Source organism: Rutidosis leptorrhynchoides, chromosome 9 (genome assembly GCF_046630445.1).
Source record: "Rutidosis leptorrhynchoides isolate AG116_Rl617_1_P2 chromosome 9, CSIRO_AGI_Rlap_v1, whole genome shotgun sequence".
Classification (NCBI taxonomy): domain Eukaryota; kingdom Viridiplantae; phylum Streptophyta; class Magnoliopsida; order Asterales; family Asteraceae; genus Rutidosis; species Rutidosis leptorrhynchoides.
Window position 1 is genome coordinate 14,393,531 of NC_092341.1, and position 72,089 is coordinate 14,465,619.

Consider the following 72,089-nt stretch of genomic DNA (forward strand, 5'->3'; position numbering starts at 1 on the left):
GAACGCGAATTCTATGGATAGATATATCGGCTTGACAGCCCCATTTCGAGCTAGTCGCGCTAGCAATTTATAATCATAATGTATTAGTACTTTGCAATTATTTGAAGATACACCTGTTCAGTGTATATTGTGTTTGGTAAGGGTATGAAAATGGTTAAGTGGTTACCAGGTGACTCATGGATTAATGGAATAATAATTTAATGTTTTCTAACATTTTTAAATCTTGTGGTCTAAAGTTTATACTTTTATTTAAACATATAATTCACTCAACATTTTTGTTGACAGTTTACTCGCATGTTTTCACAGGTACTTGATTAATTGGGTTTCCGCTGTGTTAGAGAGTCTGCATACATTTTGGCAGATTTTGATAAACATTAAAACTTTGCATTCTTTTTGGTTATTTAAACTTGTGGGTTGACATGTTTTGGTCGACTTTAGATATTTTGATAAGCTGAGTTGTTTAGAACTACTTATTTTGGGTAATTTTCTTTTTGGGAAACTTTTTGGTTAAAGAATGCAATGTTGTTTAATAAATTCATTTAAAGTTCGATCAAGCTGTGGGACCAAGTGACGGAGCCGTTAAGGGTACTTGATGGGGCCATTAAATTTTTGGACCCGCATTTTTCAACGCTCTTTTTTACGTGCGTTTTCGACCAGCATTTTCAAAACGCGTTTCTGACCAGCATTTTTGACGCGCGATTTTTGTCTCGCGTCTATTGAGGCGCATTTTTTAGGCGTGTTTTCGACGCACGTTTTCGGGGCATGTGTTCGAAAGAGATACATCAAAAAAATACAAACAAGAACAATTTTGCTAGCCTGACCCAACTGGCCCGGATCTCGACCCAACCTGACCCGAGTTTCGACCCAACCATTCAACCCATTTTAATTCTAACCCATTTTGACTCATGACCCGTTTTGACCCGAACCTATTTGATCTTTGACTCAGCCCAAATCATCTAGACTAGTTTACCAGGTAGTATAGTACTATGTAGTAATGTTTACAAATATCTTAAATATTTAAACACTAACCACTAGAAACTCAATCATGGTTACAAGTCCCCACATCATCTTAATCTTAACGTTAATTAAGATCTTAGAAAAACCTTTTGTTATAATATGAATGTACAAAAAGTAATATGGAGATATGGATGATAAATTTTATAGCCAACTTTGTATAGCTTGCATAGTAATATTTTACACTATAAATAGACATGTATGATAGCCATTTAATGGTGTACCATTTCTCTTGAAATATCAATATTAATATTTCTCCTCTCTTTGTTCTTATATATTGTTACATATTTAAGCAGTTCATAGGCCACTAAAGGTAGTTATAAACTACTAAATTATAACACGTTATCAGCACGAAGTGCTCCGTATAATCAAGGTTTATCGAAGCAAGCACAAGTCACTAATCAAGGTAAGAAATTCTTTAACGATATCTTCTATTATTTATTAGTAAGGTAAATATTATTATCATCATAAGTAAAATTATATTTCTATAATCTAACTTTTATTAACTTCACTAACATTTATAAACTACTAAATTATAACACGTTATCAGCACGAAGTGCTCCGTATAATCAAGGTTTATCGAAGCAAGCACCAGTCACTAATCAAGGTAAGAAAATCTTTAATGATATCTTCTATTATTTATTAGTAAGGTAAACATTATTATCATCATAAGTAAAATTATATTTCTGTAATCTAACTTTTATTAACTTCACTAACATTTATATTTATGTTATTTAAGTTATATATGATCGGTTATACCGCCTGAATTATAATTATGTAATCTAACTTTTATTAACTTCACTAACATTTATATTTATGTTATTTAAGTTATATATGGTCGGTTATACCACCTGAATTATAATTATGTAATCTAACTTTTATTAACTTCACTAATATTTATATTTATGTTATTTAAGTTATATATGGTCGGTTATACCACATTAATTATATTTCTCTAATCTAACTTTTATTAACTTCACTAACATTTATATTTATGTTATCTAACATTTATGATTACTTATGTAATTAATCATTATTTATTTCATGCATACTAATGTTTATTCTTAAATTTATTATTTATGCATAATATGTTTATTCTCTTAATCTTCGTATTTATACTAAACGTATTTATACTAAATGTATTTATAGTAATCGTATTTATACTAATAAAATTCTTTTATTAAAATTATTATTAATACAATGAGTTCATAACAGTCGTTAACGTCAACTAACGACTTTACAACAGTCATATATACATAACGGTTGTTAACGTCAACTGACGACGTTACAAATACTATATTTTTCAAATATAAAATAAACATCTCCGTTATCATATTTTCACAAATCAATCTTCATTTTCTCAGATTACCACTCTCAAAAAGTTTTTGTAAAGATGATTCACACAAGGATGATTTTTTTTATTGTATTGGTCATACTAACTATCATCATTGTTGCTAATATACCACCGGGTAAACCTATATTCTATCATGCCCTTGTGGTTTTATTATTTTTAATCATACCATTAATCTGTTATTTGCTACTTATGAATTTAAAATGATTCTAATTTCATGTTGTTAGAAATTAATTATGATTATGATTTATGTTGTTCATCTTTTTGATAATAGAAAATGTAAAATTTGAAAAGACTTAAATTTGCTCCTTTATAATTGTCATAACCCGTCCTAAACCATAAGAACGCGTTAGATAACGTATGATTTCATTGCGAGGTATTGACCTCTATATGAGACATTTTTAAAAGAAAAACTGCATATATTATACATTACAAACCACAACCATTATTTTTGTTACAAGCTTAAGACAATAAAAAGAAGATTAACGTTTAGCGATAATCTTCGACTTACAAACTTTACAAATGATGACAACAACACGGTTTCTAGCATATTTTACAATACAACATCTCGGATATGCAGTTTTATTTTTGACACAAACATGCGTACGCAAGATCCTGGTTAGATCCAACATGATGCAGCGGAAGCTTTAGAAATCACCTGAGAATAGACATGTTTTAAAAGGTCAACATAAAGTTGGTGAGATATAGGTTTAATGCCGGCAGCAATATATATATATATATAGACCACAAGATTTCGTATATAAACAGTTTAATAAAAGTATTCTAAGTGGTTGAGCACTTGGTAACCATACTTAACATTTTCACGTCGCATATTCCCTTTAATATGAAATCTTACTACACCGTACCAAGTGTAGTCACAAAACGAAGTACTGTGCAACCGTTGAATACTGGTCGTCCAGTCCGGTTGGGGTTGTCAGGCCCGATAGATCTATCAACAGGATTCGCGTTTACAATACCGCTGTAAATATTAGTTACCAAGCTACAGGGAAGTATGCCAGTGGTACAACTCAACGTAGAATATATTTTTCAGTTACTTGTGTCCATAATGTAAGACATAAAATACATGTATTCTCATCCCGAAATATTTAGAGTTTAAAAGTGGGACTATATACTCACTCTTGTCTTGATGATATATATATTTTGACTCGGTCTTCCGGTTGATATCACGAACCTATCCATATATAATATATCAATATGTTTTCATTTTAAAACAAACGTTATATATATATACTTGTTATACTTTTAATATTTTGAATATTTCCTTAGTCCGTAGTTAGCATTTCGATGTTAGTAATTCAATTTTAATGGTTCATTTTTAGATGTTTAATATACCCGCAATAAACAAAACCCCCAACGAAATAAATAAAACCCCATCGTATATGTATTGGTCGAGATTAATCTTGACCCACGGTACCGGTGTTGTCAAATGACGTATTGCGTACATAAAGTACCGGTGTTGTCAAATGACGTGTTGCGTACAAACATGGGATCTTATGATTAATCTTCTCGTGTTGCTTACGGGTGATCCTGAACCATATGAAATTGAATTATGAGTACATATATATAAAATATCATGTTATCTTATAAAGATGTGATTTTATGTAAATTTTTCCAATGAATCCCGAAGTCAATTAAGTCTTGGATAACCAATTTTGTTTCGGTCATAGTTTCTTCGTTACAAGTCCGTTTTCGTTGATTCAAATTGCCATCTTCTTGGATCGAGTTCTTCTTTAAGACTATGAACTGTAAATACCTTGGTTTGTATTCAAAATCATACGGCATAGGTGAAAGTTTAGTGAAACATATGAAGTTAAACATTTTTGTTACAACAAAATCATTTAATGACCATTTTTCCAAAAATACTTATACTTTGAAAAACCAAGTTTTACCTTGTTAAATTAACATATAAATAAGTTATGTTACATGTCTTGAAGTATTTTAAAAGTTAAGTTAGAAGGATCTATTTAGTTTGCAAACAAGTTTGAAAACATTCAAACTATGTTCTTGTTGTTAAACTTTTGTACCACAAAATAAGATAGCTATATATATATGAATTGAATAAGGTTATGAACATAGATTCTACCTCAAGTTCCTTGGATAAGTTTGCTGTAAAAGAGGAGTAAGAAGCTAGAATCAAAAGGGTGATAGAAGTGGATGAAAGATTGGAAGTAAGTTGGTGTTCTTGGAAGGTTTTCTTGAAGTGTTGTTGTAAGAGTTTTCTTATGGTGTTTTAGTATGGTTTTTATGGCTAGATCTTCTTGGTTATTTGCTGGATTGTTATGGAGTTTAGAGAGTAAGAAAGAGTGTGTGTTTTTGATAAGAAAATGGTAGTAAAAATGGATCAAAATGAGCATGTATATATACACCAAAAAAACGTGTAACATGGTGTATATGGACAAAATTTCAAGTGATAATTTTATGTATCTAGTCCTAATTGCTTCCAAGTTCAATTACCTAGCCCTCATGGCATGAATAATGGCTGGTTAGGTGGTGATTTTGATGTGTATTTACTATTAGTAAATACGTATAGGAGCTTGGTATGATACGAGTACAAATACTCTAGGTATACGTATAGAAATTTTGTGAAAATGGAATGAGGATTCAAATATAGCTATCTTTTGTGAATACACTTATATGGTTTTATGTATTTAAGTCTTTAAAAGTGATTAAATACATTACTTATACAATATATGTATAAACATTATATGTCTTAAGTATTTATGTCAAATAACGTTACGTATAGTTATCGTTTTGAAAACTTAAGTTAGTAGTTTCAAAATACACATATAACTTGTTGTTATTAATACAAAATGAGATATTAAAACATTTATTAATCATGTTAAATATGTATATATACATTTATATACACAAACGTATAATTATCATATATTGTATAGTTCGTGATATCATCGGTCAAACTAGACGGTCAAACGTTGTGTAAAACTCTTTTCGGAAATATAAGTCTCGACAATTTGGATTGCTTATCATGTTGGCAAGGTTTAATTTATGTAAATATTAATCTTATAAGTATAGTATGATCGAAAAAGTGCGGGTCGTTACATTACCTCCCCGTTAAATAAATTTCGTCCCGAAATTTTAAAATTGTACCTATTTTGCGTCATCGAAAAACAAGTGTGGATACTTTTGCTTCATCTGATCCTCTCGTTCCCAAGTAAACTCGGGACCTCTTCTAGCATTCCAACGAACCTTAACAATCGGTATATTACTCTGTTTGAGCTTTTTAACTTCACGGTCCATGATTTCGATTGGTTCTTCGACGAATTGTAGTTTCTTGTCGACATGGATTTCTTCAAGAGGAATGGTGAGGTCTTCCTTTGCAAGACACTTCTTCAGGTTTGAGACGTGAAAGGTATTATGTACTCCAGCGAGTTGTTGCGGTAACTCGAGCCGATAAGCTACCGGTCCAATGCGTTCGATGATCTTAAACGGGCCTACGTACCTTGGGTTCAGTTTACCCCTTTTTCCAAAACGTATCACACCTTTCCAAGGTGACACCTTTAGCATAACCATGTCCCCGACCTGAAACTCTAATGGTTTCCTTCGGACATCGGCGTAGCTCTTTTGGCGACTGCGGGCTGTTTTTAATCTCTCCTTGATTTGCACTATCTTCTCAGTCGTTTCATGTATGATCTCGGGACCAGTTAATTGTCGATCTCCTACTTCATTCCAACAGATAGGAGATCTACACTTCCTTCCATACAATGCTTCGAATGGCGCAGCTCCAATGCTCGCATGATAACTATTATTATACGAGAATTCTGCTAACGGTAGATATTTATCCCATCCGTTTCCAAAATCGATCACACATGCCCTGAGCATGTCTTCAAGAGTCTGAATTGTTCTTTCACTCTGCCCGTCGGTCTGCGGATGATATGCGGTACTCATATCCAAACGAGTTCCTAATGCCTCCTGTAGTGATTGCCAAAACTTTGAGGTAAATCTACTATCACGATCGGATATAATGGAAATAGGTATTCCATGCCTTGAAACAACTTCCTTTATATACAATCGTAATAGTTTCTCCATTCTATCTGTTTCCTTTATAGGCAAGAAATGTGCAGACTTGGTGAGACGATCAACAATCACCCAAATGGTGTCGTATCCCCAGGCAGTCTTTGGTAACTTCGTGATGAAATCCATGGTAATACCATCCCATTTCCATTCTGGGATTTCTGGTTGTTGAAGTAACCCTGACGGCTTTTGATGTTCTGCTTTGACTTTGGAACAAGTCAAACATTCCCCAACATATGTTGCAACGTCGGTCTTTAAGTTAGGCCACCAATAACGTGTCTTAAGATCTTGATACATCTTTCCAACTCCAGGATGTATCGAGTATCTTGTCTTATGTGCCTCGTTCAATATCAACTTCCTTAATCCACCCAACTTCGGTACCCAAATACGATTTGCAAAATATCTAATTCCGTCTTCCCGTATAACGAGTTGCTTCTCATACTTCTTCATTATTTCATTCTTTATGTTTTCTTTATTGAGTGCTTCTTGTTGAACTTCTTTGATTTGTGAGTTGAGATTCATGCGAATTTTTATATTCATTGCTCGAACTCGAATTGGTTCTCGTTCCTTTCTGCTTAAAGCATCGGCCACCACGTTCGCCTTTCCGGGATGATAACGAATTTCACAATCATAGTCGTTTATTAACTCGACCCACCTACGTTGCCTCATGTTCAATTGTTTCTGATCAAAAATATGTTGAAGGCTTTTATGATCAGTAAACACAGTGAATTTAACCCCATACAAGTAGTGTCTCCACATCTTCAATGCAAACACGACTGCTCCCAATTCTAGATCATGCGTCGTATAATTTCGCTCGTGAATCTTCAATTGTCGGGATGCAAATGCAATAACTTTCTTCCGTTGCATAAGAACACAACCAAAACCTTGTCGCGAAGCGTCACAATATATTTCAAAATCATCGTTCCCTTCTGGTAATGATAATATAGGCGCCATAGTTAACTTCTTCTTCAGTATTTGAAATGCGTTCTCCTGCTCCGAGGTCCATTCATATTTCTTCCCTTTTTGCGTTAACGCTGTCAACGGCTTAGCTATTCGGGAAAAATCTTGAATAAACCTTCTATAATAACCGGCTAAACCCAAAAATTGGCGTATCTGTGTTGGTGTCTTAGGAGTCTCCCATTTTTCAATAGCTTCAGTTTTTGCTGGATCAACCTGAATTCCTTCGCTATTAACAACATGGCCAAGAAATTGCACTTCTTTCAACCAAAAAGCACACTTAGAAAATTTAGCATATAGCTGTTCTTTTCTTAACAACTCCAATATCAACCTTAAATGCTCTTCATGCTCTTGCTCACTCTTGGAATAGATAAGAATATCATCAATGAAAACGATAATAAACTTATCTAAATACGGACTACAAACTCGATTCATGAGGTCCATGAATACAGCTGGCGCATTTGTCAATCCAAACGGCATGACCAAAAATTCGTAATGACCATAACGTGTCCGAAAATCAGTTTTCGGAATGTCCTCTTCTTTGACGCGTAGTTGATGATAGCCCGATCTTAAGTCGATTTTCGAATAAACACATGATCCTTGCAATTGATCAAATAAGTCATCAATTCTCGGTAGTGGATACCGATTCTTGATAGTTAACTTATTTAATTCACGATAGTCTATACACATCCTAAAAGATCCATCTTTCTTCTTAACAAACAAAATTGGAGCTCCCCACGGTGAAGTACTCGGTCGTATGAATCCACGGTCCAGTAATTCTTTTAACTGACTTTGAAGTTCTTTTAACTCGGACGGTGCAAGTCTATATGGAGCACGAGCCACTGGTGCAGCTCCTGGTACTAAATCTATTTGAAATTCTACCGATCTAAATGGAGGTAATCCCGGCAATTCTTCCGGAAAAACTTCAGGAAAATCTCTTGCCACAGGCACGTCGTTGATGCACTTTTCTTTCTTTTCGACTTTATTAACATGTGCTAAAATAGCGTAACATCCCTTTTCTAAACACTTCTTGGCTTTCAAACAGCTAATGAGTTTTAGCTTTGAATTACCCTTCTCTCCATAAATCATCACTGGCATTTTATCCTTACCAGGAATACGAATTGCCTTCTTGGCACAAACAACTTCCGCTCCTATTTTGGACATCCAGTCCATGCCGACTATTACATCAAAACCTCCTAATTCTACGGGTATTAAGTCGATTTTAAACGTTTCTCCGGCTAGATTTATTTCACAATCACGACAAATTTTATCGGCTTTAATTAGTTTACCATTAGCTAACTCAATCAAGTACTTAGCATCTAGAGGTAATGATGAACAATTCAATTTAGTGTAAAAATTTATACACACGTAACTTCTATCGGCGCCAGTATCAAATAAAATAGATGCTGATAAGTTATTAATGGTAAACGTACCCGTAACAAGCTCCGGGTCTTCTCGTGCCTCTCTAGCATTAATAACAAACGCTCTTCCACGTGCAGGTCCGCCATTCTGATTCGGGCACTGGCTCTTATAGTGACCTTGTTTTCCACACCCAAAACAAGTAATGTTAGCCAAAGCAGTTCTATTTGCGTTGGTGGCAGGAGTCTTGTTACCATTTGCATTTGTAACGAGAGCCTTACAATCTTCAGCAAGATGTCCCTGTCGATTGCATTTGGTGCACAACACACTACAGTAACCAAAGTGATGTTTGTGACAACGGTTGCATAAAGGACTTTGTCCTTTGTAACCAAAGCCTGAACCGCTACCCGCACCTTTCGGGGTTTCTGGTTTCTTAAAAGATTGCTGTTGGTAACCTTGATCATAATTTCCGTTCCACTTCCTTTTGTTACTCGATACCTTCACCTCAGTAGTGAATGCTTTCTTATCCAGAATGACCTGATCCATTAACTCGTTCGCCATGGTTATAGCTTCATGAATTGTCTTAGGTTTCGACGCCGTAACGTTTGCCTTGACCTTGCGGGGCAAACCACCTTTGTACATTTCAATCTTCCGTGCTTCGGTTGGAACCAATTCAGGACATAGTAAAACCAATTCCATGAATCGCTGATTGTAGTTGGTGATTTCAGTACCAACCACCTTCAAACTTCGTAACTCATCTTCTAACTTAATAACCTCATTCCTTGGACAATACTCGGTGATTATCATTGCTTTGAATTCTTCCCATGGAGTATCATAAGCTACATCTCCTCCTACCGCCTTCACATAATTCTTCCACCATGTGAGTGCACTATCTTGTAAAGTGCACGATGCAAACTTGGTCATGTCTTTTTCATCACAACCACTGATTTTGAACACCGTCTCCATCTTTTCTATCCATCGGGTTAAACCGATCGGTCCTTCCGTTCCACTGAATGATGATGGCTTGCAAGCTTGAAACGTCTTGTAGGAGCATCCTACACGAGGATTTGGGTTAACTGCAGCAGCTCTTGCAGCTTCGACCCATAGCATTCTATCGTTCACTCGCTGGTTGATGAGTTCCTCGAGTTCTTGTTCCGTCATTCGATTCAATCGCGCCATTTCCTAATGAAAGAAAATAATTATTCACATGGAATATTATAGATGTAGTGTGTATTTATAGTACATTTATAGCTTGTTAATAATATGAACCAGGTATTATTATAAAAGCCTTTTCTTCTTATTAGCGTTTTATAATTATATCTAGGGTAGTACCTACCCGTTAATGTTCATACTTAATAGTTTAGTACAGAACCAATTACTACAATCTAAATAATACTTAACCATGGAAAATTATTGCATTTCATACTTCGCTATTTTACATATGCTTATCTTACATCGAACATTAAACAAACCACACTAATAATATTATACAAAACATTATTTGATTCCATGGTTTAATTCGGCAGCGCATCGTTTGATCTATTTCCCAAAACATTTATGTCCAGGGAATCCCCCAACGCGAATCCTAGCTATCTCCCTATGTTTTAGCTGAGGTGCCGAAGAACTAGATGCGGGGATAGCACTAATAGGAATAGCGGGGATAGGGGTGGTAGTGTTGAGTGGAATTGGTGCCACTTCATTCTCATTAAACTCGGGATTTGGATTTTCTAATTCACTAGCTTTTCGTTTCTTTCCTTGATCATATTTTTCTTTTGTAATTTCCTCGGGTTCACTTTCCTCTTCGGGTTCACTTTCCTCCTCGGGTTCACTTTCCGATATTTCAATAGTTGGTTCATCCGGAAATTGTGAGTCTTCCCCAAAAATACCACTTTCGTCATCGGATATGTTAATGACTGAAACACAATCTGAAGGTTCTGATTCGGAGTCGCTGAATGTGATAATAAGTTTCGAGCCCGACATCTAACACATAACAACTAACCCATTAGTACTTACATAATATTTACATATAAATTTTTAACCAACAGTGATAAGCAATGGTTTTTAAAATCAGACCCGGTCAAAGTCCAGACTTTACTAATGTATCCTAACGACTTCTCGGTTAGACACACTAATGCAAACCTGGTTCGCTAAGACCAACGCTCTGATACCACATGTCATAACCCGTCCTTAACCATAAGAACGCGTTAGATAACGTATGATTTCATTGCGAGGTATTGACCTCTATATGAGACATTTTTAAAAGAAAAACTGCATATATTATACATTACAAACCACAACCATTATTTTTGTTACAAGCTTAAGACAATAAAAAGAAGATTAACGTTTAGCGATAATCTTCGACTTACAAACTTTACAAATGATGACAACAACACGGTTTCTAGCATATTTTACAATACAACATCTCGGATATGCAGTTTTATTTTTGACACAAACATGCGTACGCAAGATCCTGGTTAGATCCAACATGATGCAGCGGAAGCTTTAGAAATCACCTGAGAATAGACATGTTTTAAAAAGTCAACATAAAGTTGGTGAGATATAGGTTTAATGCCGGCAGCAATATATATATATATAGACCACAAGATTTCGTATATAAACAGTTTAATAAAAGTATTCTAAGTGGTTGAGCACTTGGTAACCATACTTAACATTTTCACGTCGCATATTCCCTTTAATATGAAATCTTACTACACCGTACCAAGTGTAGTCACAAAACGAAGTACTGTGCAACCGTTGAATACTGGTCGTCCAGTCCGGTTGGGGTTGTCAGGCCCGATAGATCTATCAACAGGATTCGCGTTTACAATACCGCTGTAAATATTAGTTACCAAGCTACAGGGAAGTATGCCAGTGGTACAACTCAACGTAGAATATATTTTTCAGTTACTTGTGTCCATAATGTAAGACATAAAATACATGTATTCTCATCCCGAAATATTTAGAGTTTAAAAGTGGGACTATATACTCACTCTTGTCTTGATGATATATATATTTTGACTCGGTCTTCCGGTTGATATCACGAACCTATCCATATATAATATATCAATATGTTTTCATTTTAAAACAAACGTTATATATATATATACTTGTTATACTTTTAATATTTTGAATATTTCCTTAGTCCGTAGTTAGCATTTCGATGTTAGTAATTCAATTTTAATGGTTCATTTTTAGATGTTTAATATACCCGCAATAAACAAAACCCCCAACGAAATAAATAAAACCCCATCGTATATGTATTGGTCGAGATTAATCTTGACCCACGGTACCGGTGTTGTCAAATGACGTATTGCGTACATAAAGTACCGGTGTTGTCAAATGACGTGTTGCGTACAAACATGGGATCTTATGATTAATCTTCTCGTGTTGCTTACGGGTGATCCTGAACCATATGAAATTGAATTATGAGTACATATATATAAAATATCATGTTATCTTATAAAGATGTGATTTTATGTAAATTTTTCCAATGAATCCCGAAGTCAATTAAGTCTTGGATAACCAATTTTGTTTCGGTCATAGTTTCTTCGTTACAAGTCCGTTTTCGTTGATTCAAATTGCCATCTTCTTGGATCGAGTTCTTCTTTAAGACTATGAACTGTAAATACCTTGGTTTGTATTCAAAATCATACGGCATAGGTGAAAGTTTAGTGAAACATATGAAGTTAAACATTTTTGTTACAACAAAATCATTTAATGACCATTTTTCCAAAAATACTTATACTTTGAAAAACCAAGTTTTACCTTGTTAAATTAACATATAAATAAGTTATGTTACATGTCTTGAAGTATTTTAAAAGTTAAGTTAGAAGGATCTATTTAGTTTGCAAACAAGTTTGAAAACATTCAAACTATGTTCTTGTTGTTAAACTTTTGTACCACAAAATAAGATAGCTATATATATATGAATTGAATAAGGTTATGAACATAGATTCTACCTCAAGTTCCTTGGATAAGTTTGCTGTAAAAGAGGAGTAAGAAGCTAGAATCAAAAGGGTGATAGAAGTGGATGAAAGATTGGAAGTAAGTTGGTGTTCTTGGAAGGTTTTCTTGAAGTGTTGTTGTAAGAGTTTTCTTATGGTGTTTTAGTATGGTTTTTATGGCTAGATCTTCTTGGTTATTTGCTGGATTGTTATGGAGTTTAGAGAGTAAGAAAGAGTGTGTGTTTTTGATAAGAAAATGGTAGTAAAAATGGATCAAAATGAGCATGTATATATACACCAAAAAAACGTGTAACATGGTGTATATGGACAAAATTTCAAGTGATAATTTTATGTATCTAGTCCTAATTGCTTCCAAGTTCAATTACCTAGCCCTCATGGCATGAATAATGGCTGGTTAGGTGGTGATTTTGATGTGTATTTACTATTAGTAAATACGTATAGGAGCTTGGTATGATACGAGTACAAATACTCTAGGTATACGTATAGAAATTTTGTGAAAAATGGAATGAGGATTCAAATATAGCTATCTTTTGTGAATACACTTATATGGTTTTATGTATTTAAGTCTTTAAAAGTGATTAAATACATTACTTATACAATATATGTATAAACATTATATGTCTTAAGTATTTATGTCAAATAACGTTACGTATAGTTATCGTTTTGAAAACTTAAGTTAGTAGTTTCAAAATACACATATAACTTGTTGTTATTAATACAAAATGAGATATTAAAACATTTATTAATCATGTTAAATATGTATATATACATTTATATACACAAACGTATAATTATCATATATTGTATAGTTCGTGATATCATCGGTCAAACTAGACGGTCAAACGTTGTGTAAAACTCTTTTCGGAAATATAAGTCTCGACAATTTGGATTGCTTATCATGTTGGCAAGGTTTAATTTATGTAAATATTAATCTTATAAGTATAGTATGATCGAAAAAGTGCGGGTCGTTACAATAATCAAGTGGGAACAACTACTTAACATGGGTTATGAATGTAGAAAAACATCTCGAATCAATCGGTATTTTAGAAACCCTGAATGAAAATAACAATTGTTCCAAACAAGAGAAAGCAATAGTGTAACACCCCATTTTCCCGTGCGCATCTAAAGGTACGTACTTAATCAATAGTACGCTTATAACTTATTCGTTATGTGATTAAATGAACTAAAGTGTTAGTTAGGTGTAAGTGCATATATGTATATGTGTGTGTATATATATATGGGTATATTCGAATGCGTGCGTGTACGCGTATATGAATATGACGTGATGGCGTTGAGTCGTGTGAGACTTAAGGTTAAAGTTTAGACGTGCATAGGAAGGGTGAATGAGGTGTGCTAGTTGTTGAACCCTTTATTCATGTTAAATTGTCGAAGTGACCAGACCTAGGCTAACGCCGCGCCGCGACCATTGAAGCAAACCAGGATCAGAAAGAGGGTTAAGAGTGATCATTTTTCCTTCGAATCGTCATGCCGCGACGAATGGCGCCGCGCCACGGCATCCCTGCAGATCAGACTCCGAATTCTGCTCAAATTAAATAGGGCTTAGGGGCAATTTGGTCTTTTTGCATGTAGATCTGTTTGGAGCTTTTAATATCAGCCACTTGTTCTCCATTTCTTATTTCTTTTCCATTTTCTTTCACATTTTCTCTCAAATCCTAAAACCCACTTAGATTAAACTCAAGATTTGAAGGTGAAGTTTTGTGAATCAATCCTAGAAGCAAGAATTAAAGTTGCTCTCCTTGTTATTAGCTACAAGAGGATAGTTTTGGTAAGTCTCAACTCTAAGTTTTGAGTTTCATTTAGTTTAAGCTAGGGTTTGGTTCATATGGAACTTGTGTGACCCATTTGAGGGTTAAATGGGTGGATTTTGGGTTGGATTGTTAAAAGGAAACCCTAAATAGCTATTATCTAGGGTTTGGTCTTGTGATTTGAGGTTGTAAGTGCTAAGTGATGTTGTTAGTCACTAATGCACTTTTAAAAGGATGAAAGAATTTTTAATGTGTAAGTTTGACTTGGTTTGTGAGTCAAAGAGTCAAAAGAGCACTAGTTGATCGAATCGGGTGAAATGGTTATGAAATACACCAAGTTTATGTTAGTTGATGTTAATAGACCCTAATCACTAGCCTTAAGTGATCTATGACGAGGCGTGGCCATTAATGGGCGGTTTTGGTGTAGTTGAGTCATTTAATGCAACCGGGTCATTAAATGCTCAAGGGTTAGAAGTTGGCATTTAATTCAACTAGATTGTATATTAATAAAATGCATAATGTAATAGTTACGTTACATTGAAGGTTTGCAATCTCGGTTAGCTTCCACAAGAGTCTTGAGGTGAGTGGAATGATTATGCATATGTGTATATAATGTATTTACTTGTACGAGATTCGATGTGGGTTTAAGTTCGGGCGGTGGATACCACATCGGGTCAACATATGATATGGGTTTAAGTTCGAGCGTTCGATGCCATGTCATATATGTGTGTGGGCATGTAGTGTGGGTTTAAAGTTCGGGCGTTTGATACCACATTATACGTGACGGGTGGGTTTAAAGTTCGGGCGATCGATACCACTCCGGGGTTAGTGTTATAATTTGTTGTGCACTAACGGTTGTTGGGAACACCAATGGGAAATTCGAAGTACCATTCCTTGTACTATTGGTTAATCATGGATATGTGTTTGTTGTGTGGTGTTTTCACATTATTCAAGTTATATATGTTATCGTTGTGCTATCTTGTGGTCTTGGAGATTTAGCGTTATGCCTTGCGTTGGTATGTCTTTTAAATTGCTAGCGTGTATGAGGTAATTGTGTATGTGATTGCATGTAAGTAGGTTATATATGTATGTGTATAATTATTGCATTCACTAAGCGTTAGCTTACCCTCTCGTTGTTTATTTTTTTATATACAGGCGCAGTTAAGGGCAAGGGGGTTATCGGACATTAGGTGTCCCGTGAGGATGCTTTGTTGGAGTTTTGATGTTGGCCTAACGTTTTGGGTAGTTTAGTCCCAAACCATGCTTGAAGTGTCGTTTGGATTGTAAACTATCAATCGTAGTGGGTCGAACTTGTATTAACTTAATTCGTGGCCTTTGTGCCTTTTGTAAACACTTGAATTGTTGTACGTTTAATGGAATGGTTTACATATTTAATTGGCGCGTAAATGTGTATTATAAAAAAAAAATTATCGTATGGAATACGGGTTGGGTTGTTACAAGTGGTATCAGAGCATGGTCTAAGGGATTTAGGTGACTTGAGATAGGTGCCTAGACTTAGATTTTTGTGTTGTGGAATTATGTGCGGGACTTGTAGGACTACGGGTCGGTGTGGGGTTTGATTAGTTCTTTGATGCATAAGTGGACTAACTATGCTATATTATGATGTTACTAATCGTGTGTTATTATTTTGAACATCGAACAAGATGGTTGTGATACGTTTGAGCATGGCACGGCATGTGAGGGTAATAGTGAGTCGCGACCACTATTACGGTTGCAAGTCAAGTCAAGCAAGGATGTGCGACAAGTATCGAGCTAGATGTGGTGTGTGTGAGGTCATATGCATAGGTACATATGTGTATTAAATTGTTGGTGATGTCTAATCCATTTTTAATCTTTAGAATGAAGACGAGAAACGGAACGAATACGAATGGCAATGGTGGTCCCTCTCATGTGGAGGAAGATGAGATGACTACCAAGATTGAGACCGCTTTAGAAAACTATGTTTCGGTTTTCTCACGAAGGGTTAAACAAATATTCGAAGAGTCGGTTTCGGAACAAATTTGTCGATATGATTCAAGAACGAATGACCAATGCCGTCAAAGAAGAAGTTGAAAGGAGGTTTCCTAGACCTCAAAATGTGGGCGAGTTGGAGTTTAGCTATAAGAACTTCTTGGCGACTAAGCCTCCTCACTTTCACGGGGATCCCGACCCCATGAAGAGTGCGGCTTGGATTTCCGATGTTGAAGGTTGTTTTCGCACAACTGAGTGCCCTCCCGAAAAGAAAACAAGGCTTGCTACTAGTTTATTAAGGGGCCATGCTAAAGATTGGCTCGATGGCAAGATTGATATGGTGGGTGATGCGGCAAGATTGATATGGTGGGTGATGCGGCTTTTGTAGGGTTATCTTGGGCAGATTTCAAGAAGGAGTTTTTCCTTGAATATCGTACGCAAGCGGATCTTTCCAAATTGCGCAACGATTTAAGGAACATGCATCAAGGGTCTTTGGACCTAAACACTCTTAAAACCAACTTTCTCGCTAAGGCGCGTTTTTGCCCCGAGTATGTGGGGAATGATCAATTGTTAATGGAAGACTTTCATGCGACCCTTAGAGATGATTTGAAGGGTAAAATTAGTATTGGTCATGTTGAAACCTTTGCTAAGCTTTTGGCGGTGGCGAAGGGGTTTGAAGTGCAAGCTCCGAGTTCGGTTAGTTATGCGCCAAGTAAACGAAAGTTTGAAGCTTCTAATTTTTCGAACAAGAAGAGTAAGGGAGCATCCGAAAGTGTTGGTAGCGTGAAGAAGGGTGCTTCTAGTGGTCACATGGTCACTTGTTTCAATTGTGGGCAGAAAGGTCACTACTCTCGTGATTGCCCAAAACCGCGTACTAATGTGATCACATGTTTCAATTGTCAACAAGAAGGGCACCGAAAGTCGGAGTGCCCCGAACTCCGAAATGATCAAGTTAAGAGAATGGAGAAAGCGGCGGGGTCGGCTAGGGGACGTAATTATTTGATGACCAATGACGAAGCCAAGCAATCCAATGAAGTCGTTTCAGGTACTTTCATGGTTAACTCTAATCCGGCAAGGATTCTATTTGATAGCGGTGCAAATTTATCGTTTGTGTCCCCAAAATTTGTGCCTAAACTTAATAAACCGTTAGCTAAGTTAAGTCGTCCGGTAGAAGTCGAAATAGCGGATGGCAAGACGGTGCTAGTGGTTGATGTGTGTAAAAATTGTAATGTTGTGTTTGGTTCCGAGAACTTTAATATTGATCTCATTCCGATGACGTTGGGTGATTTTGATATCGTGGTTGGTATGGATTGGCTCGATCATAATAGAGCCGATATTGCGTGCCATGAAAAATCTATTCGTGTGAAGACCCCAGGTGGGGGAGAGTTAATTATTCATTGTGATAAACGTAGAAAACTTGTACCGGTATGCACTTTTGCACGGGCACGTCGTTTCCTTGATAGTGGTGGCATGGTTTTTCTTGCCCATGTTGTTGATACTCGTGATGAGCCGCCACCCATTCGTGAAATTCTGGTGGTAAGTGAGTTTGAAGATGTTTTTTCGGATGAGTTTCCGGTTGTTCCGGCGGAAAGACAAGTCGAATTTCGCATTGAGTTGGTTCCGGGAGCTACTCCCATTGCTAAAACTCCTTATTGTTTAGTACCGACGGAAATGCAAGAATTGTTGAGTCAAATTCAAGAGTTACTTGAGAAGGGTTTTATTCGACCGAGTGCTTCGCCATGGGGTGCTCCGGTTTTATTCGTGAAAAAGAAGGATGGAAGTATGCGGATGTGTATCGACTATCTGGAGTTGAACAAGGTGATGATCAAGAATCGTTATCCATTGCCTAGGATTGACGATTTGTTTGACCAACTCCAAGGTGCGACGTATTTCTCAAAAATTGACCTACGGTCCGGCTATTACCAAATGCGGGTCCATGAGGAAGATATTGAGAAAACGGCCTTTCGAACGCGTTACGGGCATTTTGAATTTGTGGTTATGCCTTTTGGTCGTACGAATGCACCGACGGCATTCATGGATCTTATGAACCGAGTGTGCTAACCTATGTTGGACAAGTCAGTAATTGTGTTCATTGACGATATTCTTGTCTATTCTAAGAGCATGACAGAACATGAACACCACTTGCGCGAAGTATTGAAGACGTTGAGAAAAGAGAAGTTGTATGCTAAATTCTCAAAATGTGAATTTTGGCTAAGGGAGGTTCAATTCCTTGGCCATATTGTGAACAAGGATGGTATTCAAGTGGATCCGGGGAAGATAGAGACGGTGAAGGATTGGGGACGACCGACTACGCCTACGGAAATCCGAAGTTTTCTCGGATTGGCCGGTTACTATCGTCGGTTTATCCAAGACTTTTCTAAAATTGCTTCTCCATTGATGAAATTGACGAGGAAGAACACGAGTTTTAATTGGGAAAACGAGCAAGAAATTGCTTTTCAATTATTGAAAGAGAAATTGTGTCAAGCTCCGGTCTTGGTGTTGCCGGAAGGGGTAGATGATATGACGGTTTATTGCGATGCTTCTTTAAATGGGCTCGGGTGTGTTCTAATGCAACGAGGTAAAGTCATCGCTTACGCCTCTCGCCAATTAAAGGAACATGAAAAGAGATACCCGACTCATGATCTCGAATTAGCTGCGGTGGTCCATGCTTTGAAAATTTGGCGCCATTACTTGTATGGTGTCAAGTGTACGATTTATTCGGATCACAAGAGTTTGAAACATCTTTTTGATCAACGGGATTTGAATTATCGTCAACGTAGATGGATGGATGTGGTGAAGGATTACGATTGTGAGATACTTTATCATTCGGGCAAAGCGAATGTGGTCGCGGATGCGTTAAGCCGAAAGAGTCACCACCCGGCGTTACGATTAGGATTGTTTCGTATGATTATTACTAACGATTTTCTTGAAAAACTTGGTGTGATTCAAATAGAGGCTTACGTTCACAACAAGCATGCGGAATGAATTGTGGGGCAATCGGAATTCATTACGATGGGTTCGCGTGGTTTATTGTCTTTTCAAGGAAGAGTTTGGGTGCCTAAGATGGGTGATTTCCGGAAGGTGCTTCTTGATGAGGTGCACAAGTCTAAGTATTCCATACATCCGGGTGTGACGAAGATGTACCATGATTTGAAGAAAGATTATTGGTGGCCGGGCATGAAACGCGACGTTGTTAAGTATGTTGAGCAATGCGTCACGTGTTTGCAGGTTAAAGCCGAACACCAAAAGCCGTATGGTAAGTTAAAACTGCTAGAAATTCCGATGTGGAAGTGGGAGCATATTACCATGGATTTTATTACCAAGTTGCCGAAAACGGCAAGAACCCAATTTGACACTATTTGGGTGATTGTCGATAGATTGACGAAGAGTGTGTTGTTTCTTCCTATTAAAGAAGCAATATCGTCGGAGGCACTCGCGAAGATGTTCATTAAAGAGGTGATATCGAGACATAGGGTTCCCGCGTCTATTGTTTCAGATCGGGACACGCGTTTTACTTCTCGATTTTGGAAGAAGTTTCATGAAGACATGGGTACGAGGGTGAATATGAGTACGGCGTATCATCCTCAAACGGATGGTCAAACCGAACGTACGAATCAAACATTGGAGGATATGTTACGTGCGTGTATTATTGATTTTGGCGGTAGTTGGGACGAACATTTGCCATTGGTGGAATTCTCGTACAATAATAGTTTTTACTCTAGTATTGGAATGCCACCATATGAGATGTTATACGGTAGGAGGTGTCGAACCCCGATTTGTTGGGGTGAAGTGGGTCAAAGGGAAGTCGGGAGCACCGACTTGGTATTGGAGACAAATAGCAAAATCGATATGATTCGGGCTCGTTTAAAGGCGGCGCAAGATAGACAAAAGTCTTACGTCGATAAACGTAGGCGATCGATCGAATTTGAAGAAGGCGATATGGTGATGCTTAAGGTTTCGCCATGGAAGGGTATCATTCGGTTTCGAAAACGGGAAAAGTTAGCTCCTCGGTTCATTGGACCGTTTAAGATTTTAGCTCGTGTTGGTGAAGTTGCGTATCGTTTGGAATTACCCGAAGAGATTGCGGGGATCCATAATACATTTCATGTTTTCCATCTTCGAAAGTGTCTTGCGGATGATTTTTCATGGATGCCATTAGACGAAATTGAGCTAAACTACAAGTTAGAATATGTTGAAGAGCCGATTGCCATACTTGATGAGAAGGTTAAAATGTTGCGTAACAAGGAGGTGAGGACCTTTAAGGTCTAATGGCGTCGTAGTAAAGGTTCCGAGTTTACTTGGGAGCCCAAAGAATTTGTGTTGGTTTATCTTCCCTCGTGTCATGCGGCTTGGATCGCGAGGACGCGCTTCGATTTAAGTGGGGGAGAGTTGTAAAACCCCGTTTTCCCGTGCGCGTCTAAAGGTACGTACTTAATCAATAGTACGCTTATAACTTATTCGTTATGTGATTAAATGAACTAAAGTGTTAGTTAGGTGTAAGTGCATATATGTATGTGTGTGTGTGTATATATACGGGTATATTCGAATGCGTGCGTGTACGCGTATATGAATGTGACGTGATGGCGTTGAGTCGTGTGAGACTTAAGGTTGAAGTTTAGACGTGCATAGGAAAGGTGAATGAGGTGTGCTAGTTGTTGAACCCTTGATTCATGTTAAATTGTCGAAGTGACCAGACCTAGGCTAACACCGCGCCGCGACAAACGGGTCCGCGCCGCGACCATTGAAGCAAACCAGGATCAGAAAGAGGGTTAAGAGTGATCATTTTTCCTTCGATTCATCGCGCCGCGATGAATGGCGCCGCTCCACGGCATCCCTGCAGATCAGACCCCGAATTTTGCTCAAATTAAATAGGGCTTAGGGGCAATTTGGTCTTTTTGTGTGTAGATCTGTTTGGAGCTTTTAATATCAGCCACTTGTTCTCCATTTCTTATTTCTTTTCCATTTTCTTTCACATTTTCTCTCAAATCCTAAAATCCACTTAGATTAAACTCAAGATTTGAAGGTGAAGTTTTGTGAATCAATCCTAGAAGCAAGAATTAAAGTTGCTCTCCTTGTTATTAGCTACAAGAGGATAGTTTTGGTAAGTCTCAACTCTAAGTTTTGAGTTTCATTTAGTTTAAGCTAGGGTTTGGTTCATATGGAACTTGTGTGACCCATTTGAGGGTTAAATGGGTGGATTTTGGGTTGGATTGTTAAAAGGAAACCCTAAATAGCTATTATCTAGGGTTTGATCTTGTGATTTGAGGTTGTAAGTGCTAAATGATGTTGTTAGTCACTAATGCACTTTTAAAAGGATGAAAGAATTTTTAATGTGTAAGTTTGACTTGGTTTGTGAGTCAAAGAGTCAAAAGAGCACTAGTTGACCTAATCGGGTGAAATGGTTATGAAATACACCAAGGTTATGTTAGTTGATGTTAATAGACCCTAATCACTAGCCTTAAGAGATCTATGACGAGGCGTGGCCATTAATGGACGGTTTTAGTGTAGTTGAGTCATTTAATGCAATCGGGTCATTAAATGCTCAAGGGTTAGAAGTTGGCATTTAATTCAACTAGATTGTATGTTAATAAAATGCATAATGTAATAGGTACGTTACATTGAAGGTTTGCAAGCTCGGTTAGCTTCCACAAGAGTCTTGAGGTGAGTGGAATGATTATGCATATGTGTATATAATGTATTTACTTGTACGAGATTCGATGTGGGTTTAAGTTCGGGCGGTCGATACCACATCGGGTCAATATATGATATGGGTTTAAGTTCGAGCGTTCGATGCCATGTCATATATGTGTGTGGGCATGTAGTGTGGGTTTAAAGTTCGGGCATTCGATACCACATTACACGTGACGGGTGGGTTTAAAGTTCGGGCGATCGATACCACTCCGAGGTTAGTGTTATAATTTGTTGTGCACTAACGGTTGTTGGGAACACCAATGGGAAATTCAAAGTACCATTCCTTGTACTATTGGTTAATCATGGCTATGTGTTTGTTGTGTGGTATTTTCACATTATTCTAGTTATATATGTTATCGTTGTGCTAGCTTGTGGTCTTGGAGATTTAGCGTTATGCCTTGCGTTGGTTTGTCTTTTAAATTGCTAGCGTGTATGAGGTAATTGTGTATGTGATTGCATGTAAGTAGGTTATATATGTATGTGTATAATTATTGCATTCACTAAGCATTAGCTTACCCTCTCGTTGTTTATCTTTTTAGATGCAGGCGCAGTTAAGGGCAAGGGGGTTATCGGACATTAGGTGTCCCGTGAGGATGCTTTGTTGGAGTTTTGATGTTGGCCTAACATTTTGGGTAGTTTAGTCCCAAACCATGCTCGAAGTGTCATTTGGATTGTAAACTATCAATCGTAGTGGGTCGAACTTGTATTAACTTAATTAGTGGCCTTTGTGCCTTTTGTAAACACTTGAATTGTTGTACGTTTAATGGAATGGTTTACATATTTAATTGGCGCGTAAATGTGTATTATAAAAAAAAAAAATTATCGTATGGAATACGGGTTGGGTTGTTACAAATAGCAAGTATTTTTCTTAGCAAACATATTGACGAGTCCTTAAAATCTATATATTATATGATCGAAGATCCAAGTGTATTATGAAAATTACTCAAAGATAGATATGATATTAATTATCAAGAAATAACGGTGATCCATGAAATAATAAAATTGAAGATGTTAGTAGACGCTCTTATAAGAATCCTAGAGATTCTTATTAATGATCTGGTAACGTGGATCATCAGTCTAGTATTTCTTGAATACATGAACATCTTGTTTATCTCTACAAATAAGTCCCAAAAGAAAAGAAAACGAGAGTGAATCTGTTGAAAAATCTTGATTAAATAAACCCTGAACAACCTCGAGACTTGAATGGTTTAAATTTTCTAAGATGCCTAGCTTGTTATGTATCATTCATAAATAAATGGGTTTAGACCATAACGCATATGTTTATTAAGTGTTATCTTTTATGTACTTCAGATTGTAACTTAATTTGATTATCTTGCTGAAATATAACTCATTATTTGCTTATCTTATTTGAAGTTTTAGTATGAATCCTGCTGAAATACAACATCAATTAAATGGTAAAGACCTATGTATTGCAGATAGTGGTAACATACACACTATGATCAAATCTAAGAAATATTTCATTGATTTAAATCAAATGAAGGAATTATAAATACTATCGCAGGTCTTGCAAACTTGATATAAGGAACGGAAAAGGCAAAAATTCATATTACCAAATGGTACGAATTTTCTGACAAACAATGCTTTGTTTTCTCCCAAATCAAAGAGAAATTTGTTAAGTTTCTCTGATATATATCATAATGGATATGATTAAAAGCGCATATGATAAAAAGCGCATATGATGAAAAGCGCATATGATGAAAAGCGCAGCGCATATGATTAAAAGCGCATATGATAAAAAGCGCATATGATAAAAAGCGCAGCGCATATGATTAAAAGCGCATATGATGAAAATCGCATATGATGAAAAACGCAGCGCATATGGTGATTAATGAAAAAGTACATATGGTGATTAATGAAAAGCACATATGATGATTAATGAAAAACAGATATGGTGATTAATGAAAAGAATATTGAGAAAGAATCACCAATGTTTCTTGAAAAAATTCAAGGTTATATATATGGACCAATTCATCCATCATGTGGACCATTTTGATATTTCATGGTTCTAATAGACGCATCTAGCAGATGGTTTCATGTTTGTGTGTTATCAAGCCGTAATATGGCATTTGCAAAGTTTCTTGCACAAATTATTAAATTGAGAACACATTATTCTGATTACACCATTAAAAGGATGAGACTTGATAATGCTGGTGAGTTAACATCTCAAGCATTTAATGATTATTATATGTCTACATGGATTGTTATTGAACATCCAGTTGCTCATGTGCATACACAAAATTGGTTTAGCTGAATCAATAAATAAACGCTTGCAGCTAATAACTAGACAATTGGTAATGAGTACAAAACTCTCAATATTTATATGGGGACATGTAAATTTACATGATGCGACATTAATTCGCATTAGACCAAGTGCAAGTCATAAATATTCTCCATTACCAACTTAATTTTGGTCGAGAGCCAAATATTTTTCATCTTAGAACATTTGGTTGTGCAGTGTATTTTTAATTGCACTACCACAACAAATGGTTCCTCAAAGAAGGATTGAAATATATGTTGGATATGAAACATCTTCAATCATAAGATATATTGAATCCATGACGGGTGATATTTTTACAGCACGTTTTGCTGATTGTCACTTTAATGAAACATTATTCCCTAGATTAGGGGGAGAAATAAAAAATAAAGAAAATGATGGTTCATGGTGTGAACCTCAATTAATGTATCTTGATCCTTGCACAAAAGAATGCGAGATCGATGTTAAAAAATAATAATGCATATGCAAGAACTTGCGAATAAATTTTCGATGCATTTACAGATACAAAAAGAGTGACTAAATCATATATACCAGCAGCAAATGCTCCAACTCGAATTGAAATTCTAAAAGCTGGCAATAATGTCACTCTTGAGTCTTTGCCACGCCAGAAACGTGGGAGACCAATTGGTTCCAAAGATAAAGATCCTCGAAAAAGAAAATCATCTGATAATGAGGTAAAAAGGTGTTCAAGAAGAACCAAAAATCAATATTCCTTCTACAGAGGATATTGACAATGTAAATACATAAATTGCAATAAATTATGCAATATTGTGGAACCGAAACAAAATGACAAATATTGATTTTTCATATAATCTTACAATGACATCATGAATAAAGATGATGATCTGGAACCAAAATCTGTCATTGCATGTCAAAATAGACATGATTAGACTCAATGGATAGGAGCAATACGAGCTGAATTTGAATCGCTCAATAAAAGAAAAGTTTTCGGATCTATCGTTCTCACACCTAAGGATGTGAAACCTGTGGGGTATAGATGGATTTTTGTGCGAAAAAGAAATGAGAAAAATGAAGTTACAAGGTAAAAAGCTAGACTTGTAGCTCAAGGTTTTTCTCAAAGACCGGGAATTGATTATGATGAAACTTATTCTCCTATGGATGCAATTACTTTTAGATACTTAATCAGCCTAACATTTTCTAAAAAATTTAGAAATGCATCTCATGGATGTTATTACTACTTATTTAAATGAATCACTTGATAGTGATATATATATATATATATATATATATATATATATATATATATATATATATATATATATATATATATATATATATATATATATATATATATATATATATATATATATATATATATGAATATCGATGAAGGGTTTAAGGTATCAGAAACATCTAATGCAAAACTCAAAGAAATGTATTCCATTGAATCACAAAGATTTTTATATCGGTTGAAATAATCGGGTCGCATGTGGTATACCCGATTAAGTGATTACTTGATAAGCAAAGGGTATACAAATAATCTTATTTGCTCATGTGTTTTCATTAAGAAAACAATGTCCAGATATGTGATTGTAAGTTGTTTATGTCAATGATCATAACATCATATGAACAAATAAAGAGATCGATGAAATCATTCAACTTCTAAAAAAATTTTAAATGAAAGATATTGAAAAAAAAAGTATTGCCTTGGATTTCAAATTGAGCATATGCCTAATAGTTTACTTGTACATCAAACAAACTATATATACCGAAAAGATTTAAAAAACATTTTTAAAGACAAAACCATTGGTTGATATATCACTCAATATTGACACTGATCTATTTCATCCCCGTGAAGATCATGAAGATCTTTACGGATCATAAGTTTCATATCTTAGTGCAATTGGGGTTATTATGTATTTTACAAATTGTACAAGACCTGACATTTCTTTTGCAGTTAATTTGTTGACAAGGTTCAGCTCAACCCCTACAAAAAGACATTGGAATAGGATCAAGCAGATTTTTGATACCCTTAAGGAACTGCTGATTTAAAATTATTTTATTCTAACGCTTCAAAACAAGATTTGGTTGATTATGTATATGTAGGTCATTCATCAAATCCTCATAAAGATAAATCTCAAACTCGATATGTATTCCTAAATGGAGGCACCACAAAATCATGGCGTTCTTAAAACAAAAACTTGTTGCAACATCATCAAATCATGACGAAGTGATTGTATTATATGAAACTACTTGAAAATGTGTTTGGTTGAGATCAATGAGACAAATCATTATTGATTCTTGTGGACTAGAACGCTATAAAAGACCAACAACTATCTTCACCAACAACTATATATGAAGATAATGCAGCTTGCATAATACAAATATAAGAAGAGTATCAAAAGTGACATAACAAAATATAAATGCTGACGAGGCGCCAAAGCCATAGACGGTCTTAACGGTCATAAGTTTGATCGAAAAGAATGGTATGTTGGTAAGGCTCAGAAAAGACTAAAAGGGAATAGGAATTGAAACAAGGGTTTGAACAAACCATGAGGAAAACTGTAGACAAATCACAGGGGCTAAACTTGTACATAAAAGATTTAGATGATACAGTTTCAGATGAAAACCTCAGATTCTTCTCATATACTCAAGATCTCGTAAAAGACAACCAGATTAAAATGAGATACGTTCAATCAACAACTCTGCTGATCTTTATACCAAAGCACTGTCAACCGCTGTTTTCAGAACACATGTTCACAATATTGACATGAGGTAAGTTCAAAAGATGTGACGACTCAGCGATGTCTACTTGAGTTGGGAGTCAACTCTATACTGCACTCTTTTTCCCTTGACTAAAGTTTTTATCCCACTAAGTTTTTCTTTAGCAAGGTTTTTAACGAGACAGTACTAGTTGCACTCTAATAAAATTGATCATCCAAGGGGGGTGTTATAATATGAACGTACAAAAAGTCATATGGAGATATGGATGATAAATTTTATAGTCAACTTTGTATAGCTTGCATAGTAATATTTTACACTATAAATAGACATGTATGGTAGCCATTTAATGGTGTACCATTTCTCTTGAAATATCAATATCAATATTTCTTCTCTCTTTGTTCTTATATATTGTTACATATTTAAGTAGTTCATAGGCCACTAAAAGTAGTTATAAACTACTAAATTATAACACGTTTTTCATTGATAATATTTTTCTAATTTTTAATCGTATGCATATGCATGTGATTACAAATGTAATGTATGTGCTTTGTCTTTCTGTTTAAGAGCGCTAACATTCATGCTTCTAGATCAACGCACAATTTGTATTATATATTTTTTGTTTTTTGAAAAAAATAATAATGATAGTGATAATAATAATAATAATAATAATAATAATAATAAAATAAAATAAAAAACAAAATTCGACACATAATAAGATATCTTTAATCAATACTGTAGGAATATACTTATTCATACATTTTGGGCTTTTTAGACTATACAAATTCACATGTATACTTTAACTTTTGGATGTATTTTAGTTTTTAATTTGATTCATTTTGGTTGCATGTGTCTTAGCTGGTGTGTTAAGTGCAGGGACGGAATTGATGATAGAGGAGGCTTAATTGACAATTAAACAGTCAAAAACCACCGAAGTACCTATTATAATTGAACATTTTGTCAACTTGCCGTTTGCTTTTTAAATTTGGAATTTCTACTCATTTCAGCATGCATTAGTGTTTTTTATGATCATATATAACAAAAAAACATTATTCCGTATTTTCGGTATATAATAATAATAATAATAATAATAATAATAATAATAATAACTAGAAAAAAATTCGACCGCGCGGTGGTGCGGTTGCATTCAACGCGCGGTCGAATTTGGATATACGTTGTTTTGTACCTAATATATCTAGTAGGTTGGGTTGTTTGTTGGACATGTATGTATATGTATAAAATACAGCCCGAAATATTTAGTGTTTTTTTAACGATGTCCTTTTCGCGTATAGTTAGTCTCGTTGTGTTCGTAAAATTATTTCGAGTTGAACGGTGGTCTCGAAAAAATTTAACTCTCACCGAGCGAGAATATAGGGCCCGTTATTTAGTGTTTTTTAACGATTTCCGTTTCGCGTATAGTTAGTCGCGTTGTGTTCATCAGTTTTTTTCAAGTTGAACGGTGGTGTCCAAAAACTTTCATAATTTGCCTAAAAAACTCAATTTATTGCCCCAAGATCTTTATATTTTATCCAAAAAAATTGCTACGATTTTAAATTTATTTTTACTCCCGGTGAAAAAATCCTAATTACGGCACTGATAGTACATGCATAAAGATTACCACACAATACTTAAATGACAAAAGAAATCCCTTCAAGTAAACAATTTTTTAACAAAAATCTAATTAGGCTTAACAAATTACTAGTCACAGATAAATATCGATCCAAAACACTAACACTTCTGTTGTCACGCTTTTTGTTATTCTTTTTTAAGCCATAAGCAATTACAAATATGCTGACGTGTAGATGCAATTCAACTAACTTCTATTTCTACCCCTAGTTTCTATTAGATATAGAAATAAGATAAGATAATATTATAAAAATAGTAGCCATCTTGAATAGCATCGATACAAAGCCCCAATGCAATAAAACCCTAACAAATTAGAATTGAACGAAAAAAAAAAAATATTACTTCCAAATCAGAGACGATGCGACGGGCCGACGGTATTCGTTGAGAACTAAAAGGTGCAAGGAAGATGATGGTTTTGCATTTCGAATTGAGAGAGCACATTTTCAGTTGACTGATGAAGGTATTGAGCTTGTGAACTAGCCCACCAACATTTAAATTGTAACAATCAATGATCCTAAATACTGGGCTTTTGACTCTGGGCTATCGAGTGAGGTCACATGACCCCAGTAATTTGTACGTAAGATCCGACTTAGAACCGGGTAACATGTATAAACGTCCGGAGCATCCACATCATTAAAAAGTTTATTCACATATTACCATATTAACTATTAGACAAAACTTTTAATAGTACCAGGGGTATTTTTGTCTTTTCATTTTTTTCCTCCTTTTTTCCTTCTTTCTTTCAATTAACATCACACAAGCCCCCCACACTTTGTTCAAAAATCAAAATCGACCCCCAACACAGGGGGTTAAAGCGTCAAATCAAAATTTTCGTAAAATATCTTAAATAAACTCCACTCAAATATTCAACAGGTCATATCTTTCGCTCGCAACGAGTTAAATTTTTCCGACACCATCCTTAAACTCGAAATAATTTTATGAACACAATGTCATTAACTATACGCAAAACGGACACTTTTAAAAAAACGCTAAATATTTACGGTACTATTCATATATGTTGATTTTTCACTCGCAGGCTACGTAACTAAACACAATAAAATACATTAAAAATCGAACCCCCGGCGGGCAGCGAGGGTTCGAAAACTAGTTTGCAATACTGAACAAAATTTAAGGATCAATCGTATAATTTTGTGAAAACTTATTTGATTATGATATACCCACATTCATATGTATAACTATGTTAAAGTTACTTTTTTCATAACTGAAATTATGTAAATTGTCGTATGCATAGTTCTGTCATATCTATCTATCAACATTACTAAAATTCTTAAGCTTTCTTAAATTTTATGAAAATTAGAACGTATAACAATATGTTTAAGACATAATTACTGAAATGGTTCTTGTGCTTTGTAGTGAATTGCTAAAATAGCAGTGGCGAATCCAAGTGTACGTATACCAGTGGGGTTACGGGACACTGCTAGTTTAAAAATCTTTAGAAGAAAATATCCCGTAAATTGTATATGACACCAATAAATTTAAATGTATGACCCCATATATTTTCAAATCAATAGTTTTTCTAATATATTGTATAAGACAACACTAAATTACACTACTTGGAACCATATATTTTTCGAATTTATAATTTTTTTGAAAGTAACTATCACTAAAATAATAATTTAATATAAATAGTACTGGAAAAAATTTCGAGACTCTATTGAATTCTAATCCTGGAATCGTCACTGTAAAATAGTCTTTACTTTTTTTTATCGAGATAGTTCTCGTGGTTTGGAAAAGTTGCTGAAATAGTTCGTCACATTAATGATAGTTAAATTCTTCAATTTCTTTCATCGATTTCATGTACAATTTGAAAGGGTGCGTATGTTTATTCTTTAGATTGTCATGATTTTTTGGTTATGATAATCTGAATTTTAGTTTAATTTGCATTTACCTACTTAGGTTGGATTTATACCTTTAAACAACTATAAACAAATTTCAGATTGAACAAGAAGGGCAGGGAAAAAAAAAAGAAGCGAGACTGACTTTTTCCTTCAATGTAGATTAACGAATGACGAGTAATTACTGGTGGACTGGGGGAGTGCATTAATGGGCTAAGTTACATTATTGGGCCTGATGGAGTTAGCAGTTTTGAGCCCATATCTTCATTTTTTTTTTATCATGTTAAAGGTTCATAATAGTCCACTACAGCCGCAGATTGATAGCCCGCCTCCTATTCTTCAAACCTAACAGATTTTAATGTACAAGTCTAATATATAGGTCGGATTGTTTAAATTGTTTAAAACTAGTTATTGAACCCTCGCTTCGCGCCCGGGGTTCGATTTTTAATGTATTTTATTGCGTTTAGTAAAATTATTTTGTGGGTAACGATGATGTCGTTGAAGCGCAACTCGAGTCGAACTAAAAAGTATAACCCGTGAGAGATTTAAATGTTATTTTAAATTAACAATATATGTGCATCTCTGCGTTTCGCTATGGAATTGTCGATTTTTAAAAATTTAACGCAAATTCAACGTGTATGAAAAGTACCTCAAATATTTAGCATTTTTTAAAAATCGTTCGTTTTGCGTATAGCTAGTGACATTGTGTTCCTAAAATTATTTCGAGTTTAACGATGGTGTCAGAAAAATTTAACTCGTTGCGAGCGAGAAGATAGGACCCGTTGAATATTTGGGTGGAGTTTATTTAAGATTTTTGAGGGCCTTTGTTGGTAAAATGAAATTTAGGTAAAATTTAAAAAAAAAAAGTGAGTAGTCAAAAATGCCCCTGGAGTAGTCAAAAATGCCCCTGGAACTATTCATAAATTTTGTGTATTAGTTAATATGTAATGTTTAAAATATGTTATAAGGGATGTGTCAACGGTTAATTTTAAATTTGTGCATCAATCAATAGAATTGAATTGTATACATTAAGAATGTGAAATTATGATGCCTGAATCAAAAGTCATGCTATATTCATCACAATTCATAGTTGATTGAAGGCCAAAATATCGATTCCAATTCTATGCAAACTATGTCACAATATCATACACACTTAACTTCTCAAAACATCGAATACATATTATAAAAATTAAAAAACCTATATGCATCATAATGATAAATACTATCTATCTTTACATGTTGATTCAAAAACCTATCTCATTTGAAAGTTTAATTTCTTCAAGCAATACGCATACATGAAAGCGAAAAACACACAAAAACCAACCAAAACTATAGCAACTGGTGCCATGAAATCTGGTTCGTAACCAAAATGGTCCTTAATATATGACTTGATCGTAGGATCAGGTGACGTCCCGGGCACCGTGATGGTGGTCTCCACATCACCATATTGCGAAACAATGCATCCGTATACAGTCCACGCTAATGGACAAATCCAGTAGTACCATATCCACCACTTAGGAATTTTCTGAACGTAACACAAAAAATTAGTGGTATTCTAGACTTAAAAAAAAATCACTAAAATGAAGTGGACCAATCATGTTAGGGAAAAGAAACAAAGCGGGGTACAAAAAATTTCCTAAAAAAAATTATGTGACTGGTTGATATTTCATGCCATCTCATTTTGTACAAAAGTCTCTGTAAATTTTTATTTTTTTTGTAAGTGTAGAATTTTACACAAATTATTATAAATGATAACATTCAATAATAATCGTAGTTTATAATTAGGAAAGAGGATAGTTATAGTACTTACGGGTCGGGGGATGAAGAAACCAGAGAAGAGGTTGAAAACTGAGTAGAAAGAGGCTGCAAATATAGCAGCTACTTGATGGTTTGGTGTTATGGAAACCGTCATCATTCCATAATACGTGAAGTAAAGAAACGAGAAGAAGTTGATGAAGAAAAACCAGAAGAATTTAGCTGCCGTCCATTCGAAGCTCACCATAGCATACACTATTAGAGTGTAATATGAAGTTTGAAATAACACATATGGTATTTCCACAAATACCTGTATCAAATTTCAAGTAACAAATTTTAGCAAAAAAAAAAATATATTGTAATGTAAGGGCGCATTTATTTGCCTCTTAATTGAATAGTTCACTAAATGATGAATCGTTCAACATTCAGTGCACTTGTTTTTGACATCTGAATTACATATGATGTTGAAATATTTAGCAATATGTGTTAAACCACTCAGAGTAAAATTGCTTTCTTAACCATTTAACACATCCATTTTCTATACTATTAAATCATATCTATAACACTTATCAAACAATCATATTCTTTTATTTATTAATTTAAAAGGTTAACACACTGATTTTACATCATTCAGAATGATGTAAAAGTTCATTCAGAATGATTATCAAACAACATATTCTCGTTCAATATCAAATATAATCAGAACCTTTGATGCATTCAGATTTTGAACCATTCAACGCTTAATTATTCTGTTTTATCAAACGCACCCTAAGTTTTTGCGTGTGTTAAATTAATGTTTCTAACCTGTGCCATGGCATATGGTAAAGCAGAATACATTCCAGCAGCCGTTTCTCTATAAAAGACCGTTCTTTCAGTTGCTACTATCGGTTGTACTGTCGAACAATTATTGATACCAACAAAAAGGACTGCAGCATACATAGCTCCAATAATCGTTGTTAGATCAGTGTTGCTCTCTCTGTAGAATTAAAGAAGAAGTAATTACAAAAATGATCTATGAAGTCATTTGTATATAATTTAGTTTGGTGTATATTAGTAGAATAATCAAACCTTTTCTTTCCGATTTTCCAGAAAATGGTCCCAACCATGAGTGCACAAGCCAATGTGAAGAAGTTGCGAACAAGATTATAGTCAGGGCTTCTCCAGTAACTCCACCATTGTTTCCATAAACACGATTTAAACTGTCCCCATGTCGATTGAGAATATTGTGTTGCAAAATAAAGATCTTTCGCTCCTGTTGGAGGTACACTCAACTCCTTCACCAAACCCTTGTTCCTTCTGTTAAGTTTACATACAAATATGTCAGTATTCTATTCAATGTGATTAACATCATAAAAATTTAAGTTGGAATATATATGATACAACTTTGGGTTAAGTCTGATACATTTTCAGACACTTAACGGTTTATATGTCATATACTTCCAAGGGTGTAATGTACAATTTCGAATACTTTAACATTATAAACAAAAGAATTATTACTCGTGCAAAGCTGATGATCTGTAGTATTCAGCGAAATCCATTCCAAGCCGATTCTCTGCTGCAATCGAGCTTACTTCGAGCATCCATGTTGCTGGATTGTACTTCTCTGGTATTTTCGAGACCCCGGGAATTTGCTGAAAGATACGGTAGATTTTTTAATAATTTTTCCATTAAAAATATAATAATTGGTTAGGTTATGGAAGTTTTATTAAGAAATACCTCAAAATATTCAACAACTTTTTGTGAGTTTCTGCCTAATGGTCCAGCATAGATGACTTGTCCTCCTCTTTTCATCAGTAATAGCTGGTACAATTATATCATTATTAAATTAATTAATGTGTTGAATATGAATTTGTATATTTAGAAAAAGGTACAGAATATTACCTCATCAAATGCTTCGAAAATGTCGATGCTAGGTTGATGAATGGTGCAAACAACAGTTCTTCCAGTATCCACTGTGTTTCTTACTGTTCTCATAACGATTGCAGCTGCTCTTGCATCTAGCCCGGAAGTCGGTTCATCCATGAAAATAATTGAAGGATTCGCAACGAGCTCGACAGCTATCGTTAGCCTTTTTCTTTGTTCGGTTGATAAACCAGTAACTCCTGGTAGTCCCACTATTGCATCCTTTAGATCGTCTAGTTCAACTAGCTCCATCACTTGCTCAACAAAAGTCTGAAACGCATACAAACGGATTAACATATATTACCCAGGATCCATACCCAATGAGATGCACGAGCCGTGTGCTCGTCAAATCTCGAGAGACTATGGCTCTAATACTAAATGTAACGACCCTTAAAGCGGACCCAAGAGATGCATGAGCTGCGTGCTCATCACACCTCCGAAAGTCTATCTTCCCCTACAGATAAAGTAAAGTAGTGAACTAACCAGATATTTTGAGGTTTCAACTAAAAACCATGGCCAGAGATATTAGTTAGTCACTACTTTAAACTTATAAAGTTCTCAAATTTTATTAATACTACATTTGAATTTGAATAACATAATAAAAAGAACTAATTAACTCACCATTTTTTCTTCGTTGTCGACTTCTTTAGGAAGTCGAAGGAAAGCCGAGTAAATCAAAGATTCCCGAATAGTGATTTGTGGTGTATGGATATCAGTTTGTTCGCAATATCCCGAAATTCTTGCAAACGTTTCTTGATTTTTTGGATATCCAGATATTCTTATATCACCTTCGATATATCCACCTGTTTTTCTTCCTGCTAAAACATCCATCAATGTCGTTTTACCAGCTCCACTTACTCCCATCAACGCAGTTAAAACTCCAGGCCTAAATGCACCCGTTACATCACGTAGTAATTGCAGTCTGTCTTCTGTCACCCCCTGTTCTTTCATTTCCTGTTTATTTTTTTATACATATTTATCGTTTAGCCACTTGGTTAAAGCTTCTAAACAGAGTTGACCATGAAGTGATAGAAGTCAACTTACAGCGGGCATATCGACATAGTAGTTTACACTATCGAAAGACATAGCAAGAGGAGTGAACGGCAGAATCATCCCCTTTTTAGGAGAAATTCCATTCGAAGACTCGATACTTGAATCTTGATGTCTATATGTGTCATGTGCACCAGTTCTACTACTCATTCGTTGCATCGCCAATTCCCCTACAAAAAATTAATGTTAATTACCATCGATAATTCAATAATTCAATAATATTATTAAAAACTAGCTGAGGATAAAGTTAAGTCAATCTTTCATACTGGTATTGTTTCCATCAGCAGCAGTTAATGTTTGAGGGATCGTTTCTCTCTTTGATGTGTACGTTCTCAGTCTTGGTGTTTCGTTTGTTTCATGTTCTTGGTTTGCTTCCATTTCCGCAGCCGCTTCTTTCGATATTATTGCTTGTTTTTTCCCAGGGGCTAAAAATACCGAAATCATATTATATTATATGGTTTTGTGACATTATATTAGGGGCGGATATGAGGGCGTGTAACACGTGTGCTCGCACATGACCCATAATCCAAAGGGGTCTATAATCCAACAATATGTGATACTTAACCTAATCTTTTTAGTATTTTCTGAACTTATTTTTTACATATATTTAAAACTTCTGTATACAAAAGGCCTATTTTTTATTAATTGAACATGACCCATATGAAAAATTGGAATCGACACCACATCTGCATGGCTGCATTATATATTCAGAAAAATGTTGAAACTTACCGCTCATGAACATGAGAGCCAAGGTGAACAATAAGTTCAGAAGAATCATGAAACCGAAAAGAGCACCTACACCAATCCAATACCAGTTGCTATCAGTAGGAATATCGAAGTTCCTCAAAATTTTTAGACCCAACAAGGTGGCATTGTCCGAAGCCTGTAAGAAATGTAATTTGTTTAGCTCGTATATTCGACATATTTGGTACCTTAGAAAAAGTTTATGCAAGTATATATATGACTTACAACTTTGTTCATCCACCTAGGACCATAAAACTCATTTACAGAGATTGCATTGTATGCATATGTCATGGGTGAAACCCAGTATGCCCATTCCCACCAGTTTGGAATTTGACCTGTAACACACAAAGTCAATGTAACAAGAAAAAGTCTATATTTGCAAAAAAAAAAAAAAAAAAAAAAAAAATCAACATTAAAAAGTTCCAAGAAAAAAGTCAAACTCGATAAAAATTTGGTCAAAAAGCTTATTTTCCAAAAAGCCCTGTCATTGATGTTGGAGCTAATCGATTCATTGTGTCCCACATCGGAAATGCAAGAAACAAATGTGCATATATAAGCTTATGGGAACCTCCCTCTATCACCAATTGGTTTTAGAGTAATGTGAAACTCATGAGCTTATATGTTGTACATGGTGGTGGACCTGAAAACGATCCTACAAATGGTATCCGAGCCAGGTTATAGCCCAGATGTGTGGACGGTGCAGAATTAAAGTGGAGGTTCAAACCGAGATAACTATGTATGTGACCGAGGAGGAGGTTGGGTATCCGGGAAGAGTCGATATGGTATTGAACGTGTCATTCGAATGAATCGATTAAGGGGGTGATTGTTGGAGCTAATCGATTCATTGTGTCCCACATCGGAAAATGAAAGAAACAAATGTACATATATAAGCTTATGGGAACCTCCCTTTATCACCAATTGATTTTAGAATAACGTGAAACTCATGAATTTAATTGTTGTACATGGTGGAGAGGTCTCAAGTTCAAATCTTGTAATGATCAGAGAATGATACGTCACAGTAATTTTTTTTTTATTTTTTTTATTTTACTTTTTTATAAGTTACTTTCTTGAAAAAAAGAACATTTGAAGTGTTACTTAGTAAAGATATTTAATTTTTTTGGCTTTTTTTTAACGGGGTTAGGAGTCACTGACGGGTCTGAATGCAATGTCAGAACCCACCCACCCAATAATTTCTTGGTACGAAGATTACAGTTCTACCGCCCCTAAGGAAGAAACCCCCACGACAAATCCATATGGACATTACGTGTGGTAACTTCAAAGTGTTGTGTTGGTGCATTGGTGGGGATCTGAGTTCATATAAGGGACGTCAGGGCTGCAAAAAAATATTTCGCTTATAATTACCCGCCCATTTCATGGTACTCGAGGTTTCGAACATCTATGCGTTTGGCTATTAGAACGTAACTAACCTTTAGGAAGTATGAAACCACCCAAGAGAAACACAAGAAGAAGAGTAAGAGCTCCCCCTGTATTAGCTATAATCATAGTTCTACAAAATCCGGCAATAACCCTAAATATTCCAGCAGCCATTTGTTGTATCAAAAATGTCAACAAGAACTGTTTAAAGAATCTACTAGCTTCAGGTGCATATCCAATCGAGTAATACGTAATAACCATCCAAACCGTCGTCTCCACAATTGATATCGGTACTCGAAGCAAAAATGTAGGAAGAGTAAAAGCCCATGGAGGATGAAACAACAAATCCCTTTGCTTATAAAACACTGGTAGCCGTTGTATCGTAAGCGATAATTCAGCAAAACCATTAAACATATTAATAAGCACACTGAACAAAAGTGCACCAATGTAACTAGCACCATCATCTTCTGTTCTTGAATGCATTCGTGTTCTTAAAAAAACGGTCGACCCAATGAAGGCGATGATTATGATTTGAACAAGTTTGAAGATGTAGATGAATGAGTTTCTTTGGATTAGTAACCATTCTTTATCCCATGAAGATTTTAAGAGGTCCATTTTGGAGACTGAGTATTTTTTGAATACTAATGCTGCTTTATGGCTTCTTGATTTGTCGAATGGAACGGATAGCTCGTTCTCGAGACGAAGTCCGACGTGAAAACGTTGAAATCGTTTTGTGAATTCTGAGACTGAAATGTATCTGTATGGTTTGGTTCTGTCAGCCCAGTACTGTTCTTGATCCTTCCTTGATGTAACCTATCAAATTAAATACCATAAAATCAATTCATACAAGGTGTTCGACAAAATGCTTCAACCAAATTTTGACTTGATGTGCATGGTATGCAACATGCAATTTTCCGAATCAATATTGCAATCTGGGAGGTTATTTTTGCAAACTTTTTTTTTTTTTTTGACAAAAAAAAAAAAAAAAAAAACTCCAATATGGTTAATAATCCGTTTTATTCTGAAGTTATGAATGTGGTTGTTTTTATATATAAAATTAAGTCTCTTAAAATTCAACAAGCCCAACCCATGGACTATTGTAGTCCATCTTGATTTTGGGTTATAAATAAGCCCAAATGTGTTATGGAAGCCTACCTCTTGCAAGAAATCAGCAGTGCCCTTTCTTTCGGGACATTTGAACCCGCAACTTTCAAAAAACTCGACCACATGTTCTCGTGGACCTTCGTATACAATCTGGCCTTCTGACAATAATATAATGTCATCAAATAGATCAAATGTCTCGGGCGCTGGCTGTAAAAGGGACATTAAGACTGTGGCATCGGTAAGGTGAACAATTTGTTGGAGACATTTCACAATCTGAAATGTAGTCGAGCTATCGAGCCCAGTCGATATCTCATCCATAAACAACGTCTTTGTCGGCCCAACAATCATCTCCCCTGTTATTTCGTCAAATAAAAATCAGATCAATGTGATATATTTATCTTTTACTCATCCCTCTCAAAATAAGTGTTCAAATTTTCATTTTGATATGTACTAAAATAAATTTTACACATCTAAAAATATACAATTAACTTTATCTTTTAACGCTTGTACTTTACTTACAATTGTATCAGGCATGATAAACGATATGTTAACTACATCGCTGCATTTATCAGTTATCAGTTATTACTCATATAACAATGAAAGAACGATATTTTACTTGGAAGTTATATTATACGGAGTATGTAGTTTATGTATGGAGAATGCTAAATGTTAGGGATATACTAGAGTAGCTAATTTGTTGAACTTATCTGTTAAGCTTTGTATTTATTCCTTTGTTGTACTATAGATAATAGTTAATACTAAATCCACAATGTGTGGAGATTTATCCTAAACATTGTTATATGATATCTACCTAATCAATCCTAATTTAATAGCTCGATTTTTTTCTTTTTTTAGTTGGTTGGTTCATATCTATAAGTATATAAGAATATTGAGGTGAAGTTCTTTTATCTCATAACTATACGCTGCGCATCCAAGATAAAAATATAAGTAAAAAGTTAGTGATAAACAAAATATACAATGTGATAATGATATTTTTTTAAATTGTGTTTTTTTGTTTGTGAAATATTAAATTGGGTCGAAGAAGTATAAGCAGAGTCGGTACTAGAAATATATTTATAATTTATAATTAATTTAATCTGGTTATTGAAATTAGTGGGCCAACGAGGACAAATAACAAATTGGCAAACATTTTGGTACATTCTTTGTTCAATACAATGAGGCGTTTTGACACGGGCCATGAGTCCATGAAATACAAATATTCTCTTCAATTATTTGTTACAATCCTTTTAACTTATTTCCAAATAATTGTTATCTTTATCTTTATATAGCGGGGTCACTAGAAGATAATTCTATTTTATTTCTATATGATTTTTTGTTAAAGAAAAATCATGTTACCATCAAGTGTCATGACACATCATTTTTACACATCTATTGGATAACTTAGAAAAATCGACGCAACATTTATAATTATATAATTTATGAAAACCGTGTACACAAACATAAACAATGTAGACAGATTGTCACAATGATGGATAATCGACGCAACATTTATAATTATATAATTTATGAAAACCGTGTACACAAACATAAACAATGTAGACAGATTGTCACAATGATGGATTGACCACCTAGCCAATAATTTTACATTGGTGATGTGAGTTCACCTAACATGACTTGAAATGGGCTAAGTTAGGTTTTAGTACATATAACACTTTAGGTAATGTGACCCACTCACCCACAATGAAATGAAATGACTTGGGGTGTAGTAGGTTCATACTTTAAATCAAACTGTTTAGTCAACTTAATCATTTTATGTCCTATCTTTAATTAGTTCAATTTCCATTTCCATATAACCAAACACAAAATTATATTTTTTTCTAAACTTTCTTTCTTCACATAATTATGAGATTTGTGTTAAGCTTTTACCTGTCGTCACTCGTTTCTTTTGACCGCCAGAGATCCCTCGTATCATTTCGTCACCAACAATCGTATCACGGCATACATCAAGTCCTAAAATCTGTTTTAATAAAAAGGTATATTAATTGAAAAAAATAGTACTATCTGAAAAATTAGTTTACCAACCAAGATGTTGAAAAAAATACTAAGGTGTGGACTAATAAAACGACATCCTTCATTAATCAGTAAAAGCAGAAAGTTGGTTGACCCACAAAACGTAAAGTACAGAGAATATAATAATAATAATTACTCGTTTGATGATGCTATGATTTTTTTTATCTTACAATCCATAAAAAAGATTTAAACTTTTTTAAATTTAAATTTAAATATAATGAAAATGAAAATTTGCTAGTTGACATACAAGTCTCCTATACTTACCCTAAGAGTGTAGTCGGTAATTAAACTGCTCTCAATTCCTTCCATTGATGTTGCCTGAATTTATAATATCAAATCAAATTCAAGAATAACAAATATAAATAAATATAATTTGATCGGTTTATAATGAAAAGAATATTACTTAAAAAAGTTTTGTATGACGACAGTCATTAAAGTCGTCGTTAACATACATTAAAGTGTTGAACAATCATCACTTTATATCAATATATAATCATTGTATACCACTTATTTTTGCGCACTAGTGACATCTTTTAACGCTGCGGTTAAGAAATTTTGAAAAATCTGATTCGAAAATTTACCTTCATGAAAAGATCAACTTCGGCTTCTGGGAAAATTCCAGCTTCCTTTTCTCTCCTAGCAAGTTCGGTTAATAGTTCTGTCATTAGTAGAAAACACATACGGATTAGTAACATAATTAAGTAATAATAATTCTAATGAGCATTTGGATGTGTAATAATATATAAATGTACCATAACGTGAACCCACTCCTTGACACCTTGCTGAGAAATCTAACGTTTCCTTAACGGTCATTTCTCCAACATGAACATCATTTTGGCTGATGTAAGCCGACGTCTTACGTGGTACAAATTCATTAAGCTTGTGACCGTTGTAAGTAATCTCTCCCCTTACCTGTAATTTATTATCATATTCATTGTTATTATTATATTTAACATTTAATGAAAACATGATATGTTAAGTTGCCCATCAATTCAGAATGAAAATTCAATTGAAACTTAAAAGTTTTTTCATAGGTAATTATATTTGAAATGTACTTTAATGATTGTTTCACCTCTAAAAGACTATATAATTTAAAAATATATGAATTTATGTAGCTAAATTTAGTTGTGTCATATCGTGACATATAACACGACATATAACATCAAACATGATTCATACTTCTAATTAGACTATTCACTATCATGACACTGAAATTGAACTTAGCCAAATCAATAACACTAAGACTGAACATGACACTAATATTATATACATATACTAAATATTTTTATATTTATTTAGAAGTCCAAATATGGAGTATACCTTGAGGCCTGGGTCAAGTTTACCGGCCAATGCCAACAAAAGAGTTGTTTTCCCGGATGATGGTGGGCCCAAAAGAAGTGCCATCCTGACAATAAAATCCGGACAAAACCACCTTTAGCTAATTTAACCAAATACGGAGTATACCTTTCAATGTCATTATCAAGTTACTATCCATGGATATTAATTAGTATAATTCGAATTCACATTGTCATAGTATCTAAGTAAATATAGTGTGGTAAAAATTATTTTACCGTGACGGTTTTATTATCCCGGATGCATCTTTAAGAATGGTGAGTTTAGTTTTTTCAGCAAAACTGATACCCAACGATCCCAAAAGCGATTCGCCTAGATTACGCAGAGTATTTATTAACGATGGAAGTGCTCTGTCTCCGATGTAACAATCTGCTTCAATTGATAAACGTTCAAATCGTACTTCTACTGTTGGAAGGGTGATACCAACCCTGAAATTGACAAAAAAAAAAAAAAAAAAAAAAAAAAAAAAAAAAAAAACATTTTTTAAACATTTTTTAGTTTTGTTTGAAGTTACTTTAAACAAACATACTCTAACACAAAGAGTAGTTCAACTACACAACCTATTTCATAATGTCACATTATTTAATCCCAACTTTGGTGTAGTAAGTACACCGCTAATTAGAACTCACGTAGATTTTTTAGAATTATATTTCAAGTTTTAATCAATGAACAGATTATTATATTATTATTTTACTGCATTAAAGTAAATAACTATTGGAATTTGCTCCAATAGATTTAACAATTTTATACTCGTATTTGATTTTTGAAACTTTGACCCTTTCCGGAGCCAATTACGTGGCATATGAAACTTTGACTTTGCATGCATGTGGACACACAATCTCATACTCTCTCACTCTCTCCCCCTCTCTTTCACACACACACATATATATATAATATTTATTTATTTACTAAAAAATATAGATATGGACTAGATATATAAGAGAAAATTATAATACAGTAATTAATAAGATAAGATGAATATAATATCCAAATAAATAAATTACGAGGCAATTACAAGGTGTCGTTATTAACAAATAAATGACGTAAGGCTTACTACTTAAACGTGATTTGTTGATTAATTAAAAGGGCAACAATGACCTTTTCATCAAATATTTAAAGCTTTCATTTGATTTTAAGCAAATTATATTACACCTTTGTAACCACGTACATATTTTTAATCCATTGTCCAAGTATTTTACTTTTAGAAATTATTCACTAACTACTTTTTACCAATCAAATAGCATATGTAAATAACATATTTACTCAATAAAATCTCTTTTGATTGATTCTAACATGAATAATTTCTTTGTTAAAACAATCCAAAATTAATATAGTAGTGGTAAGCAATATAAATAACCTTAAGTTAACATAAGATTAAAAAGGTAAAAATAAATACTAAAGGGTAAATAAAAACTTACTTATCAATACGATTTCTGAACTTCATCAAAAACTTCTCATTATCTTCTTCAGCAACTTTAAAAATCCTATCAATAAATTGTTGTCTATCATTAACATCAAGTTTTGTTACATCGATTTCTTTATGGACCGCGTTATTCTTATTATAACTTCTTCTATTTTCATCATCATCATTCATATAAGACTTCAATATAGTGGTTCTTAAACGATCATAAGTAGGCAATTTTTCAATAGCAGCCCATCTTAATGCCTCTTCATCTTCTTCCGAACGACGACTAGATCGTCTATTATAACTACCACCACTGCCAGCTGTAAAAACATCCTCAATCCTCCAACTTGCCGTACTACGGTTCCTGCTCATGTTCCTGCTCGCGGTTCGCCTCACCGAACCCCTCCCTAAAACCTCTTCCATTGTGAATTAGTTTTGGCTGTTGTTATAAAAATGTTTACAAATTATATATATATATATATATATATATATATATATATATAAAGATAAATATGAAAAGGTGATGGAATTATGTTATGTGTGAGTTGTGGTTGGTGAAGAGTTGAAATATTGGAACATTGTGTGTGTGTGTGTGTGTACTGAAAGATATGGTCAGGGTTTAAGGTGTGACTGCTTCATGGTGGATGGTGTCAAAGGTGATGTTATTTATACAATGAGTTGGGATGAGGGGGGTGTATTTTTTTGAACAAGTTATATTAATATTATTTTTGTCTTTATTGAATAAGTTAATTAATAATTCATAATTTGAGGACTAAGTTTTTAAGATATACGAATACGAATATTTTCCGAAGTGGGTTTACTGTCGTCCATTTTTCATATATCGTTTACTTAGGTAACCTGTACGGGCGGTTGGTGGAACCCAATATACACTCATAGTAGTGCCAACCCGCAAGACTATTTTTAACAGTGCTTTTTTTGATGAAGACAGTTTTGTAAATCTGCTTGTAAAGTACATTTTTTTTCTTCTTCTTTTGAAAAAGATTTATTTTATATTTTTTTTCCTTTTTTTGATTTATTTTGTTAGGCTTTTATGAAGTACGTTTCTTTATTAATAAATTAAACTTTTTCATCTAGTAAATGGTAAGATTTGTATCAATTGTAAATTTATATAAACTCACCTGCAAATGATAATCGGCTTTACTTAAACATTCTAGTCATCTATATAATTGCGCAATTTACCTATTTGATAAAATATATATACATGGTGCCTTAAGGTTAGGGTCTAAATATTGAACATGAAAGAAAAAGATTAAATTGCTTTTGTTATTGATAACTGAGTGAATTACAATGTTGTTGCTAGCCATCTATTTATACAGGAAAAAGAAGCTAATTATGGCGACGAACCTATTAAAAAAGTGGAAGGTATTCAAAGTGAAGACCTAGCCGTTAAGAGGTGTAACCTAGCTGTCCAATTCTCTAATTATGGAAATGATGAAGGTGATTTTGATCCAGCTGTTTATATTCTAACACTCCCCCGCACGTTGTATAGTAGGATTTTCGATATTCAACTTGTCAAGAATTTCGTGGAACGCTCTTCCATTGACTGATTTGGTTAAGATGTCTGCTAACTGGTCTTCTGATCTGACGAAAGGGAGAGATATAATTTCAGCTTCAAGTTTTTCTTTGATAAAGTTTCTATCTATCTCACTGTGTTTGGTTCGGTCATGTTGAACAGTATTTTCTGAAATGGCTATTGCTGCTTCATTGTCACAAATGATCTTGATGGGTTCTTTGAGAGGGAAACCAATTTCTGTTAAAAGTTTTCGGATCCGTAAAGCCTCGGTTACGCCTTGTGCAATTCCTCTAAACTCGGCTTCAGCACTTGAGAGAGCGACTACCTTTTGTTTCTTACATCTCCATGTGACAAGATTTCCACCAACAAGAGCAAAATATCCTGATGTTGATCTTCTATCTCCTTTTTCTCCTCCATAACCAGCATCTGTATAAATCTAGGTCTCGAAGTTGTCATTTTTTGTAAATAGAACTCCATGCCCTACTGTTCCTTTTAGATATTTGATAATTCGCCAAAATTGCATCCATATGATGGTGTTGTGGTTGATGCATAAATTGACTTACAACTCCCACAACATGTGCTATGTCGGGACGAGTATGAGCAAGGTAGATAAGCTTTCCCACAATCTTTTGATATTGACTTCTGTCAGCGGGCTTTGCACCTTCTTCTATGTATAACCTTAGGTTTGGAATCATAGGAGTGTCAGCAGGTTTGCAGTCGACCATCCCTGTTTCAGCGAGAAGATCAAGGACATATTTCTTTTGACATATAAAGATCCCTAGTTGGGATCGTAGGACTTCAATCCCCAAAAAATACTTAAGTCTCCCTAAATCTTTCATTTCAAATTCTTTAAATAAATTGGTTTTTAGGTTTAAAATTTTCTCCTTATCGTTTCCTGTGATAATCATATCATCCACATAGATAAGGAGGAAAGTGATAAGATTGTTTCTTTTTTTAAGAAATAAGGTATGGTCGGAGTTACTTTGTTTGAAACCATATTTTTTCATTGCTAAGGTAAAACGCTCAAACCAAGCCCGAGGGGATTGTTTAAGGCCATAGAGAGATTTTTTAAGGAGACAAACTTCCCTGTCTTTGAAGTTTGATGTGAAACCGGTAGGTCCTTCCATGTACACTTCTTCCTTGAGTTCTCCATGTAAGAAAGCATTTTTTTACGTCGAATTGGTGAAGAGGCCAATCCTTGTTTGCAGCAATGGAGAATAGAATTCTGATAGTATCAATTTTAGCTACGGGTGAGAAGGTTTCCGAGTAATCAACTCCATAAGTTTGAGTATATCCTTTAGCTACGAGACGAGCTTTGTATCTCTCAATAGTGTCGTCTACTTTATGTTTAATTGTAAAGACCCAACGACATCCAACGGGTTTCTTTGATTTCGCTCTCTCAAGTGTTGTTATTTTTGAGAGCTTCCATTTCAGTCTCCATTATTTCTTTCCATTTCTTTGACTTTAACGCTTGTTCTATAGATGTTGGAATTTCTTCAGAGTATATTGCGGAAGTGAAGGTTTTTGCTTCTTTTGACAAATTTCCTTTAGAAATGTTTGCCATTGGGTATCTTGACCTGAGAGCTTCTTGATCCGGGTCATATCGTTTTGGTGGTATTCCTCTATTTGCTCTTGGAGGTAGAACATATTGTTTCGGATTTTGTTCAGGTTCAGTTTGTTGTGATGCTTGTTCCTGACGTTGTTCAGGTTCAGTTGCTTGTTCGATTTCAGATTTTTGTTTAGACTCGTCTGATCCATCTTGACCTGTATGACACTACAAACAAATTTACATTTAGTGGCATATATTTTTTGTGGCAAATGAGTTATGTGCCACTATATACAGGTGTATAGTGGCAAATTATTATATGTCAGCAGATGTACATGTCATCTGTGGCATTTATAACTTTTATGTCAATAAATTAAATAATTTGAGTGGTAAATTATTTTAAATGCCACTATCGAAAAATGAAAAGTGTTTAGCGGGCTTTTTCCCTCTTTAGTTTCCCCTAAAATAAAATTCAGCGGACTACTTCCCTCCCCAATTTTATTATTCCTCTTTTTAATCTACTGCTCACTTCACAAACCCTAGCTATAACCTCTTTCTCAATTTTATTATCACACAACTCCCGCACAATCACGTTTCTCGAATTTTAGCCTCTCAGGTTTGTTTCCAATTATCCTTCAACCTTGAAACTAATCTCAATTGCATGATTTTTTCAGTCAATTCTTCGTTGTTGCTGTTATGAATTTAGAAAAATTAGGGTTTTGTGTTCATAAATAAAGATGCTTTGCTTGACCCTTTAATTTAACTGATTTTGTGATTTGAATATATTTTGTAAACTATCGCGTTCTTAAATGTCTTTTCTCTAGCCTTGTTTCTTCGATTCTTTTTTGTGTGTGTGTGTGTGTGTTTTTTTTTATTTTATATGTATGCTTTTCTCTAATTCCTTTTGTTTAAACGGCCGTTTTTTGTAAGTTAGAACAAGTAAGAAAGTAAAATCATTTTAATACCTAACTATTGTTTTCTTATGATTAAAGTAGCATACAGTCGGAGAAATTCTTCAATTATGTCTTGTATTAGTACCACTGAATGATACTTGAATGTTATCTAGTTTGAGTTAAATGGAGTTTGAGTTAAATGGCTACAACTGTTTTTTATATTACTTGTATTTTTTGTGTTGCAGCTACTCGCTACTAGAATGGGCAAGCGCAAACAATTATGTATTGTGTCTACCGATGACAATTCTGATAACCACGAACATACTAAAACACAAGAGCAACATGAAACTCAAAGTGACCAATCAAGTTTTCGTCTAACCGATGAGCCTGACGATCCACAAACTTCCCTGGATGATTTGCCTATAGATGAACACCATAACGGACAAGGTTTTGTACATTATAACTACACTACAAGTCTATTTCTTTAGCACATGAATAATTTGCACTCTTTAAGGTTTACTCTATATAATTGGGTCATGCTAACATCTAATACACGACTAGTTAACAGAAGATGTCTTATTTTTGATTGGTTTAGATTACTCAGAAATGGTTATTAGAATCAATAGTGCACTATTGAAGTTACACTATGAAAATATGAATTTTAAAAGTATCTCAGACCATCAAAAGCTTATTTTCATCCAACACTTACAAAAAGGATTTATAATGTTTTTTTATTGTGTTCTGAAAGATATCACTTTATCAAGGTGTTCTAACTGCCATTATGTGTTTGATGATCTTTTGTATTGGGTAGCTCGAAACAGTTTCTTTAAAAGTTGTAATTGGTTTGTATAAGTGACGGTCATGTTTTGTTATAGTGAAATACTTTCTCCCCTAACAATGATAAACTGGTTATTTTATGGTTATAAAGGCTAGTTTGCAGGTTCATGCTTGACAAAATTGTTGTCTTGACTTAATTAGCTTACTATTGAATATAACTTCTATTAGGTACGCTAAAAAAAGTTAGAGGTCCAACTCAAAAGATTGCAACATGGAATCAGGAGGGATCAAAGAAAATTCTAGTGACATTTAACAAATTTAGAATACCGGTAGGTGATGAGGGAAATGAACTAACCCAGTACCTTGGTACACTTGTAAGGATGGCTGAACATGTTGGAATTCAATATTCCGATTGGAGAAAGGTCCCGAAGCATAAAAAATAGGATATGTATACTCTTGTTAAGGTGATTTTATATTAAGTGCATTTAAGCTATCTTAGTATAATCATACGCGTGCTAAAATAGATATAATGAACTTGCAGGCAAAATTTAAGATCCACCCTGCTGAAACAAGTCTTATCAAAAAATGGATTTTTGAAAATATGGGGAAAAAGTGGAGAACATGGAAATATTCATTAAAAGCACGTGCATTTGATAGAAGTAAATCAATTGGTGAGATTGTGGGTGACGAAATTGAGAAGGACAAACGGGTAAATTCAGAACAATTTAAACAACTTGTTAATCGTTGGTTTGATCCAGAATACCAGGTATCATTTAACAGCTATTGAAATAAGTCGCTTCAAGTTGTTCTTTTCTATTAGATCACATATTTTTTCTGTTTTAATAGAATGCATATGCTAAGAGGAGTGTAAGTCGCTCTAAGATGCGAGAACCTCATGTAACTGGTACAAAATCATTTGCTCGGCTTGCTCATGAAGAGGTACTTATTTGCTAGTTTATTATTTATGAATATTCTGTTTGGTTATTTCTTTAGAAATCTCAAAACAAAATTGATATAGGCAATGAAAAACAACGGTGTGTATCCAACTAGAGGAGAAATATACATCAAAAGTCGCACTCGTAAAAATGGAAGTATTGTTTGAAATGTCCCGTTCTTATTGATTAAAAACGTTCCATATTAATTGATTTCGTTGCGAGGTTTTGACCTCTATATGAGACGTTTTTCAAAGACTGCATTCATTTTAAAACAAACCATAACCTTTATTTCATCAATAAAGGTTTAAAAAGCTTTACGTAGATTATCAAATAATGATAATCTAAAATATCCTATTTACACACGACCATTACATAATGGTTTACAATACAAATATGTTACAACAAAATAAGTTTCTTGAATGCAGTTTTTACACAATATCATACAAGCATGGACTCCAAATCTCGTCCTTATTTAAGTATGCGACAGCGGAAGCTCTTAATAATCACCTGAGAATAAACATGCTTAAAACGTCAACAAAATTGTTGGTGAGTTATAGGTTTAACCTATATATATCAAATCATAATAATAGACCACAAGATTTCATATTTCAATACACATCCCATACATAGAGATAAAAATCATTCATATGGTGAACACCTGGTAACCGACATTAACAAGATGCATATATAAGAATATCCCCATCATTCTGGGACACCCTTCGGATATGATATAAATTTCGAAGTACTAAAGCATCCGGTACTTTGGATGGGGTTTGTTAGGCCCAATAGATCTATCTTTAGGATTCGCGTCAATTAGGGTGTCTGTTCCCTAATTCTTAGATTACCAGACTTAATAAAAAGGGGCATATTCGATTTCGATAATTCAACCATAGAATGTAGTTTCACGTACTTGTGTCTATTTTGTAAATCATTTATAAAACCTGCATGTATTCTCATCCCAAAAATATTAGATTTTAAAAGTGGGACTATAACTCACTTTCACAGATTTTTACTTCGTCGGGAAGTAAGACTTGGCCACTGGTTGATTCACGAACCTATAACAATATATACATATATATCAAAGTATGTTCAAAATATATTTACAACACTTTTAATATATTTTGATGTTTTAAGTTTATTAAGTCAGCTGTCCTCGTTAGTAACCTACAACTAGTTGTCCACAGTTAGATGTACAGAAATAAATCGGTAAATATTATCTTGAATCAATCCACGACCCAGTGTATACGTATCTTAGTATTGATCACAACTCAAACTATATATATTTTGGAATCAACCTCAACCATGTATAGCTAACTCCAACATTCACATATAGAGTGTCTATGGTTGTTCCGAAATATATATAGATGTGTCGACATGATAGGTCGAAACATTGTATACGTGTCTATGGTATCTCAAGATTACATAATATACAATACAAGTTGATTAAGTTATGGTTGGAATAGATTTGTTACCAATTTTCACGTAGCTAAAATGAGAAAAATTATCCAATCTTGTTTTACCCATAACTTCTTCATTTTAAATCCGTTTTGAGTGAATCAAATTGCTATGGTTTCATATTGAACTCTATTTTATGAATCTAAACAGAAAAAGTATAGGTTTATAGTCGGAAAAATAAGTTACAAGTCGTTTTTGTAAAGGTAGTCATTTCAGTCGAAAGAACGACGTCTAGATGACCATTTTAGAAAACATACTTTCACTTTGAGTTTAACCATGATTTTTGGATATAGTTTCATGTTCATAATAAAAATAATTTTCTCAGAATAACAACTTTTAAATCAAAGTTTATCATAGTTTTTAATTAACTAACCCAAAACAGCCCGCGGTGTAACTACGACGGCGTAAATCCGGTTTTACGGTGTTTTTCGTGTTTCCAGGTTTTAAATCATTAAGTTAGCATATCATATAGATATAGAACATGTGTTTAGTTGATTTTAAAAGTCAAGTTAGAAGGATTAACTTTTGTTTGCGAACAAGTTTAGAATTAACTAAACTATGTTCTAGTGATTACAAGTTTAAACCTTCGAATAAGATAGCTTTATATGTATGAATTGAATGATGTTATGAACATCATTACTACCTTAAGTTCCTTGGATAAACCTACTGGAAAAGATAAAAATGGATCTAGCTTCAACGGATCCTTGGATGACTCGAAGTTCTTGAAGCAGAATCATGACACGAAAACAAGTTCAAGTAAGATCATCACTTGAAATAAGATTGTTATAGTTATAGAAATTGAACCAAAGTTTTAATATGATTATTACCTTGTATTAGAATGATAACCTACTGTAATAAACAAAGATTTCTTGAGGTTGGATGATCACCTTACAAGATTGGAAGTGAGCTAGCAAACTTGAAAGTATTCTTGATTTTATGTAACTAGAACTTGTAGAATATATGAAGAACACTTAGAACTTGAAGATAGAACTTGAGAGAGATCAATTAGATGAAGAAAATTGAAGAATGAAAGTGTTTGTAGGTGTTTTTGGTCGTTGGTGTATGGATTAGATATAAAGGATATGTAATTTTGTTTTCATGTAAATAAGTCATGAATGATTACTCATATTTTTGTAATTTTATGAGATATTTCATGCTAGTTTCCAAATGATGGTTCCCACATATGTTAGGTGACTCACATGGGCTGCTAAGAGCTGATCATTGGAGTGTATATACCAATAGTACATACATCTAAAAGCTGTGTATTGTACGAGTATGAATACGGGTGCATACGAGTAGAATTGTTGATGAAACTGAACGAGGATGTAATTGTAAGCATTTTTGTTAAGTAGAAGTATTTTGATAAGTGTATTGAAGTCTTTCAAAAGTATATAAATACATATTAAAACACTACATGTATATACATTTTAACTGAGTCGTTAAGTCATCGTTAGTCGTTACATGTAAGTGTTGTTTTGAAACCTTTAGGTTAACGATCTTGTTAAATGTTGTTAACCCAATGTTTATAATATCAAATGAGATTTTAAATTATTATATTATCATGATATTATCATGTATGAATAACTCTTAATATGATATATATACATTAAATGTCTTTACAACGATAATCGTTACATATATGTCTTGTTTAAAAATCATTAAGTTAGTAGTCTTGTTTTTACATATGTAGTTCATTATTAATATACTTAATGATATGTTTACTTATCATAGTATCATGTTAACTATATATATATATATCCATATATATGTCATCATATAGTTTTTACAAGTTTTAACGTTCGTGAATCACCGGTCAACTTGGGTGGTCAATTGTCTATATGAAACATATTTCAATTAATCAAGTCTTAACAAGTTTGATTGCTTAACATGTTGGAAACATTTAATCATGTAAATATCAATCTCAATTAATATATATAAACATGGAAAAGTTCGGGTCACTACAGTACCTACCCGTTAAATAAATTTCGTCCCGAAATTTTAAGCTGTTGAAGGTGTTGACGAATCTTCTGGAAATAGATGCGGGTATTTCTTCTTCATCTGATCTTCACGCTCCCAGGTGAACTCGGGTCCTCCACGAGCATTCCATCGAACCTTAACAATTGGTATCTTGTTTTGCTTAAGTCTTTTAACCTCACGATCCATTATTTCGACGGGTTCTTCGATGAATTGAAGTTTTTCGTTGATTTGGATTTCATCTAACGGAATAGTGAGATTTTCTTTAGCAAAACATTTCTTCAAATTCGAGACGTGGAAAGTGTTATGTACAGTCGCGAGTTGTTGAGGTAACTCAAGTCGGTAAGCTACTGGTCCGACACGATCAATAATCTTGAATGGTCCAATATACCTTGGATTTAATTTCCCTCGTTTACCAAATCGAACAACGCCTTTCCAAGGTGCAACTTTAAGCATGACCATCTCTCCAATTTCAAATTCTATATCTTTTCTTTTAATGTCAGCGTAGCTCTTTTGTCGACTTTGGGCGGTTTTCAACCGTTGTTGAATTTGGATGATCTTCTCGGTAGTTTCTTGTATAATCTCCGGACCCGTAATCTGTCTATCCCCCACTTCACTCCAACAAATCGGAGACCTGCACTTTCTACCATAAAGTGCTTCAAACGGCGCCATCTAAATGCTTGAATGGTAGCTGTTGTTGTAGGAAAATTCTGCTAACGGTAGATGTCGATCCCAACTGTTTCCGAAATCAATAACACATGCTCGTAGCATGTCATCAAGCATTTGTATCGTCCTTTCGCTCTGCCCATCAGTTTGTGGATGATAGGCAGTACTCATGTCTAGACGAGTTCCTAATGCTTGCTGTAATGTCTGCCAGAATCTTGAAATAAATCTGCCATCCCTATCAGAGATAATAGAGATTGGTATTCCATGTCTGGAGACGACTTCCTTCAAATACAGTCGTGCTAACTTCTCCATCTTGTCATCTTCTCTTATTGGCAGGAAGTGTGCTGATTTGGTGAGACGATCAACTATTACCCAAATAGTATCAAAACCACTTGCAGTCCTTGGCAATTTAGTGATGAAATCCATGGTAATGTTTTCCCATTTCCATTCCGAGATTTCGGGTTGTTGAAGTAGACCTGATGGTTTCTGATGCTCAGCTTTGACCTTAGAACACGTCAAACATTCTCCTACGTATTTAGCAACATCGGCTTTCATACCCGGCCACCAAAAATGTTTCTTGAGATCCTTGTACATCTTTCCCGTTCTAGGATGTATTGAGTATCTAGTTTTATGAGCTTCTCTAAGTACCATTTCTCTCATATCTCCAAATTTTGGTACCCAAATCCTTTCAGCCCTATACCGGGTTCCGTCTTCCCGAATATTAAGATGCTTCTCCGATCCTTTGGGTATTTCATCCTTTAAATTTCCCTCTTTTAAAACTCCTTGTTGCGCCTCCTTTATTTGAGTAGTAAGGTTATTGTGAATTATTATATTCATAGATTTTACTCTAATGGGTTCTCTGTCCTTCCTGCTCAAGGCGTCGGCTACCACATTTGCCTTCCCCGGGTGGTAACGAATCTCAAAGTCATAATCATTCAACAATTCAATCCACCTACGCTGCCTCATATTCAGTTGTTTCTGATTAAATATGTGTTGAAGACTTTTGTGGTCGGTATATATAATACTTTTGACCCCATATAAGTAGTGCCTCCAAGTCTTTAATGCAAAAACAACCGCGCCTAATTCCAAATCATGCGTTGTATAATTTTGTTCGTGAATCTTCAATTGTCTAGACGCATAAGCAATCACCTTCGTTCGTTGCATTAATACACAATCGAGACCTTGCTTTGATACGTCACAATAAATCACAAAATCATCATTCCCTTCAGGCAATGACAATATAGGTGCCGTAGTTAGCTTTTTCTTCAATAATTGAAACGCCTTCTCTTGTTCATCCTTCCATTCAAATTTCTTCCCTTTATGCGTTAATGCAGTCAAGGGTTTTGCTATTTTGGAGAAATCTTGGATGAATCTTCTGTAGTAACCAGCCAATCCTAAAAATTAACGTATATGCTTCGGAGTTTTTGGGGTTTCCCACTTTTCAACAGTTTCTATCTTTGCCGGATCCACCTTAATACCTTCTTTGTTCACTATGTGACCGAGGAATTGAACTTCTTCCAACCAAAATGCACACTTTGAAAACTTAGCGTACAATTCTTCCTTCCTCAATACTTCTAACACCTTTCTCAAATGTTCACCGTGTTCTTGGTCATTCTTTGAGTAAATAAGTATGTCATCAATGAAAACAATGACAAACTTGTCAAGGTATGGTCCACACACTCGGTTCATAAGGTCCATGAACACAGCTGGTGCATTAGTTAAACCAAATGGCATGACCATAAACTCGTAATGACCGTAACGTGTTCTGAAAGCAGTCTTTGGAATATCATCTTCTTTCACCCGCATTTGATGATACCCGGAACGTAAGTCAATCTTTGAATAAATAGACGAGCCTTGTAGTTGATCAAATAAGTCATCGATTCTCGGTAGTGGGTAGCGGTTCTTAATGGTAAGTTTGTTCAACTCTCGGTAGTCGATACATAACCTGAATGTACCATCTTTCTTCTTGACAAACAAAACAGGAGCTCCCCACGGTGATGTGCTTGGTCGAATGAAACCACGCTCAAAAAGTTCTTGCAATTGGTTTTGTAGTTCTTTCATCTCGCTGGGTGCGAGTCTGTAAGGAGCACGAGCTATTGGTGCAGCTCCTGGTACAAGATCTATTTGAAATTCAACAGATCGATGTGGGGGTAATCTCGGTAATTCTTTCGGAAATACATCGGGAAATTCTTTTGCAATGGGAACATCATTGATGCTCTTTTCTTCAGTTTGTACTTTCTCGACGTGTGCTAGAACAGCATAGCAACCTTTTCTTATTAGTTTTTGTGCCTTCAAATTACTAATAAGATGTAGCTTCGTGTTACCCTTTTCTCCGTACACCATTAAGGGTTTTCCTTTTTCTCGTATAATGCGAATTGCATTTTTGTAACAAACGATCTCTGCTTTCACTTCTTTCAACCAGTCCATACCAATTATCACATCAAAACTCCCTAACTCTACTGGTATCAAATCAATCTTAAATGTTTCGCTAACCAGTTTAATTTCCCGATTCCGACATATATTATCTGCTGAAATTAATTTACCATTTGCTAATTCGAGTAAAAATTTACTATCCAAAGGCGTCAATGGACAACTTAATTTAGCACAAAAATCTCTACTCATATAGCTTCTATCCGCACCCGAATCAAATAAAACGTAAGCAGATTTATTGTCAATAAGAAACGTACCCGTAATAAGCTCCGGGTCTTCCTGTGCCTCTGCCGCATTAATATTGAAAACTCTTCCGCGGCCTTGTCCATTCGTGTTCTCCTGGTTCAGGCAATTTCTAATAATGTGGCCCGGTTTTCCACATTTATAACAAACTACATTGGCATAACTTGCTCCGACACTACTTGCTCCGCCATTACTCGTTCCAACACCATTTGTTCCTTTCGTTCTATTAACCCCTGGTCCGTAGACCTCACACTTCGCTGCGCTATGACCATTTCTTTTACACTTGTTGCAAAATTTGGTGCAGAACCCCGAGTGATACTTTTCACACCTTTGGCATAGCTGCTTCTGATTGTTGTTGTTGTTGCGGTTATTATTGTTGTTGGGATGATTGTTGTAGTTGCTGTTGTTGTTGTTGTTGTTATTGTTGTTGTTGTTGGGCCGTTTGTTGTAGTTGCGATTGTTGGGATAATTGTTGCGATTATTGTTGTAATTGCTGTTGTTGTTGTATTGGTGATTCTTATCACCGTTTTCCTCCCACTTTCTTTTGACTTGCTTCACATTGGCCTCTTCAGCAGTCTGTTCTTTAATTCTTTCTTCAATCTGGTTCACTAGTTTGTGAGCCATTCTACATGCCTGTTGTATGGAGGTGGGCTCGTGTGAACTTATATCTTCTTGGATTCTTTCCGGTAATCCTTTCACAAACGCGTCGATCTTCTCTTCCTCATCTTCGAATGCTCCCGGACACAATAGGCACAATTCTGTGAATCGTCTTTCGTACGTGGTAATATCAAATCCTTGGGTTCGTAACCCTCTAAGTTCTGTCTTGAGCTTATTGACCTCGGTTCTGGGACGGTACTTCTCGTTCATCAAGTGCTTGAATGCTGACCACGGTAGTGCGTACGCATCGTCTTGTCCCACTTGCTCTAGATAGGTATTCCACCATGTTAACGCAGAATCTGTGAAGGTATGCGTAGCGTACTTCACTTTGTCCTCTTCAGTACACTTACTTATGGCAAACACCGATTCGACCTTCTCGGTCCACCGTTTCAATCCGATCGGTCCTTCGGTTCCATCAAATTCCATAGGTTTGCAGGCAGTGAATTCTTTGTAGGTGCATCCTACACGATTTCCTGTACTTCTAGATCCAAGGTTATTGTTGGTATGTAGCGCAGCCTGTACTGCTGCTATGTTTGAAGCTAGAAAAGTACGGAATTCCTCTTCATTCATATTCACGGTGTGTCGAGTAGTCGGTGCCATTTCCTTCAAAATAGTCAAATGGAACAAGTTAATCATACAGAATATTAAGAGTAGTTAATAGTATTTCGTAGCATAATATGAACTCATTTATAAAAGCTTTTTCTTCATATTAGCGTTTTATAAGTTTAAATTCGGGTAGTACCTACCCGTTAAGTTCATACTTAGTAGCTAATATACAATTCAACTACTACAATTCTATATGAAAAACTGATTATAATAATATTTCGCGTTCAAACTTTTACACAATATTTTACAAACTTACAATACTGCTTATTTTACATATAGCATGAAATATAGCACACAATAAATTTGATACAAGATGGTTGTGAAGATAATTCTAGCTAGTACACAAGTCGTTCAGCAAAGGCAATAAAGACACGTAATTCATACGTCCAGAAACAAGTCATGCATTCTAGTTTTACTAGGATTACTTCCCATCCTTGGTCTTGTGGAACATAACCGTTATGGCCGTTGATAAGACAGCATGTTGTAACGTCGTCAAAGGGACGAGGGTTACGTAATGACCAACAGTCTCATAATAACCTAAAAACCTCATTTCTTACCCCAATTACCGACTCCGTCACTTGTGGGAACGTTTTGTTTAATAGTTGTAGCCCGATGTTCTTGTTCTCACTTTGGTGAGAAGCGAACATTACTAACCCGTAAGCATAACATGCTTCTTTATGTTGCATGTTAGCCGCTTTTTCTAAATCACGAAGTCCTATATACGGATATATTGAGTTAAAATAATTTCTTAACCCGTTGCGTAAAATAGCATTTGGGTTCCCCGCAATATATGCGTCAAAGTAAACACATCGTAACTTATGGATTTCCCAATGTGATATCCCACATCTTTCGAACGAAAGCCTTTTATAAACCAAGGCATTCTTGGAACGTTCTTCGAATGTCTTACAAACTGATCTCGCCTTAAATAGTTGTGCCGAAGAATTATGACCGACTCTAGACAAGATTCCATCAATCATGTCTCCGGGTAGGTCTCTTAAAATATTGGATTGTCTATTCATTTTATGTTTTTATACTGTAAAATAGACAAGAGTTAGATTCATAAAAAAAAATACTTATTAATACAAGCAATTTTTACATATATCATAAAGCATAAGCACACTATATTACATATATTACACCACACGAATACAACTATCTTATTCCGACTCGCTTGTTTCTTCTTCTTCGGTTTTGGTTCGTTTTGCCAAGTTTCTAGGGATATATGATGTTCCCCTAATACGAGCCGTCGTTTTCCACATTGGTTTAGAAAAACCTGGTGGTTTAGAGGTTCCCGGGTCATTGTTACAACTTAAGGACTTCGGGGGTTGACGATACATATAAAGTTCATCGGGGTTGGAATTAGATTTCTCTATTTTTATGCCCTTTCCCTTATTATTTTCTTTTGTCTTTTTAAATTCAGTTGGGGTAATTTCTATAACATCATCGGAATTCTCGTCGGAATCCGATTCATCGGAGAATTGGTAATCCTCCCAATATTTTGCTTCCTTGGCGGAAACACCATTGACCATAATTAACCTTGGTCGGTTGGTTGAGGATTTTCTTTTACTTAACCATTGTATTATTTCCCCCACCGGTTCTATTTCTTCATCCGGTTCCGATTCTTCTTCCGGTTCCGATTCTTCTTCCGGTTCTGACTCTTCTTCCGGTTCCTCTTCGGGAACTTGTGAATCAGTCCACGAATCATTCCAATTTACATTTGACTCTTCATTATTATTAGGTGAGTCAATAGGACTTGTTCTAGAGGTAGACATCTATCACATAATATCAAACGCGTTAAGAGATTAATATATCACATAATATTCACATGTTAAAAATATATAGTTTCCAACAAAATTTGTTAAGCAATCTTTTTTCAAGTAAACACAGTCGAAGTCCAGGCTCACTAATGCATCCTAACAAACTCGATAAGACACACTAATGCAAAATTCTGGTTCTCTAAGACCAACGCTCGGATACCAACTGAAATGTCCTGTTCTTATTGATTAAAAACGTTCCATATTAATTGATTTCGTTACGAGGTTTTGACCTCTATATGAGACGTTTTTCAAAGATTGCATTCATTTTAAAACAAACCATAACCTTTATTTCATCAATAAAGGTTTAAAAAGCTTTACGTAGATTATCAAATAATGATAATCTAAAATATCCTGTTTACACACGACCATTACATAATGGTTTACAATACAAATATGTTACAACAAAATAAGTTTCTTGAATGCAGTTTTTACACAATATCATACAAGCATGGACTCCAAATCTCGTCCTTATTTAAGTATGCGACAGCGGAAGCTCTTAATAATTACCTGAGAATAAACATGCTTAAAACGTCAACAAAATTGTTGGTGAGTTATAGGTTTAACCTATATATATCAAATCATAATAATAGACCACAAGATTTCATATTTCAATACACATCCCATACATAGAGATAAAAATCATTCATATGGTGAACACCTGGTAACCGACATTAACAAGATGCATATATAAGAATATCCCCATCATTCCGGGACACCCTTCGGATATGATATAAATTTCGAAGTACTAAAGCATCCGGTACTTTGGATGGGGTTTGTTAGGCCCAATAGATCTATCTTTAGGATTCGCGTCAATTAGGGTGTCTGTTCCCTAATTCTTAGATTACCAGACTTAATAAAAAGGGGCATATTCGATTTCGATAATTCAACCATAGAATGTAGTTTCACGTACTTGTGTCTATTTTGTAAATCATTTATAAAACCTGCATGTATTCTCATCCCAAAAATATTAGATTTTAAAAGTGGGACTATAACTCACTTTCACAGATTTTTACTTCGTCGGGAAGTAAGACTTGGCCACTGGTTGATTCATGAACCTATAACAATATATACATATATATCAAAGTATGTTCAAAATATATTTACAACACTTTTAATATATTTTGATGTTTTAAGTTTATTAAGTCAGCTGTCCTCGTTAGTAACCTACAACTAGTTGTCCACAGTTAGATGTACAGAAATAAATCGGTAAATATTATCTTGAATCAATCCACGACCCAGTGTATACGTATCTCAGTATTGATCACAACTCAAACTATATATATTTTGGAATCAACCTCAACCATGTATAGCTAACTCCAACATTCACATATAGAGTGTCTATGGTTGTTCCGAAATATATATAGATGTGTCGACATGATAGGTCGAAACATTGTATACGTGTCTATGGTATCTCAAGATTACATAATATACAATACAAGTTGATTAAGTTATGGTTGGAATAGATTTGTTACCAATTTTCACGTAGCTAAAATGAGAAAAATTATCCAATCTTGTTTTACCCATAACTTCTTCATTTTAAATCCGTTTTGAGTGAATCAAATTGCTATGGTTTCATATTGAACTCTATTTTATGAATCTAAACAGAAAAAGTATAGGTTTATAGTCGGAAAAATAAGTTACAAGTCGTTTTTGTAAAGGTAGTCATTTCAGTCGAAAGAACGACGTCTAGATGACCATTTTAGAAAACATACTTTCACTTTGAGTTTAACCATGATTTTTGGATATAGTTTCATGTTCATAATAAAAATCATTTTCTCAGAATAACAACTTTTAAATCAAAGTTTATCATAGTTTTTAATTAACTAACCCAAAACAGCCCGCGGTGTAACTACGACGGCGTAAATCCGGTTTTACGGTGTTTTTCGTGTTTCCAGGTTTTAAATCATTAAGTTAGCATATCATATAGATATATAACATGTGTTTAGTTGATTTTAAAATTCAAGTTATAAGGATTAACTTTTGTTTGCGAACAAGTTTAGAATTAACTAAACTATGTTCTAGTGATTACAAGTTTAAACCTTCGAATAAGATAGCTTTATATGTATGAATTGAATGATGTTATGAACATCATTACTACCTTAAGTTCCTTGGATAAACCTACTGGAAAAGATAAAAATGGATCTAGCTTCAACGGATCCTTGGATGGCTCGAAGTTCTTGAAGCAGAATCATGACACGAAAACAAGTTCAAGTAAGATCATCACTTGAAATAAGATTGTTATAGTTATAGAAATTGAACCAAAGTTTGAATATGATTACTACCTTGTATTAGAATGATAACCTACTGTAAGAAACAAAGATTTCTTGAGGTTGGATGATCACCTTACAAGATTGGAAGTGAGCTAGCAAACTTGAAAGTATTCTTGATTTTATGTAACTAGAACTTGTAGAATATATGAAGAACACTTAGAACTTGAAGATAGAACTTGAGAGAGATCAATTAGATGAATAAAATTGAAGAATTAAAGTGTTTGTAGGTGTTTTTGGTCGTTGGTGTATGGATTAGATATAAAGGATATGTAATTTTGTTTTCATGTAAATAAGTCATGAATGATTACTCATATTTTTGTAATTTTATGAGATATTTCATGCTAGTTGCCAAATGATGGTTCCCACATGTGTTAGGTGACTCACATGGGCTGCTAAGAGCTGATCATTGGAGTGTATATACCAATAGTACATACATCTAAAAGCTGTGTATTGTACGAGTACGAATACGGGTGCATACGAGTAGAATTGTTGATGAAACTGAACGAGGATGTAATTGTAAGCATTTTTGTTAAGTAGAAGTATTTTGATAAGTGTATTGAAGTCTTTCAAAAGTGTATAAATACATATTAAAACACTACATGTATATACATTTTAACTGAGTCGTTAAGTCATCGTTAGTCGTTACATGTAAGTGTTGTTTTGAAACCTTTAGGTTAACGATCTTGTTAAATGTTGTTAACCCAATGTTTATAATATCAAATGAGATTTTAAATTATTATATTATCATGATATTATCATGTATGAATATCTCTTAATATGATATATATACATTAAATATCTTTACAACGATAATCGTTACATATATGTCTTGTTTAAAAATCATTAAGTTAGTAGTCTTGTTTTTACATATGTAGTTCATTATTAATATACTTAATGATATGTTTACTTATCATAGTATCATGTTAACTATATATATATATATATCCATATATATGCCATCATATAGTTTTTACAAGTTTTAACGTTCGTGAATCACCGGTCAACTTGGGTGGTCAATTGTCTATATAAAACATATTTCAATTAATCAAGTCTTAACAAGTTTGATTTCTTAACATGTTGGAAACATTTAATCATGTAAATATCAATCTCAATTAATATATATAAACATGGAAAAGTTCGGGTCACTACATTGTTGATGATGATAAGGCAGCAGAAGTTGTGGTAATGTAATGTATGAATATCATATATATGGATGTACTATATTTTTTGAGTTGCTATAGCTGGCATTTTCATGTAGGCTGCATTACAAGTTGCTGCAAGTGACAGTGCGAACATTCAAGGAGCTGAAGATGATTTTTCGAATGATGCTTATTCAAAAGTTAAAGGTCCGGATAAAAGGGGGTATATTCGTTGCATTGGAAGGATTCCGGCTGTAAAGGAGAATAGTGTTTCAATTTCTTCAGATCAGCAAACTGTTCAACATTTACAAAATGCCGTTAACATTATGTTCAACCTCTTCCAACAACACATACCAAATGCGAACATAGCTGGAGTTCTTAAAGATCTGAACATACAGGTAGTTGTATAACCAGCCACTGATATATTCTTTGATATTACCATATGGCATATACTAAAGACATCTATTTACCTTTTTTTGTTTCAGATCCCTAACATGGCATATGTTCCGAACAGCTCAGGTTCTGTTAACCAAAGATCACCCGATGGAAGTCATAATAATTGGTATTATCTTTTATGTTCAAATTTCATATGTATTTATTTTGAATTCAGTTGCAAATGAGCCATTATTGGAAATAATGAAATCAACCAAGTACTATTACAATTACTATGTGAAAGTGTTAATTATTTAGTCTGATTATCATTTGGGTATTTTCCTTTTTTAGTTAAAACATTATGTTTATGCTTATCATTATGTTTTTTAATTGAATAGTTTGATTTAAATCAGTTTCAATTGTAGGATACGACTAGGTAGTATAGAGAGAGTTCTGACTATTAATCGTATACTAATTATATCAATTGTAGGATCCGACTAGGTCGTAAATCAATAATGTGTTTACTCCGGGGTTTTAACATTTTGCAGATCATCATCGACATGCATCTCGATGAGTTTCTCAATGTGATGGTATGTGATCATGTACTTTTAGTTGTTCATTTTGGTTTTTGGCTTTTGGATTTCGTAATTGTTCATTTGTGTACTTGTAGGAAGATGACAATAAACTATGCAATATGAAGATGTATGTTTATATTTTCATTTTTTGTTATGTATTTAAAGTTGCTTTTAATTATTTTATTCTCTTAATGTTGCAGGTTGTTAATAGATGATATGACACGTAGGAGATGGATCAAGCATGAGGTGTTTTACATGATGAAGTTTCAAGTTATTTAGCCTTCTACTATTTTGGAAGATAGTTTATGGTTAGTGTAGTTTCACTAGTTGAGATCTAGATTTATGTAACTTTGGATTCTATGTACTTGGAAAGATGGTTGAAAGATATTCAGATTGTAATCCAAGTAATTTTATTTCATGTTTTCTTCTTTTAGCATTAATTCGTGTGTTATTGGCATTATGAAAAATTAGAGTAACAATAATCAAATAGTTAGTACAGTATAATTGTATATAATATTTTATTTGCCACTGAAAAAGCTTTGAATGTTTAAGAATTTAATGGCATAAATTATGTGCCACGAAAGTGATATGGCAATAAAAATGTGCCACAGTAGCCTAAAGGTACTGCACTGACACAATTAAAAAGTGTCACTGAAAGGATTTAGTGACAGCGTTTGTAGTGACACTTTTTAATTGTGTCAGTGTTTCCAAAACAGCCCTATAGTGGCACTTATTCACGTTTTTGTGGCACTTATTGTGTGCCACTAGATGTCGTTTAGTTTGTAGTGTGACTTGAATTTTCCTGTACTAACACATCATCTTGATTTTCATGATTAGTAGCATTAGTTTCAGGAGATTTTATACTTACCTCAGTATTTTCAGTGTTGCTGTTGGGGAGATTTTTAGAAGTGGTACTGACAGGAGGATGAATTTGCATTTTGTTGGTGATGACTTCTTCCGATGAGGGTATGTCTAACCAACTTACAGTGTCACCTGATTCCGTCTCTCCCTGACTCGTGTGTTGGGTAACGTAGAAATACTTAGTCTCTAGAAAGTCACAGTTCATGTGTAATACCCCGTCAGAATCAACTAACGGTGTATTAACTCTGGTCCCACAGTTTAGCGGTCACGCCCTCTATATGAGACGTTTCTGAAAAGTATTCGCATTAACTAACAAAGTAAAGTTGTAAGACCCAAATTATTATTGTACAGCAGTGTAAAAATGGTACATGAAGGGTGGGCTGCATTGTGTATTTAAACAGAAGTCAGAACCTGCCCAGAACCTTGTGCGCGCCGCGCAGGGTTAAGTGTGTGCGCCGCACACTAGCCCTGTGCACGGATTTTTGCTTTTTAAATTAAAGTTTAATGAGGGGCATTCTTGTCTTTTCACTTGAAAACGAGTTTAGAGCTTTAGTGGCCAGTTGTGGGGTGGTTGAAACACATTCAACATCATCAGCAACCACATCATCTCTCCCATTTAATGTTCTAGAGTGAAAAATCCATTTGAGAGAGAGAAAGCTTAAATCAAGGAAGACGAAGTTGATTTCGAGCCAAAGCGCGTGTATTAAGTTGTTCATCTATCCACTAGCTACGTTTTGATTGTAGTGGTATGTCCTACCTTTGATCTCCTTACTTTAATTTATATAAGGGTTAGGGTTTGGGTAAATGGTGAACATCAAACCCATATTTGGTGATTTTGGGTGTTCTTGGGTAAGATTGAGTCATGAAGACTCAATAGTAACTAACCTAGGGTTTCAAAGTGTTAATTGGTGATTATGAGTCTTTATTGGTTAGTTAATTACTAGCACACCTATTTATTAAGTAAATGGGTGTTGGTTGGGTTAGTGGATGACCCGAAATGGGTGTGTTGACTTTAAAACGGTCAATTAGGAAATGATTGACCTAATTGGGAAAGATGGGTATGAAATACCCTGAGTTTGTGGTAGTTAGTGTTGTTGGACCTTAATCACTAGCTTCTAGTGATTAATGATGGTCTTGACCTTAAATGGACGGTTTTGGTATAAATGGGTCATTTAATGCATTTAAGTCATTAAATGCACATGAGTGAATTGTTGGTGCTTAGTCCAACTAGTTTGTGTGGTGATTGAGTACTTAATGTATTAGGTACTTTGCTTTGAAGCTTGCGGAAGTATAAATCCGTCACCGAAGCGTTAAGGTAAGTGGAATAATTATATATGTATGTATATGATTTATTTACTTGTGGGATATGGATTTAAAGTTCGATGTTGACGATGCCATACCAATATTTGTTTGTTGGTTAGGGGTTTAAAGTTCGATGTTGACGATACCTCATATGTATGGATTTAAAGTTCGATGTTGACGAAGCCATACCACTATTGCAGTGACATCCGATGAGGGCTTAAAGTTCGATGTTGGCGATACCTCATATGTGTGGGTATTAAGTTCGATGTTGACGATACCACATTAATTGGGACGGATGGGATTTAAGTTCGTTGTTGACGATACCATTCGTAGGGCTAGCCTTGGGAATTGAATACAAATGGATGTTGCGAACATCAATGTTGTGTTGTGTGGTGTAGCATAATGTGATAACCCGGAAATTTCCGAACAAATTTAAACTTTATCCTTATATCATTAGATAAATATTTCAAACATATATATATTTTATAAATTTACAATTCTAAATAAAAATTTATATATATTTTAACTTAGTCATAAAACGCCCTGATTTAAAATAATATATTTTGATAAACAACGAGTCACTGATTTATAGAAGTAAATGATCAAAACACTCAAATGAATAAAGTTACACTTTGAGTGGGATTATTTTCATTGTTTAAATCTATTGTTTTTATAAGGGTACGAGTCACTAAACGTAAAAGACCAGTTTTCTAAACATACGAAAGTGCGCTCGAAAAACCGAAAGTAGTACATGAGTCGAGTGACAACGTACGAGTCATTTGAGTAAAAATTACATTTTTATTACGCACGTAAATATAATATAATATTTAATTAATTATATAGATTAAATATATATAAATATATTATATATTAAAATTATGTCGACAAAGGAATTTTATCCACATGTGAACGTATGAAAAAGTCTATTTGATACGCATGCAATTGGTTCCGATTTCAGTCTATAAAACAAACTCATTTCATGGTTCTTTGATTCATCTATCTCTCTTGCGATATACATATATTATTATTATTAATAATATTATTATTATTAATATTATTATTATTATTATTATTAAGATTAATATTATTATTAATCTTATTGTTAGAAGTATTATTATTAGTATTATTATACATAAAAATACTACGACGAGGTCATGGGCATATTATTTCAAACGGGTTTTTCAAATGGGATAGAGCTAAGGAAATTATGGGTAATAGCTATGGAGGTTATGGGTATGCTTCGGGGGTATGCTCGTGGGGTCAACCTAGTGTTTATCATCTCCGTTACGTCTACGTACTTTCCTGCAATATTGAATCTCAATATTGATACGTGAGCACTCATAACTTAACTTTTATATATTAATAGTGTATCCCTAACTAGTGCTCGAGTATATAGGATTATGCATGCTTGTATGCTTAATATTGTCGTTAGCTAGTTTATGATAAATCACGAATTTGATACATATGCAATTGAGATAAGGTATATGATATGCATGTCGTTGGAAAGCTGGCGAAAAATTATTAACTTTTCATTTAGAAATCGCGTGAATTCGATGAACGGATTAAAAGATATGGACAACTGAATTATGTTTGATGTTAATTGAAATCATGTTTGAAATTGTAAATTAATATTTAAACAACTTGTTTATGAGATTAATAAATTGGATTTTCAAATATTACTAATCGAGTAAATGAATTTCTATATAAAGCATGTCTCGTCTTATTGAACAATTGTCAAAGTTGACTATCTTATCATGTTTTAAAGTTTTATAAACACTATAATCTGATTTTACAAGTATTGGAAAGCTATGTGAAATAATAAAATATTTTCGATTGCCATGATAATTCAAATATAATATAGCTCCTGAAATAAATAATATTTTGAGTTTGATAAACTATACATTCGTTCAATTATCAAGACTTATACTATGATAATAAACATGTATAGATTTAATGAACAGGGTCAGGTTGACTTTTGAGGTGACTTTTGTTAACTTTTTCATGTCAGTCTCGAGCATTAGGATTGTGATTTACTATGACCCAACCTAGCTTATTAGACATGTATTGACCAACATATGTTCTTTAGGTTGAGATCTACGGTTAATCTTGTATTCCGAGTTACGGTCACTTTTTGATGAATGACCTTATGTGCTGCTAAGGTGAGTTTCATTTGCTCCCTTTTTAATTGCTTTTGCAAAATATATTTTTGGGCTAAGAATACATGCACTTTATTTTAAACACAACGGACACAAGTACATACTAAATTCTATACTGAGTTTGAACCGAAAATCCCTTAGCTTTGGTAACTAGTAACTGCCGGTTATAAGAACTGGTGGGCGCGAGTAGTAGTATATGGATCCATAGGGCTTGATATCCCCGTCCGAGCTAGAGCACTAGCCTTTTAACGGACGTATGCTATTTGAGAAGCGTACACGTTGGTTTGCGTGTATAATTAAGATGATTATACAAAGGGTATAAATTATATATACGTTAAGTTTAGTTACCAGGGTGCTCAATTTCATAGAATATTTTGATAAACGTTTCTGGATGAAACAACTGAAATCTTGTGATCCACCTTTATGTACAGATTATGAAAAATATTAAAACTATGAACTCACCAACCTTTGTGTTGACACTTGTTAGCATGTTTATTCTCAGGTTTCCTAGAAGTCTTCCGCTGTTTGATTATATGTTAGACAAGCTATGTGCATGGAGTCTTGCATGGCATATTTTTCAAGGAAACGTTGCATTCACCAAATCATCACCATGTATCTTATTTTGACTGCATTGTCAACGGAAGTACTATTATAAACTATTATTTACGGTGATTGTCTATATGTAGAAATCATCAGCTGTCGAAAACCTTTGATTTAAATATTCATTTATGGTGTGCCTTTTCAAAAGAATGCAATGTTTACAAAACGTATCATATAGAGGTCAAATACCTCACAATGAAATCGATGAATGACGTGTTCGTCCATATGGATTTGGAGCGATCGTCACAGTTGGTATCAGAGCTTGAGGTCATAGGGAACCAGAATTTGCATTAGTGTGTTTAACTGGTAATTGTTAGGATGCATTAGTGAGTCTGGACTATGATCATATCTATTTTTTTACCGAGTTTTACTTATCATTTCTTGTCGGAAATTACCTGCTTATCATTCCTAAGTCTAGACACGTCTTACTGCATTTACTGCATAGATAGTGTACCGACAAAATTCATATCTTAGCATATCTATTACTGTAAACTTTTCTTGACATTTTCCGAAAATTTCTTCATAATTTACGGGATTTTGGTATTATATATACATATGTAAATTATGTATTGATGAGTACCAATCTAAATTCTATAATCTATTTCAAATCAAAAATCATCTCTCTAATTATACAAAATGGATCCTGTATCTAGTTCAAATTCCTTAAACTCCGACAGCTACTCCGATATGGATATTCATCTGAACTCCGAAGACAGTGTAACCGGAATGGATCAAACAATCATCCATCACCTATTCTGGATGAATTGGGGATGGGTTCGTAGCCTCCTTAATCATTGAAGACAAGAAGAAGGTGATCCCTTCCATATACCACATTGCCCTCTTGGAGAAGAACCTGAAGCACTTACCGGCGAACCTGTTCGAGACACCATTTTCTCTCTCATCTCCAGAGTGTCTCGTCACGATTATATACTATCTCACATTCTAGATCTTATTCACCCGCTTGTTCGAACCACCAATCATCCCGGAGTAATAGAAGAAGTCAACGAGCTTCGCGCTCGGGTCCTGTCTTTGGAGAACATGGTGCAAAGGTTACAAGTACCAGCAGCATCACCGGCATCAACAGTACCACCGACAACAACACCAACAGTACCATTACCACCACCAACAACAACATTCGCTTCCCACACCTCAACCTCACAATCTGTACCTCGAACATCAACGTCATACACACCATAGATACCAAGGAATACCAACAACAACAAACGATGAAGTATTGATTCATAACTTTAAACAAAGATATATTCTGCAGAGAATATGTAGTTTCTAAAAGTTTTAGAGATTATATATTCTAGTCCTAGTCGAAAACCAGATGAGATTAATATTATGTTAACTCATTAAATCCATGATTACATCTAAAGAAAATATATATGTAGGTATATTCTCATAAAGATTGTAACTAAGAAAATTCTGTTGTACAAACTGTTAACGGTGAGAGTATTTTAACGGGTAGGTAATACCCAAGAGATATATAAATTCACAATTAATATGTTACATTCTTCGATTATGATTCAACAAATCATCAACTATACTCACTACTTTCACACAATATATATTCTTTTATAAAAATCAAAACAACCATCCTCATCCAAATTTGATTACATATTTTGATTTTGACAAATCAAAATTCGAGTCAAGATTTAACAAAAGACATCATTCTTAGATTCCTAAATCTTTCAAAGCTATACTTTGACTTCAAAACTGTGCTAGAACATTTTATGTATATTAACGATTACAATCCGTGTTCAAACCCTTTGAAATTCCTGAAGACACTTCAAATAATGAATCATCGAGACGATGATCCAATCACATGTTAACCGCGGTCTTGTACCTGAAAAACCCTCAAAACTAAAGTCATAGTTTAACACGTATCCGTGTCAGACCCTTTGGCATTTATTAGCTAAAATAACCTTTCAATCCTTTTTCAAAATAGACTATTTTGTCACTACTCCAGCAAATCACCTTCAATTGTTCATTCGAATAAGCCTTATTATAACGATTACCCCTTTATCATTGTTACTGGAGAACCTTTCATATTCCACCACATTAGCAGTAAACTTATCAACAACCGTAATGATCTAGGATTTTCTGAAAAATTGTTATATTTATCAGAACCCTATCATTTACTCATCCGCATCTTGTAACGAGAAATGCCATACGACTCATCGGGAATTAGCAATCGGTATTTCGAAAATCTCGCAGCATGTCTACGCCAACGGTTATATGTGTACGTACAACGTCTATCTTCTGGACTTATATACTTTGAATGTGAAGTTTCTGAAAAATACCCTAAAACTATGAACTAGTTCTCGAAATTTTGAAAAGTGTTGATGAAGCAGCAAAAACTGTAAACGACATTAACAGTAAAAAGTTTGATGATAAAGAATAGTGTGTTGGCAAAGCTCAGAAAAAGAAAAGGTTTGGAACTGGAAAACGGATTGAGCAAAGTATGAAGGAGGCTGTGGATAAATCACAAGGACGAAACCTGCCTTCAATGAATCCAAATGATTCAGTATTTGCTGAAGCCATTAACGAATACCTTGCTTCCAAATCTAAACCCTTGCGGACAATATTCTTCATCATCCTGTGATATTAGAAATTCTAAGATATCATCGTATCTTTCATTATAAATATCCTCCATATTTCTGGAGATAGTTCCATAATCATTCTTATCGGAAATCAATTTTCTCCTTGCGATATCAGTATTACATCATAAAAGAAACTATTTTAGTTTCTAAATTCTGAAACCTTCGAGTTTAAAATATGAATATTTTGAAGTGGTGTTGGGAGCTGAAGCATGAGTTAGTATAATATAATGACACTTGATCAACGTGATTATATTACAGTAAGTCATGCTGAGTTTCTAATGGAACATGACGATTCACAGACCATATCGTTATCATGTACCATGTTACACGACTCTTGTATTCTACTTAAACTCTAAACATATCAAGAAACTATTTTTCTTGATGATTCGGCCTTTTCTGAGGTATTCAGGTAATTTGACAAATCAAGACCGTGCCATTACAATTTCCTTCTTAAAACATTAACTATGTTCATTCCGAAATTCATATCTGTGAATTATGGACCATTCCATGCGGTGCTTAATGGATAGAAGAGAAAACAGAGCATGAAGCTCCAATATAGAAATGGGAGTATAAATCGCAGCAAATAGGAGAGAGCATTAACTGTGGATGTTAATAATTATAGAAAGACAGAAGCAGGTACTCTGAAAAATAAGGAAAGCTATAAAGCCCTACGACAACACATAAATTACAAACCGTGTATATCAATAAGTATTGCAACGTAAAGACACGGGAGAACTAAAAACACTATAAAGCCAAGAGTATAGTAAAAATGAATAGATTCCTTCGGCGGCAGATGAAAAAGAAGAATGATAGATATGAAAGTTAGGAGTATATCAAGAATCAGAACTGGATGAAGCACATTGACGAATACTTTAAAGTATGAGTTAAGAGAGGAAGAATAGAAGGTGAGCTGTGGAAATAAAGAAACGAAGGGAGTGGATTTATAGCGAAAAATCTGACAGAGCAATCATGACAGGTTATTGCATTTAATTAAAGAAGATCCTAATTTCCTTAATTACCGAAGAATCAAATCTTATTACGAAGATTTTCTCTAAATCCCTTGAACTCCGGAAATCAATTCTATCTACTTCAAAAGATATGACGAATCTACATTTATCTATTTCACTCTTTTGTGATAACTTCACTCGTACTCTTCACAAAATCGAATTGATTTATCTATATTACTCAATGATGATAAAACTTTAATTTTCAACTCGTATAAGTCATGAAAACATACTTATTGTCATCCATGACCATCCCAACCAAATTTCAGGACGAAATTTCTTTAACAGGTAGGTACTGTGATAACCCGGAAATTTTCGAACAAATTTAAACTTTATCCTTATATCATTAGATAAATATTTCAAACA

At 34.4% G+C, this 72,089-nt stretch overlaps 1 protein-coding gene across 1 annotated transcript; it reads right to left on the minus strand.

The window, feature by feature from the left end:
* Positions 1–31,668: 31,668 nt before the first annotated feature.
* LOC139866701 (ABC transporter G family member 36-like) lies at positions 31,669–43,787 on the minus strand. The gene is made up of 21 exons (XM_071854994.1): positions 43,319–43,787; positions 42,119–42,328; positions 41,868–41,952; positions 41,300–41,459; positions 41,129–41,205; positions 40,812–40,865; positions 40,404–40,494; positions 38,568–38,869; positions 37,466–38,225; positions 36,264–36,373; positions 36,024–36,177; positions 35,561–35,719; positions 35,289–35,464; positions 34,866–35,198; positions 34,224–34,514; positions 34,059–34,142; positions 33,840–33,973; positions 33,411–33,638; positions 33,147–33,318; positions 32,398–32,652; positions 31,669–32,112 (listed from the first exon to the last, which is right to left on the minus strand). The coding sequence occupies exons 1-21, from the start codon at positions 43,726–43,728 to the stop codon at positions 31,840–31,842; spliced, it is 4,518 nt and encodes a 1,505-aa protein (XP_071711095.1). The 5' UTR covers positions 43,729–43,787; the 3' UTR covers positions 31,669–31,839.
* Positions 43,788–72,089: the final 28,302 nt, after the last annotated feature.

What these genes read in the sequence shown, in the direction of transcription:
- LOC139866701 (XM_071854994.1), bottom strand. Translation starts at nt 43,728, where the DNA reads ATGGAAGAGGTTTTAGGGAGGGGTTCGGTGAGGCGAACCGCGAGCAGG. An exon ending in GGCTCTCATGTTCATGAGCG is followed by an intron (nt 35,720 to 36,023) that starts GTAAGTTTCAAC and finishes CGGTATTTTTAG; the next exon opens with CCCCTGGGAAAAAACAAGCA. An exon ending in AGATCATCAGCTTTGCACGA is followed by an intron (nt 33,639 to 33,839) that starts GTAATAATTCTT and finishes TAAACTTAACAG; the next exon opens with AAGGAACAAGGGTTTGGTGA.